This window comes from Salvelinus fontinalis, chromosome 5, assembly GCF_029448725.1.
Source record: "Salvelinus fontinalis isolate EN_2023a chromosome 5, ASM2944872v1, whole genome shotgun sequence".
Lineage (NCBI taxonomy): Eukaryota > Metazoa > Chordata > Actinopteri > Salmoniformes > Salmonidae > Salvelinus > Salvelinus fontinalis.
Window position 1 is genome coordinate 29,698,687 of NC_074669.1, and position 72,089 is coordinate 29,770,775.

The 72,089-nt window shown below is 43.6% G+C and overlaps 1 long non-coding RNA gene across 1 annotated transcript; it reads left to right on the forward strand.

Annotated features, from left to right (window-relative positions):
* The first annotated feature begins 10,351 nt into the window (after window positions 1-10,351).
* LOC129855457 (uncharacterized) lies at window positions 10,352-36,269 on the forward strand. The gene is made up of 3 exons (XR_008759513.1): window positions 10,352-10,670; window positions 31,518-33,655; window positions 34,797-36,269. It is a non-coding gene; the product is annotated as an uncharacterized LOC129855457 (long non-coding RNA).
* The last annotated feature ends 35,820 nt before the right edge of the window (window positions 36,270-72,089 follow it).

Here is a 72,089-nt window from a genome sequence, read left to right on the forward strand (position 1 = left end):
AGAGAGAAAGAGGAGGAAATGTGAATGAACATTTCCTATTAGAGACGCTGTTGCTTAAACCAACAATGGCCCCAGCTGAATGTGGTCCAATGCATTGTGTGTACAGGTGTGTGTGTGGGGTAATTGAATTCTCTTTTGAAAAGTTATCCTGGTTTAGAACTGCAAAATAAGAGCGAAAGTTCAATCAAAGCCGACAGAGTTACTATTCAAAGTTTCATGTCAAAGTCATTTTGATGAATGTGACTGTGTGTATTTAAATGAATGGGTTTTGAGGTAGGAAGGTGCGAGAGGGAATACATGGAGCTGGTGTGTGTGTGTGTGTGTGTGTGTGTGTGTGTGTGTGTGTGTGTGTGTGTGTGTGTGTGTGTGTGTGTGTGTGTGTGTGTGTGTGTGTGTGTGTGTGTGTGTGTGTGTGTGTGTGTGTGTGTGTGTGTGTGTGTGTGTGTGTGTGTGTGTGTGTGTGAGAGAGAGAGTGGTGTCTGTGTGGGAGAATGTGAATGGCTCGTGTGTTTATGAAAGGGTTTGTGTACGTGCGTTTGAGATGTCCTTGTCTTGAATGTGGGTTGTGTTTTGTTTTTTGAAGTGAATTATGTTTATTTGAGTGGGAGTTGTACATGTACTGTGTGTGCGTGTGTGCGTGTGTGGTTGTACAGTACAGTATGTGTGTGCCAGGTGGTGTATTGTGTTAATAGATAGAGATCAGTAAGGAAATGGCACTCCCTTCCAGCCCAGTGTTGACACCAGCACCACCTCAGCTCCATCTGTCAAGCTGTCCTCCCAGTGACCTTTCACCCCCTGATCCCTGTCTCCCGCTCTCTCTACACTAAGGGAAAACAGACCAGGCCAGAACAACACTCCTGGAGCAATATGGAGACTAGTTTACAAATGATGCACACATGCTTTAAACACACATACACATACATGCACACACAACCCTCTCAGTCCACTACATTCAGAGCAGCATCTAAGAGTATATTATCCAGGTGGCCAACGAGAAACTAGAAGTGAAGCAGGGGTTTTCTTGTCTTCAATGTGCTTCCTGTTTTGTCTGGTGATATCCTGTAACAGGGACATGACGTGGATAGTTGGTATACCTGCTCCGTTAAAAAAAACACATGTTACACAACACCACAAAACTGTATTGTATCTGATTTTTTGTTAAAGTAGCCCTTATGTTTCACATAGAATGACATGGTATTATATAACTTTATAACTTTCAAAAATGAAGCTAGATAGCTTTTGTCAGCCACACATGTAAACAGAATTTTGGTCTGTTTTCCTGTATGACTTTCAAAGTATTAATTTGATAATCACGGCAACCATGTGTCCCCATGGATACCAGTGGCCTAACAGCTTTGATTGAATGTTCTGTGAGAAAGTGCTTGTGCAGGAGAAAGGTGTTAATCAGTGGCTCTGCTGATTACTTTTTAGTCTGAGGTTGTGTCCCAAATGGCACTTTATTTCCTATATAGTACACTACTTTTTACAAGGGCCCATATGGTATGCAGTATGTTGGGAATAGGATGCCATTTGGGAAGCAGGCTGTGTGTCAGATAGTAATCTGTTCGAAACTTTCAGTTGTGTCTTATCCTCTCCTGGTAATCCACCTGCCCAACGTCGCTGTCTCTCTGGCTTCTCATCCAGTTTGTCTTTTGTTGAGAGAGTGAGTGGACAGACAGACATCTGGAGTGGTGAAGGAGAACTCTCTTTCTTTTTAAAGCTCCAATCTGATAGGACAAGACACAAAAGAAGCCAATCAGAGTTGTGCTGAAGTCAGTATATTGGAGACACATACATCACTGACCCAACAGTCACCATTCGGAGAGAGGGAGAGACAGAGAAGAGAGAGCGAGAGAGAAATTGGAAGGAGGGGTATAAATGGAGAAACTGGAATGAGAGAGATTGGATGGAGGGAGAGAAACAGAAAGAGAGAGAACAGAGAGAGATTGATTGGTAACCCTTCCTATATATTTCTCTGCCTCTTCTCCCACTGCAAACTCAAAGTGATGAGTGGTTAGTATTTCATCATCGTGCTCATCCTAACCTATAGCCCTGATGAGCCACTGAACGTGATAAATCATTAGGAATTCGTTATTTTCCCTGTGATGATAACAGGGACACAATATCAATGTTTGTGATATTATGTGTAATTGTGTTGTCAGATTGCAGACAGATGCCTCTAGTAGTGTACTTGGAATACATGAGACGAATACCTGATGACGATGACTGGCAAGAAGCTGGATTTGTCTTTTTAGATAAGCCTTCCACGCTGTGCGATGGATTTTAAAACTCTAAAATGCATCCATTGTGACAGTTGTTCCTACAGAGTTGGGCAAAATTTACGCACAGCACCGCCATGCTCATGATCCTTCTAGGAGAAGATATTAGGCAGAACATCCCAGGCGGATGAAGTTATAAGATTATTCCAGGGACCAAACACAAGGGCTGGGAGAGGAGGAGGCAGAGGAAAGGAGAAGAGCTGGATGGTGATGAGGGAGGCAGGGGAGTGGCAGGGAAGAGGAGGAGGCAGGGGAGAGGAGAGGGCAGGGGAGAGGAGAGGGGGAGGCAGGGGAGAGGAGGAGGCAAGGGAGAGACGGGGGAGGTGAGGGGAGAGGGCAAGGGAGAGGAGGTGGCAAGTGAAAGGAGGCTGGGAAGAAAAGGCAAGCTGTGGAAAGGGAGAGGAGAGACGGGGGAGAGAAGGAAGTCAGGGGAGAAGAGTTTGCTGACAACACGGTTGTAGGCCTGATAACCAACAATGATGAGTCAGTCTGTAGGAAGAAGGTAAGTGAACTGGCATTGTGATGTCATGACAACAACCTCTCCCTCAACGTTAGCACAAGAAAGGAGTTGATTGTTGACTTCAGGAAGCAGAGGAGGGAACACATCAACGGGACTGCAGCACAGTGTCACGAGTTTTGAGTTCCTTGGTGTCCACATCACTGAGAACTTTTCATGGACCCACAATACCACCTCTCTTCTCTACTTTCTCAGACGGCTGAAGAAATTTTGGCGTGATGACGCGGGTCCTCTCCAAATACTACCGCTGCACCATCGAGAGCGTCATGACCGGCTGCATCACAGCCTGGTACGGGAATTTCTCTGTCCACTACTGTGGGTGGTGAAGACGGCCCAGTACATCACTGAGACCTTGCTCCCACCCATCCAGAATATCTACTTGAAACGGTGCCTGAGGAAGGCTCGCAGCATCATCAAGGACCTCACACACCCCAGCTACCAGCGGTTCTCTCCCTTACTGTCGGGCAGACGGTATCGGAGCATGAGATCTGATACCAACAGGCTCAGAGACAGTTTCTATCTACAAGCAATTAGATCAAATCAAATTTGATTGGTCACATACACATATTTGTCAGATGTTAGTGCGGGTGTAACGAAATGCTTGTGTTTCTAGTTATAACAGTGCAGTAATATCTAACAATTCAAAGGCTGACCATTTGAACAGGACTGACCACCTGCTCTGATTCTCTGCACCTTAGCACACACGCACGCACTCACTCATTCACACACCCACACGGACATGCACACAGAGACATATACATTCATGCTACAGACATCACAACTGCTGGTACCAGACTCTTATCTTACTGCTCAGTGTATACACTGCCCCCCCCCCCCCCATCCCCCCTTCACCAAAACACGTGTAAATAAAAAACGATAAATTGTGCCTTCCTGTATTATACTTTTGCAAAATAAATATTCTACTGAGCCATATACTTTATGTTTTCATTCTTATCTTTTATTATGTCTTATCGTTGTTGCATTGTCGAAAAGGAACCTGCAAGTAAGCATTTGGGTGGACGGTGTATACCATGTGTATCCTGTACATACGACTTAGAAAACAACTTGAAACTTTAAACGTGTCTAGTCTGTTTGGTCTGCATTCAGCTGTTCTACAACAACAAAAAACATTCTAAAAATGGCTAGTTTTGTCCATGGGCCATTTCGTTGGACGATGTATACCATGCTTATCCCATACACGCGACTAACGAAACGCAGGGAGAGGAAGATGCAGGGGAGGAGAGGAGGCAGGGGAAAGGAGAAGGCAGAGGAGAGGGATAGTGCCAGGCTGTGGAGAGGGATCATGTGGCGTGTTAGCAATCAGGAGGTGTTAGGTCCTACCAGTGAGAGGTATCAGTGATGCAGACAGTGCAGGGTATTAGCTGTACATAGGAACAAACTCTGAGCCCATCATCCCAGACACAATAATGGGAAAACAGATAGCTACCCTAGAAAACTGATCTGTCAGCCAGCCTGGAGGCTGAGGCGTATGTAACAAATTAAGCCAGGGGTATGTGTGATGTGTGGGTTGGGGGTAGTAGTGTACTATCTATTCATCCTATGAGATAAAACATTATTTATTTTTTTACCAGAGGAAATGAGCACATGCGTGTTTCCTCTGTGAATTTTGAGCGTGTGGTTCACTGCACAGAGCCTGTTGGCAACCCGGGGGACTTCCACACAGCTTGGCATGGCTTCGTCAAGGCCTCTATCGCTTTTTCTCTCTCTCTCTCTCTCGTCTATCTCGTCGTCATCGCCTCCTCGCTTCTCTCTCTCTCTCTCTCTCTCGCCTCTCTCTCTCTCTCTCTCTCTCTCTCTCTCTCTCTCTCTCTCTCTCTCTCTCTCTCTCTCTCTCTCTCTCTCTCTCTCTCTCTCTCTCTCTCTCTCTCTCTCTCTCTCTCTCTCTCTCTCTCTCGTCTCTCTCTCTCTCTCTCTCTCTCTCTCTCTCCTCTCTTCTCTCTCTCTCTCTCTCTCTCTCTCTCTCTCTCCTTTCCTTATAGTCCTCTCTCTCCAAACCCCTGGCTGTGAATGAGTCACTCACGCACTTCATAAGGATAACTTCCACTTCAGCTGGTTACTGTAGGTGGGCTGCATGGCATTGTCTCTCTCTTTGTCTCTCTGTTTCTCTCTCTGTCTCTCTGTTTCTCTTTCTCTCTCTCTCTCTCTCTCTCTCTCTCTCTCTCTCTCTCTCTCTCTCTCTCTCTCTCTCTCTCTCTCTCTCTGTCTCTCTCTCTCTCTCTGTGTATGTCTCTGTCTCTCTCCCTCTCCATGTCTGTCTCCCTGCCTGTGTCATGAATGTGCCTGGGGCACCAGTAGTTGTTAGTGTCTCGTAGTGGAGGTGGTGGGTGGTAGTTGGGGGAGGAGAGGAGGGTGAGGCACCATGGTCTCATTACCTCCACACGTCACGCTGCAGCCTCAGGGGGAAGGGGGCTCGAGATGTAGGCTGGGTGGGTATGTGGGTGTTGGATGGGACAGAGCCTGATTCATTTCGATGTTGCGTACATAACGAGGCTCCTAGTGTTAGGCCCACTCCGGATCCCCGTTTGTCCCCAAGAGAGGGTGAGCCCCTGGGTACTCTGACCCACGCTCCTCCAACACTGTGGCTGCGTGACGTGAACCATCACTGGGGTAAAGCAGTGCAGAGCACCCCCGACAGACAAGAGAGACACCGACATGTCAGGGGAGGGAGTAATGCCTGTTGGATTCCTGTGTCCTCGGGGCTTCTCTCATTAACAACCCCCAGTGGGTGGATCTATAGTGTCAATCAAAAGACTGGATTTGAAGAGTTTCTCATCACAAAAAAAAAAATCTGTGGTGATTTTCCATGAGAGGAAAAGATACATTTGGTGTATCTGCAGGCAAGAAAAATCCAGCAAAGGTGCTTATTTTTTATTTACTACTGTAAAGTGCTTTGTTTATTGGATTCAATAGATTGAATGTGGAGAATCAGCCTTTGAATCCAATACTACATGACCTATATGATTTGACATCTCTACATCTACATAGAGGTTTCCGGAGGAGAAAAAACAGCTCTTCCGTAAGATCATGATTTACTAAACACACTGTACTGTACTGTTCAGGACATCCTGCATGCGTATTCAAGTGGAATTGTTGGGAAACAGGCCTAACCACCTCTAGGTTACATCATTCATGGAAGTATGAACACTGGAAGAGGGTTGTAAGCATGCACGTACAATAGCATAGTATTACCAATCGCAACGATGGTGTATTCACAGCTAAAAGAGAACAATCCCGGAATATTACTAAGCTCTTGTAGGACTAATATACTGTAACTAGTAAAATGATCCCGTTTTATGAGAATTCATGTGTAGTACAATCAAAAGCATGATTTTATATAGTGATTCTTATATTAACCTCTGTAATAACACCACACAACACAGTAAGTTTAACAAGAACAACACAACGTCTTTCATTTGGAATATTTTAACTTATTAGTTTAACTTTACTGCTTCAGATCCAGTCAATCATTTGAGATCTGGCAGAATCTGGGCTGCCCACTAATTTCAGCACAAATTAAAGTAGTGAACAGGAGGGTATCTTCACAGCAGCATGTGGTATACAAACTCAAGCTGTTAGCAGTGACACACACACACACACACACGGCGTTGTTCCTCAGGGGAGTTCAGCAGCATTCTGTCTGTCCTTACCTATTTCCCTCCTTCTCTTCCTCTCTTCTTTTCCCTCCTTCCCCTTCTCTCTTCTGGGATTTCTCCGGTTAGTCTAGCTGTAACTGGCTGTGAGAGGAGTGTCTCGCTGAGTGTCTGACTTTCCATCTGTCCCAGTTTTAGAGGGAAGCTGAACTGCAGTCAATGTCACACAAGAAGTTGGGGAACTATTAAGAGCTCCAGGTTTGCTGTGCTGCGAACATCCCTCCATCTGTTCCAGAGCCAGTCAGAGATGGCCAAGTGTACTTTTGCTGCTGCTGGCAATCTGTCGCGAGTCAAAGTTTGGTGGTTGGTGGAGATACTTATTATCGTGATCAAGAAGTTTGACTTCCTGCTGATTCCGTCTTATCTCACTGAGCTTGTTACTATTCTCTGGTAAGTTTTACATTTGACCAGACTGTTCATGTCAAGCAAGGACAACTATTTTTCACTTGACTCCTATATTAATTAACTGATACTTTCTCTGCATTTGCAGTTTGGCCGTGAAGCCGTGCTCTGGCTTCCCTTACCTGAATCCACACTGCTCGACACTTGCATGAAGCTCTGAGGGGAGAGCCAAGAGAGTGAGTTTAAGTGTACCACTTCACCACTGTGTAAAAATAGCATCCTACTAACAGATCCATAATCGTACCCCATCTCCTCTAGGGGCTATGGCGCCGAGGTTAAGCAGTATAGGTGCTCACCGAGAAATATATTTGGGTCAGTCCCAAATGGCACCCTATTCCCTATACAGTGCACTACTTTTGACCAGCGCCTTGGTCAAAAGTAGTGCACGACATAGGGAATAGGGTGCCATTTGGGATGCTACCCTAGGTGCTCAGTGAGAATATCCATGTGGAACATTAGCTTATGATACCAGGCCCTTCCATTATAACAGCCATTAGACATGTTCTTGATCCCATTACCCTTTATTAACATTATATCAGTGTTAATCTCAGCAACCAGAACCTAGTCTAGCATGCGCTGGCCAGCTATGTTAAGTCTGTCATGAGACTGTATTGCTAAAGCCCTCTTGTTATATCCCCCCAGTCGGTCGTCTTTCGTTGTGCCCCAGGCACCATGGCGGATGTTGGTGCCTCGGCCTGCTCCGCTGTGGCAGACTTTGCTACTGTCTGTCTGTCTGTCTGTCTGTCTGTCTGTCTGTCTGTCTGTCTGTCTGTCTGTCTGTCTGTTGCTCCGTGGTGCCTCTGTCTGTTGTTCTATGGCGCCTCTGTCTGCTGCTTTGTGGTGCCCCAGTCTCCACTCTGCTGTGTTGTGGCAGACTTTGCACTTGACATTTCACATGATTCATGCCTGGTGTGATGCCTGGCCTCAAGGCTCTCAGAACCTTTAGTGTGAGGCTGTGGGGCCATGGGACTGTGGGCAGAACACAGTCAACCAGGCCACTTGTGTGTGTGCATGGCCAGAGAGCAACATGAGCTAGACCGTGCGTAGTGTTTCTTTGGTTCACTACACCCTCCACCCCTTCAAGGTATTAATGAGAGCAGCTCTGAGACTGCAACATTTGTTCAAGCGTTTATAATTTGAGCCCCAGACTTTAAGGGCACTTTGAATAAGTGCTGCCCTGTCCATTTAAAATGTTACACTTATTTTGTTGCCCTAAATGTCATCATTTTTATGAGCCTCTTGGATTTAGTTAAATATGGTCCCTTACTCAGATATGTAGAATGTTTGTTTAACTCCGATGCAATAAAAGTCTGCAATACAAGTCGACAATGCAATACAATGCAATACAAGTCTCCTAGCTCGTTTTATTCTGAACTTGTCTTCATGGTTATATCCAATTTACATATCAAGAGACACTTACTGAATGCTCTCCTTTCATGTTAAGGGAAATTCATGAAGTTAACTCTGCATATGTTTTACGTGCATCAGGGAAATGGTAGTGGTTATGAATAACAAATAGATATACTATGTGACTGTGAATTGGTGCAGTTAACAAGGCTTGGCTATGCTGCTGCTGGTATAAAAGCATAAAAGCAGTGGTGGCTGGAAAGAAGGAATGATCCAGAGCTCACTGTTGATCTTCCTCTGAGCAGATATCAAAGCATGGACAGCAAAAGAGTAGTGAATATAGGGGGAGAGAGGGGTTATCCCTGGAGCAAACATAAGCTAAAGATGAAGGGATGCACAGCAGATGAAAGAGTGTGTGTATGTGTGTGTGTGCGTGAGTGTGCTCGCCTGTCTGAGCCTGAGAGAGAGTACTTCAAAGGTCCAACAGAGCAGAGACTGCTTTGCTTTAAAAAAAATAAGAAAAAAATACTAGAGCTCTTCTCCCTTTTTTGATCTTTCTATCTCGCTCTGATTCTCTCTCCCCCGCCCCTCTCTTTCTCTCTCTGATTCTCTCTCACCCCCTCTCTCTCTCTCTGATTCTCTCTCCCTCCTCTCTCTAATTCTCTCTCCCCCTCTCTCTCTCTCTCTGATTCTCTCTCCCCCCTCTCTCTCTCTCTGATTCTCTCTCCCCGTCTCTCTCTCTCTGATTCTCTCTCCTCTCTCGCTCTCTTTCTCTGATTCTCTCTCCCCCTCTCTGATTCCCCCGCTCTCTGATTCTCTCTCCCCCCTCTCTCTCTGATTCTGTCTCCCCCTCTCTCTCTCTCTCTCTCTCTCTCTCTGATTCTCTCACCCTCTCTCTCTCTGATTCTCTCTCCCCCTCTCTCTCTCTCTCTCTCTCTCTGATTCTCTCTCCCCCCTCTCTCTCTCTCTGATTCTCTATCATATCCTCCCTCTCTCTCTGATTCTCTCTCCTCTCTCGCTCTCTTTCTCTGATTCTCTCTCCCCCCTCTCTGATCCCCCCCTCTCTCTGATTCTCTCTCCCCCCCTCTCTCTGATTCTCTCTCCCTCCCCTTTCTCTCTCTGATTCTCCCCCCTCTCTCTCTGATTCTCTCTCCCCACTCTCTCTGATTCCCCCCCTCTCTGATTCCCCCCCTCTCTGATTCTCTCTCCCCTCTCTCTCTCTCTCTCTCTGATTCTCTCTCCCCCCTCTCTCTCGGATCCCCTCCTCTCTGATTCTCTCTCCCCCCCCCCCTCTCTCTCTGATTCTCTCTCTGATTCTCTCTCCCCCCTCTCTCTCTGATTCTCTCCCCTCTCTCTCTGATTCTCTCTCCCCTCTCTCTGATTCTCTCTCCCACCTCTCTCTCTGATTCTCTCTCCCCCTCTCTGATTCTCTCTCCCACCTCTCTCTCTGATTCTCTCCCCCCTCTCTCTGATTCTCTCTCCCTCTCTCTCTCTCTGATTCTCTCTCCTCCCTTTCTCTCACACTTTGATTCAGTTCAATTTAAGGGCCTTATTGGTATGGGAAACATATGTTTACATTACCAAATCAAGTGAAATAGATAATAAACAAAGTGAAATAAACAATAAAACATTAACAGTAAACATTACACTTACAAAAGATCCAAAAGAATAAAGACATTTCAAATGTAGTATTATGTACAGATACAGTGTTGTAATGATGTGCAAATAGTTAAAGTACAAAAGGGAAAATAAACAAACAGAAGTATAGGATGTATTTACAATGGTGTTTGTTCTTCACTGGTTGCCCCTTTCTCGTGGCAACAGGTCACAAATACTGCTGCTGTGATTGCACACTGTGGTATTTCACCCAATAGATATGTGAATTTATCAAAATTGGGTTTGTTTTCTAATTCTTTGTGGATCTGTGTAATCTGTGGGAAATATGCGTCTCTAATATGGTCATACATTTGGCAGGAGGTTAGGAAATGATTCTCTCCCCCCCTCTCTGATTCTCCCCCCCCTCTCTCTCTTTGATACTCTCTCCCCCCTCTCTCACTGACTTTATCGGTCTCTCTTCAAAGGCAGGCAAGCAAGCAGGCAGGCCCATTGGTTCTGTAAAGCACTGACATGAATATTTCTGCTGCAGAGACATTTGGCTGCGTGTGTGTGTGCATGTGTGGCAGCAATTTGCCTTTGCATTCTGATGCCCCTTTGCCTCCTTTTCCCCCATTCAAAAATGCCAGCTCCCTGCATCCCCTGTGTGCTGTGACAACACTGCTCTGTGTCAGCCAGTACCGTACCTATGGAACTGTGACACAGTGACACGAGCTCTCTTGCTCTCTCTCCCCAGCCCTGGTGAGAGACTTTAAGATGCCAGTGATGCCACAATGCGGAACATGTTGGTTCTACAACAGCTTTGAAGAAGAAGAGGATACCTTCCAGTAGTTACAGATGGTACGTAGGTCTGCGTGTCTTCAATCTCCAGATTGTGTTTGGGGGGGGGGGGGGGGGCGTTTACTTTGTGTGAATCTGAGGGAATCAAAGCTGTACTTGTGCTCAGAGGCATAGGTGAGTGGGTACAGTATACGTCAGGTGCCTGCAGGCTGTCAAAGGGATATTCAGGCTGTCAGGGTTTCTGACTACAGCTCGCGGTTGTTGAATTTTGACTATACGAGCTGCTCTTTGTCTCGAAGTTGCTTTTATTTTCTGTATGTCTTAAAAACATTGAAACGATGCAGTCAAAAATGTCCTCATGTACCCCAAAAAGTGATGATGTATTTCCATAGATGGAGCGTTAGGCCAATCTCCTATGGCATTTAATGGGACTTGTCCAATGGTCCAAAATGTAATAGAATGTAGGTGCTACACTGAAAACATTTCCCCAAACTATAGGCTGCAGTTTTCCTCTTTTTTTTTTTTTTTACAATTACACAGTAGGTGAACAGAGAAGATTTCAGAAATCCTCTGAGTGTCTCTGTATGGACACGTTCTTGCCTAGCTTGTGTAGGGAAGGACAGACCAGTCCACCCATATGTTATCATGGTCCCTCCAGAACTGTATTGACTTGTGAGGACGAAAGCATCAGCACCATGAATAGGGCTTAGAGGACCTTCCTTGGCCGTCAGAGAAACCGTGTAAATGGTGAGAGTCTCATGTCCCAAATGGCACCCAGTAACAGACAGAGACTCGGTTTGCCAGACTCATCTGGAAGATTAGATTATGACATTGCAAATCCATGGATATGGGCTTTCCACACCCCTAAAACACAGCAACAAAGAGACGGGCCATATAGTGTGAGTGTTCAGTTGTTAACATTTAGAGGGGGTGAAGTAGTTATGGGCACATAAAACGTGGTTGCCCCCCCCCCCCCCCCCCCTTAGAGAAGTTACTAGCTGGAGTAAAGTTGTTTCACAGCGATGCTGAATCAATGGGCTCCCTGTTTCTATTTCTCTGTCTGTATTTCTCCATATATACCTCCTCGCGTGGCTCGTAGATCTTAGGGCCACAGGGGAGATGTAGCTCATTCTCGTTCCCTTCTCCTCAGAAACGCTGCATGTTGCATGTATTAGACCAGAGACAAAGGGTGTTTAATGGTGGAAAACGTTTGGTAAAACCAGTTGTGTGTAAACCCTGGATGACTGACAGGGAGCGCTGTAATGTAACCATCGCGCAGACATCTTCGTACTCCTCCTCCAGTGTAAAAAAGATTTTGGACGCTTAGAAATGTATTTATTAATGTCTACATTCATTTTTGACACGTGCATTCTATTATAGACACCTTAATGCATACTTTTCATTATATTATGTGAGCTAAACATAAAATATATATATATACAGAACCAGTCAAAAGTTTGGACACACCTACTCATTCCAAGGTTTTACTATTTTCTATAGTGAAGACTTCAAAACTATGAAATAACACATATGGAATCATGTAGTAACCAAAAAAGTGTTAAACAAATATTTTATATTTGAGATTCTTCAAAGTAGCCTAAATTTAACTTGATGACAGCTTTGCACACTCTTGGCATTCTCTTAACCAGCTTCATGAGGTCGTCACCTGGAATGCTTTTCAATTAACAGGTGTGCCGTGTCATTTGTGGAATTTCTTTCCTTAATGCGTTTGAACTAATCAGTTGTGTTGTGACAGGGTAGGAGAGGTATACAGAAGATAGCCCTATTTGGTAAAAGACCAAGTCCATATTATGTCAAGAACAGATGAAATAAGCAAAGAGAAACGACAGTCTATCATTACTTTAAGACATGAAGGTCAGTCATTGAAACTTTGAAAGTCAGTCAATGAAGGTCAGTCAATGAAACTTTCAAAGAAACTTTGAAAGTTTCTTGAAGTGCTGTCGCAAAAACCATCAAGCACTGTGATGAAACTGTCTCTCATGAGGACCGCCACAGGAAAGGAAGACCCAGAGTTACCTCTACCGCAGAGGATAAATTCATTAGAGTTAACTGCACCTCAGATTGCAGCCCAAATAAATTATTCACAGAGTTCAAGTAACAGACACATCTCAACATCAACTGTTCAGAGGAGACTGCGTTAATCAGGCCGTCATGGCCGAATTGCTGCAAAGAAACCACTACTAAAGGACACCAATAATAAGAAGAGACTTGCTTGGGCAAGAAACACGAGCAATGGACATTAGACCGCTGGAAATCCAGTCCAGTCCAAATGTGCGATTTTTGGTTCATCTCTGTGAGACACAGAGCAGGTGATCCCACCATGAAGAGCAGGTGATACTTCATTCCCACCATGAAGCATGAAGGAGGTGTGATGGTGCTGGGGTGCTTTGCTGGTGACACTGTCTGTGATTTATTTAGAATTCAAGGCACACTTAACCAGCATTGCTACCACAGCATTCTGAAGTGATATGCCATCCTATCTGGTTTATGCTTACTGGGACTATCATTTGTTTTTCAACAGGACAATGACCCAAAACACACCTCCAGGCTGTGTAAGGGATATTTGACCAATAAGGAGAGTGATGGAGTGCTGCATCAGATGACCTGGCCTCCACAATCACCTGACCTCAACCAAATTGAGATGGTTTGGGATGAGTTGAACCGCAGAGTGAAGGAAAAGCAGCCAAAAAGTGCTCAGCATATGTGGGAACTCCTTCAAGACTTCTGGAAAAGCATTCCTCATGAAGCTGGTTGATAGAATGCCAAGAGTGTGCAAAGCTGTCATCAAGGCAAAGGGTGTCTACTTTGAAGAATCTAAAATATATTTTGTTTTGTTTAAAACTTTTTTTTCATAGTTTTGATGACATTACTATTATTCTATAATTAAGAAAATAGTGAAAATACAGAAAAACCCTTGAATGAGTAGGTGTGTCCAAACGTTTGACTGCTACTGTGTGTATATACACTGCTCAAAAAAATAAAGGGAACACTTAAACAACACAATGTAACTCCAAGTCAATCACACTTCTGTGAAATCAAACTGTCCACTTAGGAAGCAACACTGATTGACAATAAATTTCACATGCTGTTGAGCAAATGGAATAGACAAAAGGTGGAAATTATAGGCAATTAGTAAGACACCCCCAAAAAGGGAATGGTTCTGCAGGTGGTGACCATACACCACTTCTCAGTTCCTATGCTTCCTGGCTGATGTTTTGGTCACTTTTGAATGCTGGTGGTGCTCTCACTCTAGTGGTAGCATGAGACGGAGTCTACAACCCACACAAGTGGCTCAGGTAGTGCAGTTCATCCAGGATGGCACATCAATGCGAGCTGTGGCAAAAAGGTTTGTTGTGTCTGTCAGCGTAGTGTCCAGAGCATGGAGGCGCTACCAGAAGACAGGCCAGTACATCAGGAGACGTGGAGGAGACCGTAGGAGGGCAACAACCCAGCAGCAGGACCGCTACCTCCACCTTTGTGCAATGAGGTGCACTGCCAGAGCCCTGTAAAATGACCTCCAGCAGGCCACAAATGTGCATAATCAGGCTCTCACGCCTCAGCCGGTTTGTCAGGTTTCTGCACCTCAGCGGAGGCGTCCGGTACGCCCCTGATCCCCGGGATCATCCCTGTGGTTGGCGTCCTGCAGCTGGAGCTGAACACGCCGGGGAGTGGGTACTGTGACCTATGCTCCCTCTCCGGCGCTCTAGGTCGCCATGCTACCACGTCTCAGCTGGATCGACAGGTTCCCGCGCCTTTGCAGATTCCGCTCCTGATCTCCGTGATCGTCATCTTGGTCGGCGTCCTGCGGCAGGTGCCGCGCGTCGGGTAGGGGGTACTGTCACGTGTGCTCCCTCTCTGTCACCAGGCTGCTCGTTATGGCGCACACCTGTCACCAGTGTTATGCGCATTATGACACTCACCTGGACTCCATCACCTCCTTGATTACCTTCCCAATTTATGTCACTCCCTTTGGTTCCTTCCCCAGGCGTCATTGTTTCTGTTTCATGTTTTGTATTATGTTCTGTTGTATTTTATTAAAACACTCACTCCCTGAACTTGCTTCCCGACTCTCAGCGCACGTTGTTACATATATATACAAATAATTTAGAGACTGCTAACGGTACTGTCTCTACTACAACAAACAAATACTTAAATACATGTTATTTTGTCCTTGAAACATTTAATTGAAATACTGTGGAATTCCATTCATTCCTATGGAAGACTGCTCCAACTGTGGAGTTTAAATATGGCCGACTGGTTGCTTCAAATCCTTTCAATGGCAAATATAGCGCCAGCAATCCAGGGTTTATATACATCATTGGGTAAAACACATATGTATTGATTTCAGCTCAGGGGCTGGTAAAATTGTAATGTAATTTAAGACTGGTGGATTCCCTCTATTTTCTGGATGCCTCCCAAATGGCACCTTATTCACAATATAGTACACTACTTTGACCATAGCCATATGAGTGTTGGTCAAAAGTAGTGCACTAAATTTAGAAGAAGATGTCATTTGGGATGCAGCCAGGGCCTGTAAAGTTGTATTTTATTTTAGGTAGGGACGTTGGTACTGTAATTAAGAGGTGACCAGAAACACAAAGGCAGTTTGGAGCGGAGGAGAGGGCATAGCCGCTGGAAGTAGGGGGGGGCTGAGGGTGCTGCAACACCCCCTGAAAAATTGGATATAAAATGTATATATAAGAAGAATTCCGCAGCACCCCCAAACGTCTTCCCACGGCTATGGGAGAGGGGGACGTGTGTGTGTGTGTGTTAATGGGTTGATGTGTGAGAGAGAGAGAGAGGCTAGCTAATCACCACGTAGCTGTTAACCACCACTGGGCTCGTTCCAGGGGTTAACTAAACACTGAGCTGTGACACATGGTTGCTCTTTATGGAGCGAGAGGGGTTTTTGTGTGTGTGTGTGTGTGTGTGTGTGTGTGTGTGTGTGTGTGTGTGTGTGTGTGTGTGTGTGTGTGTGTGTGTGTGTGTGTGTGTGTGTGTGTGTGTGTGTGTGTGTGTGTGTGTGTGTGTGTGTGTGTGTGTTTGTGTGTGTGTGATGCTCTTTATGGGGCGAGAGAGGTTTGTGTGTGTATATCTGTTTGTGAGTGTGTGTGTGTGATAACTTGTGTGTGTGTGTATGGGGCCTGATGCAGTCGGGGAGAGAGGGGTGTGTGTGTGAGGGGGCCTGCAGAATGTCGCTAAAGAGCCCATAATAATGATGGCAATTACGGCAATGGGTTTAAACAAACGGGAGCCCTGTGAAATCTCATCATACTCTGATCAGATTGGCCCTAATTAGATAAAGATGCCAATTAATCCTCTGTTAATTGCTGTGGCTCGTTTTCAGAAAACACTCAAATATTTAGCACATGCAAATGAATGACTAGTTCCTGCTGCTGTGCTGTAGATAGAAGTCCAGCCAGGGGCGTATTGGCCATCTGATAATTCTGGCAAATGACAACTTTGTTGGTGTGCTGGTCGAATTTTACACACTCAAAAATATTCATATAAAAATCAAACGATGAAAAAGGTGACATGGCTGGCATTTTTTTTCCTTCCCCAAATTCCTCTGTTTCCTTAATCTGCAGCTGATCAGTGGCCAATGGCCAACTGCCAAGATGGGCCAGCCAGTTTTGTGATAGGCTGAGCTGTGGTCACGCAAACTGACATTCAAAGTCAAACACGGCATCAGCAAAAAGACCTGCTCTGACTTTTGTCATCAGTTAGATAAATTGTAAAACATGGAAAGTGTGCCTGTAATGAATGTGTCTGCCCTGCTTCTGTTCCTGTGCCCTCCTTGGGGCCTGCTGCTGTGATGAGCAAGCCTCTCTTCTCTTGCCACGTGCCAGAGAGAAAAATGCATTCTGATCATATAACATTTCAAAATGCAATTTCAGGATAAACACAGCTTTGGAAGCTACATCCCCTTGTCCCTGTCGAAGAGAGGAGGGTCTCAGCTTTCTGTAGGTATCATTTGTATTTCTCAACTCTACATTTATCAGCTCAATAGCAGACATACCTACACATATGCGACAGTCACAAGAGGCAGGCCTCCTTATTGTCCCTAGAAATGTCTAAGCAAACAGCTGAAGGCAGGGTTTTCTCCTATAGAGCTCCATTTTTATGGAATGGTCTGCCTATCCATGTGAGAAACGAGATCCCGACCGATCTTTACTGAAGACTCATCTCCTCTGTAGGTCCTATGGTTGAGTGTTGTCTGGCCCAGGGGTGCGTAGGTGAACGGCAAGGCACTGAAGTGACGAACCACCCTTGCTGTCTCTGCCTGGCAGGCTCCCCTTTCTCCACTGGATTTCTCTGCCTCTGACCCTATTACAGGTGCTGAGTCACTGGCTTACTAGTACTCTTCCATGCCGTCCCTAGGAGGGGTGCGTCACTTGAATGGGTTGAGTCACTAACGTGATCTTCCTGTCCGATTTTGCGCCCCCTCAGGGTCATGCGGTGGAGGAAATCTTCGTGGGCTATACTCAGCCTTATCTCAGGATAGTAAGTAGTCTGTTGATATCCCTCTAGTGGTGTGGGGGCTATGCTTTGGCAAAGTGGGTGGGGTTATATCCTGCCTGGTTGGCCCTGTCCGGTCGTGTGTGAAGTTAAGTACTCTCTCTCTCTTAAGTACTTTCTCTCTCTCCATCTCCCTCTCCCTCTCCCCTGAGCCCTAGGACTATACCTAAGGACTACCTGGACTACCTGGCAGTCCCCGGTCCACCTGGTAGTGCTACTGATCCAGTTTCTTCTGTTTTGCCTGTGGTTATGGAACCCTGACCTGTTCACCGAACATACTACCTACCTATTTGAACCAGGGCTCCCGAGTGGTGCAGCGGTCTAAGGCACTGCATCTCAGTGCTATAGGTGTCACTACAGAAACACTGGTTTGAATCCAGGCTGTATCACAACCGGCTGTGATTGGGAGTCCCATAGGGCGGTGCACAATTGGCCCAGCGTCGTCTGGGTTTGGCTGGTGTAGGCTGTCATTGTAAATAGGAATTTGTTCTTAACTGACTTACCTAGTTAAATAAAAATTAAATAAATACATTTCCCGGACCTGCTGTTTTCGATTCTCTCTCTCGCAGTTCAATACAGTCCAATTCAAGGGCTATATTGGCATGGGAAACATATGACATTGCCAAAGCAAGTGAAGTAGATAATAAACCAAAGTGAAATAAACATTAAAAATGAACATGAAACATTACACTTCAAAAGAATAAAGACATTTCAAATGTCATATTATTTCTATATACAGTGTTGTAATGATGTGCAAACAGTTAAAGTACAAAAGGGAAAATTAATAAACATAAATATGGGTTGTATATACAATGGTGTTTGTTCTTCACTGGTTGCCCTTTTCTTGTGGCAACAGATCACAAATCCTGCTGCTGTGATGGCACAATGTGGTATTTCACCCAGTAGATACGGAAGTTTATCAAAATTGGGTTTGTTTTCAAATTCTTTGTGGATCTGTGTAATCTGAGGGAAAAATGTGTCACTAATATGGTCATACATTTGGCAGGAGGTTAGGAAATGCAGCTCAGTTTCCACCTCATTTTGTGGCCAGTGTGCAATAGCCTGTCTTCTCTTGAGAGCCAGGTCTGCTTACGGCTGCCTTTCTCAATAGCAAGGCTATGCTCACTGAGTCTGTACATAGTCAAAGTTTTCCTTAAGTTTGGGTCAGTTACAGTGGCCAGGCATTCTGCCACTGTGTACTCTCTGTTTAAGGCCAAATAGCATTCCAAATTGCTCTGTTTTTTGATTAATTATTTCCAATGTGTCTAGTATTTTTTTTGTTTGTTGCTTTCTCATGATCTGGTTGGGTCTAATTGTGTTGCCACCCTGGGGCTCTGTGGGGTCTGTTTGTGTTTGTGAACAGAGCCCCAGGACCAGCTTGCTTAGGGGACTCTTCTCCATGTTCATCTCTCTGTAGGGGATGGCTTTGTTATAGAAGGTTTGGGAATCGCTTCCTTTTAGGTGGTTGTAGAATTGAACATCTCTTTTCTGGATTTTGATCATTGGTTGTAGAATTGAACATCTCTTTTCTGGATTTTGATCATTAGCGGGTATCGGCCTAATTTGTAACGGTCCTGACCAGTTTTATGTTGTTTTTGTATGTGTAATTGGTCAGGGCGTTAGTTTTGGGTGGGCAGTCTATGTTATCTGTTTCTATGTTGGTTTTGGTTGCCTGGTATGGCTCTTAATTAGAGGCAGGTGTTTTGCGTTCTCCTCTAATTAAGAGTCATATTTAGGTAGGGTGTTCTCACTGTTTGTTTGTGGGTGATTGTCTCCTGTGTCTGTGTTATGTCTTACACCATACGGGATTGTTTCGGTTGTTCGTTTCGTTTCGATGTAGTATGTTTCCTGTCCGTGAGTGTTACGTGTTAGTTATGTAAGTTTATGTTCAGGTTTCGTATACGTCGTTTTCTTGTTTTGTATTTTTGAAAGTGTTTTGTTTTTTCGTGTTGCCATCAGCGTCATAAATAAAAAGATGGCTTATTTCCCTCAAGCTGCATTTTGGTCTGAAGATCCTTCTCTCCTCACCTCGTCCGAGGATGAGGAGAGAGACAGCCGTTACAGAATCACCCACCACGCTAAGACCAAGCGGCAAGGGAAAACGAAACGGAGTAAGGGACAGGAGAAGAAAGAGCAATGGACATGGGACGATTTATTGGATGGTAAAGGTGTCTACACATGGGAGGAGATCCTGGCTGGTAGGGATCGCCTCCCATGGGAACAGTTGGAGGCACTGAGGAGAGCAGAGGCTACCGGAGAGAGGAACCGGAGCTATGAGGGAACGCGTCTGGCACGGAAGCCCAAAAAGCCCGTAAGTAATTCCCAAAAATTTCTTGGGGGGGGGCTAGGAGGTAGTGGGCCTAGGAGGTAGTGGGCCAAGGGCAGGTAGGAGACCTGCGCCCACTTCCCAGGCTTACCGTGGAGAGCGGGAGTACGGGCAGGCGCCGTGTTACGCAGTAGAGCGCACGGTGTCTCCTGTACGAGTGCATAGCCCAGTGCGGGTTATTCCACCTCCCCGCACTGGTAGGGCTAGATTGGGTATTGAGCCAGGTGTCATGAGGCCGGCTCAACGCGTCTGGTCTCCAGTGCGTCTCCTCGGGCCGGCATACATGGCACCTGCCTTACGCATGGTTTCCCCGGTTCGCCTACATAGCCCGGTGCGGGTTATTCCACCTCCCCGCACTGGTCGGGCAACCGGGAGCATTCAACCAGGTAAGGTTGGGCAGGCTCAATGCTCAAGAGAGCCAGTACGCCTCCACGGTCCGGTATTTCCGGCGCCACCTCCCCGCCCCAGCCTAGTACTTACAGTGCCTACACTACGCACTAGGCTACCAGTGCGTCTCCTGAGCCCAGTTCCTCCTCCACGCACTCTCTCTGTAGTGCGTGTATCCAGTTCGGTGCCTCCAGTTCCGGCACCACGCACAAAGCCTCCTGTGCGTCTCCAGAGCCCTGAACACATTGTACATTCTCCCCCTACTAATCCTGATGTGCTTGTTCTCAGCCCGGTGTCACCAGTGCCGGTACCTCGCATCAGGTATAGAGTGGGCTTTGAGAATGCAGTGTGCCCTGTCCCTGCTCCCCGCACTAGTAGAAAGGTGCTTATCATTAGCACGGTGCCTCCAGTTCCGGCACCACGCACCAGGTCTACAGTGCGCCGTATCCGGCCAGAGCCATCCGTCTCCCCAGCGCCATCTGAGCCATCTGTCTCCCCAGCGCCATCTGAGCCATCCGTCTCCCCAGCGCCGTCTGAGTCATCCGTCTGCCAGGAGCCTGCAAAGCCGCCCGTCTGCCATGAGCCTGCAAAGCCGCCCGTCTGCCATGAGCCTACAGAGCCATCCGCCAGACAGGAGCCGCTAGAGCCGTCAGCCAGACAGGAGCCGCTAGAGCCGCCCGCCAGACAGGATCTGCCAGAGCAGCCCGCCAGACAGGATCTGCCAGAGCCGCCCGCCAGACAGGATCTGCCAGAGCCGCCAACCAGACAGGATCTGCCAGAGCCGCCAACCAGACAGGATCTGCCAGAGCCGCCAACCAGACAGGATCTGCCAGAGCCGTCAGAGAGCCATGAGCAGCCAGAGCCGTCAGAGAGCCATGAGCAGCCAGAGCCGTCAGAGAGCCATGAGCAGCCAGAGCCGTCAGAGAGCCATGAGCAGCCAGAGCCGTCAGCCTGCCATGAGCGTCGAGAGCCGTCAGCCTGCATAGACCTGCCAGAGTCCCTCAGCCAGGATCTGCCAGAGTTTATCAGCCGGGACCTGCCCCTTGTCCCGGTGTTGCCCCTTGTCCCAGTGCTGCCCCTTGTCCCGGTGCTGCCCCTTATCCCGGTGCTGCCCCTTATCCTGGTGCTGCCCCTTGTCCCGGTGCTGCCCCTTGTCCCGGTGCTGCCCATTGTCCCGGTGCTGTCCTTTGTCCCGGTGCTGCCCCTTGTTCCGGTGCTGCCCCTTGTCCCGGTGCTGCCCCTTGTCCCGGTGCTGCCCTTTGTCCCGGTGCTGCCCCTTCTCCTGGTGCTGGCTGTTTATTTAGGAGATGTGAGTTTTAGGGTGGGCATTGGGAGGGGAAGACAAAAACGGGGAGTGACTATGGTGGTGTGGGGACAGCGTCCAGAGCCGGAGCCACCACCGTGGTCATCTGCCCACCCAGACCCTCCCCTGGACTTTGTGCTGGTGCGCCCGGAGTTCGCACCTTGAGGGGGGGGTTATGTAACGGTCCTGACCAGTTTTATGTTGTTTTTGTATGTGTAATTGGTCAGGGCGTTAGTTTTGGGTGGGCAGTCTATGTTATCTGTTTCTATGTTGGTTTTGGTTGCCTGGTATGGCTCTTAATTAGAGGCAGGTGTTTTGCGTTCTCCTCTAATTAAGAGTCATATTTAGGTAGGGTGTTCTCACTGTTTGTTTGTGGGTGATTGTCTCCTGTGTCTGTGTTATGTCTTACACCATACGGGATTGTTTCGGTTGTTCGTTTCGTTTCGATGTAGTATGTTTCCTGTCCGTAAGTGTTACGTATTAGTTATGTAAGTTTATGTTCAGGTTTCGTATACGTCGTTTTCTTGTTTTGTATTTTTGAAAGTGTTTTGTTTTTTCGTGTTGCCATCAGCGTCATAAATAAAAAGATGGCTTATTTCCCTCAAGCTGCATTTTGGTCTGAAGATCCTTCTCTCCTCACCTCGTCCGAGGATGAGGAGAGAGACAGCCGTTACATAATTCTGCTCTGCATGCATTATTTGGTGTTTTACGTTGTACACTGAGGATATTTTTTGCAGAGTTCTGCATGCAGAATCTCAATTTGGTGTTTGTCTCATTTTGTGAATTTGTGGTTGGTGAGCGGACCCTAGACCTCGCAACCATAAAGGGAAATTAGTTCTATAACTGACTAAAGTATTTTTAGCCAGATCCTAATTGGTGTGTCAGACTCCCGGAGTCACCTCTTCACTATTGACGTTGAGACTGCTGTTTTGCGGGTACTATTTAATGAAGCTGCCAGTTGAGAACTTGTGAGGCATCAGTTTCTCAAACTAGACACTAATGTACTTGTCCTCTTGCTCAGTTGTGCACCGGGTCTTCCCACTCCTCTTTCTATTCTGGTTAGAGCCAGTTTGAGCTGTTCTGGGAAGGGAGTAGTACACAGCGTTGTACGAGATTTTCAGTTTCTTGGCAATTTCTCGCATGGACCAGCCTTCATTTCTCAGAACAAGAATAGACAGATGAGTTTCAGAAGAAAGTATTTTGTTTCTGGCCATTTTGAGCCTTTTATAGAACCCACAAATGCTGATGCTCCAGATACTCAACTGGTCAAAAAACAAAGGCCAGTTTTATTGCTTCTTTAATCAGAACAAGTTTTCAGCTGTGCTAACATAATTGCAAAAGGGTTTTCTAATTGAATAATAATAATAATTTTAAAATTATATACTTGGATTAGCTAACACAACTTGCCAGTGGAACACAGGAGTGATGGTTGCTGATAATGGGCCTCTGTACAGCTAGAAAATAAAGAATCTGCCGTTTCCAGCTACAATTGTCATTTGCAACATTAGCAATTTCTACACTGTATTTCTGATCAATTTGATGTTATTTTAAAGGACAAAAAATGTGCTTTTCCTTCAAAAACAAGCACATTTCTAAGTGGCCCCAAACCTTTGAACGGTGGTGTATGTTCTTGCTGTTGGTTCTTTGTTATACGGCCAAATAAATTGAAGAAGGGGTTTACCCATACATCTTCATTTTGGATAGATAACTCTTCGTGTTGTTGTTTGTTTAGTGTTTTCCAATTTTCACAGACGTGGTTACAGTCTGTGGATTCTTCAATTACATTGAGCTGATTTCTGACCTGCTGTTCCTTCTTGTTCCGTAGTGTATTTCTGTATTGTTTAGTGATTCACCATAGTGAAGGCATAGACTCAGGTCTTCTGGGTCTCAACGTTTTTGGTTGGATAGGTTTCTCAATTTCTTTCTTAGGTTTTTGCATTCTTCATCAAACCATTTGTCATTGTTGTTAATTTTCTTCGGTTTTCTGTTTGACATTTTTAGATTTGAAAGGGAAGCTTAGAGGTCAAATATACTGTTTAGGTTTTCTACTGGCAAGTTTACACCTTCACTATTACAGTGGAATGTTTTGTCCAGGAAGTTGTCTAAAAGGGATTGATTGTTGCCTAATTGTTTTTTGGTAGGTTTCCACACTACATTCCTTCCATCTAGAGCATTTCTTAATATTATTCAGTACATTTGGCTTTGATGCTTCATGATTGAGTTATTCTCCGTTCAAGTAGACTGTGATTTAGCTGTGATCTGATAGGGTTGTCAGTGGGCTGACTGTGAACTCTCTGAGAGACTCTGGGTTGAGGTCAGTAATAAAGTAGTCTACAGTACTATTCCCATGAGATGAGCTATAGGTGTACCTACCGTAGGAGTCCCCTCGAAGCCTACCATTGACTATGTACATACCCAGCATGCGACAGAGCTGCAGGAGTGCAGGAGCTGTTTTTTTGTTATATTGTCGTAGTTGTGTCTAGAGGGGCATATGGGGGAGGGAATGCTGTCACTTCCAGGCAGGTGTTTGTCCCCCTGTGTGCTGACGGTGTCAGGTTCTTGTCCGGTTCTGGCATTTAGGTCGCCACAGACTAGTACATGTCCCTGGGTGTGGAAATGATTGATTTCCCCCTCCAGGATGGAGAAGCTGTCTTCATTAAAGTATGGGGATTTTATTGGGGGGATATAGGTAGCAGGATGAAATTTTTATGCTTCAGTGTCTTTAGATATTTTTGTCAGAAGTTACTATGGAATAATAATTACAAGCATTTCATAAGTGTCAACGGCTTTTATTGACAATTACATGAAGATGACGCAAAGAGTCAATATTTGCAGTGTTGACCCTTCTTTTTCAAGACCTCTGCAATCCGCCCTGGCATGCTGTCAATTAACTTCTGGGCCACATCCTGACTGATGACAGCCCATTCTTGCATAATCAATGTTTGGAGTTTGTCAGAATTTGTGGGTTTTTGTTTGTCCACCCGCCTCTTGAGGATTGACCACAAGTTCTCAATGGGATTAAGGTCTGGGGAGTTTCCTGGCCATGGACCCAAAATATCTATGTTTTGTTCCCTGAGCCACTTAGTTATCAATTTTGCCTTATGGCAAGGTGCTCCATCATGCTGGAAAAGGCATTGTTCGTCACCAAACTGTTGCTGGATGGTTGGGAGAAGTTGCTCTCGGAGGATGTGTTGGTACCATTCTTTATTCATGGCTGTGTTCTTGGGCAAAATTGTGAGTGAGCCCACTCCCTTGGCTGAGAAGCAACCCCACACATGAATGGTCTCAGGATGCTTTACTGTTGGCATGACACAGGACTGATGGGTGCGCTCACGTTGTCTTCTCCGGACAAGCTTTTTCCGGATGCCCCAAACAATCGGAAAGGGGATTCATCAGAGAAAATGACTTTATCCCAGTCCTCAGCAGTCCAATCGCTGTACCTTTTGCAGAATATCAGTCTGTCCCTGATGTTGTCCCTGGAGAGAAGTGACTTCTTTGCTGCCCTTCTTGACACCAGGCCATCCTCCAAAAGTCTTCACCTCACTGTCCGTGCAGATGCACTCACACCTGCCTGCTGCCATTCCTGAGTAAGCTCTGTACTGCTGGAGGTCATTTTGCAGGGCTCTGGCAGTGCACCTCCTTGCACAAAGGCGGAGGTAGCGGTCCTGCTGCTGGGTTGTTGCCCTCCTACGGCCTCCTCCACGTCTCCTGATGTACTGGCCTGTCTCCTGGTAGCGCCTCCATGCTCTGGACACTACGCTGACTGACACAGCAAACCTTTTTGCCACAGCTCGCATTGATGTGCAATCCTGGATGAACTGCACTACCTGAGCCACTTGTGTGGGTTGTAGACTCCGTCTCATGCTACCACTAGAGTGAGAGCACCGCCAGCATTCAAAAGTGACCAAAACATCAGCCAGGAAGCATAGGAACTGAGAAGTGGTCTGTGATCACCACCTGCAGAATCACTCCTTTTTTGGGGGTGTCTTGCTAATTGCCTATAATTTCCACCTTTTGTCTATTCCATTTGCACAACAGCATGTGAAATTTATTGTCAATCAGTGTTGCTTCCTAAGTGGACAGTTTGATTTCACAGAAGTGTGATTGACTTGGAGTCACATTGTGTTGTTTAAGTGTTCCCTTTATTTTTTTGAGCAGTGTATATATATATGTATATATATATATATATATATATATATATATATATTACCTTTATTTAACTAGGCAAGCCAGTTAAGAACAAATTCTTATTTACAATGACGGCCTACACCGGCCAAACCTGGACGACGCTGGGCAATTGTGCGCCGCCCTATTGGACTCCCAATCACGGCCGGTTGTGATACAGCCTGGATTCAAAACAGGGTGTCTGTAGTGACGCCTCTAGCACTGAGATGCAGTGCCTTAGACTGTTACGCCACTCAGGAGCCCATTACAGTGTCTAGTTGAGCTTATTTTTAGACCTAAGTAATTGTAGTGGGTGCAGTACTCTATATATTTTGTAACAATTGAGAACTAATTCCCTGAGATCTGGATCTTCTCTGGAAAATCATTATTTTAGTATTTTTGGGGTTTATAGCCTGGGCCCAGGTCTGGCAGTACTGCTCTAGCAGGTCCAGACTCTGCTGTAGGTCATGTGCTGTGGCTGACAGCAGGCATAGGTCATCTGCGAAGAGCAGGCATTTAACCTCTGAATTGTGGAGACTAACACCAGGGGCTGAGGATTTTTCTAGAATAGATTTGTAGATTTATATATTGAAGAGTGCAGGGCTCAGATTGCAACCCTGGCAAAGGCCCCACCCCGGTTAAAGAATTATGTTATTTTCTTGCCAATTTTGATGCTGCATGTATTGCCAGTATACATTGATTTAATTATGTCATGTTTTACCCCCTACAGCACTTTCAATTACTTTGTAGAACAGTCCTGTATCCCAAATAGAATCAAATGCTTTTTGGAAGTGAATAAAGCAAGAGTACATTTTGGTATTATTTTGGTGGACATGTTTATCTATCATAAATATGATCAGTCATGCAATGTTTTGGTATAAATCCAAATTTGCTTTTACTCAAGACATTGTGTTTATTAAGGAAGTTTAGAACTCTTACATTTATAATACTACAGAAAACCTTCTCCATGTTACTGTTCACACAAATGCCTCTGTAATTGTTAGGGTCAAATTTGTCTCCGTTCGTAAAGATTGGGGTTATGAGTCCTTGATTCCAGATGTCAGGGAAATAACCTACACTCAGGATCAAATTAAATAGTTTTAATATAGCCAGTTGACATTTTGCTCTAGTGAATTTGAGAATCTCATTTAGGATCCCATCAGATCTGCATGCTTTTATAAATTTAAGGGCCTGAAGTTTCTTATAGAGCTCCTGGTCAGTAATTGAGGAGTCCAATGGATTTTGATGGTCCTTCATAGCTTTTTCTAATCCATTCAACTTCCCATTAATTTGGCATTGTTCTGCTTTTGTATCCATTTGAACGGTGTTGTAGAGTGGGTTGTCCTAATAAAATGGGCTGTCCATATGTCATTTTGTATCACTAATTGCTCGTTTTTATTTTTATTTCTTTTTTGCCAGAAGTTGTTTGTGTTTATGGACTCCTCAATTAGTGTCAGCTGCTTGGTGTTGTACTGTGCTTTTTTGGTTCTGAGTGTATGTTTATAGAGTCTTAAAGTCGCATTGCAATGATGGCGTAATTCACCATTATTTGGGTCTCTGTGCTTTTGGTTTGATAGCGTTGTTTTTTCCTTATAATTTTTCAATCTGCATCAAACCAGTTGTCAGCTGTGGTCTTTTATAAAATCAATTTCAGTTGTGCTTCAATTGCTGTTTGCCTGAATATATTGTTGATGTTTTTTTACTGCTCGATTGATGCCTTCTTTACTGTAAGTGGATGTGCTAACCAGGAAGTTATCTAAGAGTGTTTAGATATTTTGGTTACTGGTTAATTTCCGGTATTCTTCTCTGCTGTTTTGGGCCAATCTGTATGCATTTCTGATGTTGTACGGCTTACTGGGCTGTGAATGTGTGGTTGTTTCCATGTCTGTTCTTTTGAGGAACAACGTAATATGGCTGTGATCAGACAGAGGTGTTAGTGGCTTGACGGTGAATGAGCTGAGAGAGAAAGGGTCGATGTCTGTAATCATATAGTCCAGTGTTACTATGTTTTGTAAGGGGGCCATTTTGGGTTGAGACAATCATTCAGAGGGACGCACAGATCTTTAATTTGTTGTACTTTTTCTTTCACTATTATCAATTATCAATTGAGAGCAAATTGAGAGCAAAAGAGCACATGCAATTGATTTGATGTATAGCACATCACAAATATATACATACACACAACAAATAGACTACATTACATGTATAAGACCCATATTAAGGGTTACCAGGTGTGCATTGGTCAGTCTTTTTTTTCTGTTTTTGTTACACAATGTTCATTGTTGAAAATGTTGCTTCACATGAATAAGTTCTGACAATGTCACCTTTTGCACATACTGCTTCAGACGTGGATCCTCTGTGTAACACAAGGCTCCAGGAATGGGTAACACATGATCTTAGTTCACTTTGCAATGTGTCATTTGCCTGCAGCTCCACTATCTCACTCTCTATTCGAGCACTGTCAGGACAGAGGGCTGTGATGACTGGAGTCAGAGATGACACTGGCACATGGAAGGGGTTCTCAATGAAGTTGAAAAACACCTTGTACTCTATATCCTTGAATCTTGACTCAAACTTCTACTCTTCCAACACACGCACAAATGCATCATAGCTAAAATGTTGCAGTATGTCTGGGTTGGATGTGGTGACTGCTCTGAGTTTTGGGAAATTAACAAACTGTCTGTCAGGTATGAACAGTGTGGTGATTTTATTTTGAAATGCTGTGACCACACGCAGTATTTTGCCCGGAGTTTTTGCTTTCCCTAGGAGCTGGAGATTCACCATGTTCAGGTGGCAGGTGATGCCAGTTAAAAAAGCCATCTTTAATATCCACTGTGGATCATCCAGCTCTGGCTTCTCTCTCCCCTTGCTTGCAACAAATTCATGGATTTGAGGGAGGAGAGAGAGCAATCTTTCCAAAACTCTGCCACGAGACAGCCATCTCACCTCATTGTGAAATATCAAGTCGCAGTATTCTGTCTGGTATTCCTCCAGCAACTCGTGGAATTCCTGGTGATTCAGTGCCCTCGCAATAGTAATGGTCACCACGTGCACAACTTGCTGCATCACATTCTGTAAGTCACAGTCTTTGAGTTTAGCCACAAGTGCTTCCTGGTGAATGATACAATGAAAAGTAACAAATTGAGTCCCTTCTCATTCCCTCGCATGTTTGGGGCGCCGTCAGTGTGAAACAGATGCCAGATTTGACCAGTCAATATCACTGTCATCAAAAATATAACAAGAGTTTTCAGAATATCCTATCCTCGTGTTTGTCCCTGAAGGGGCAGTAAACATAAAAGTTCCTCTGAACGAATCGTTTTGAGGGAAACGGCCCCAAACACATAATTGGGCAATGTCACTTACATCAGTGCTTTTGTCAAGCGCAATACTAAAACACGGTGCCACCTTTATGTCAGTAATCAGCTTTTCACGTTGGTATAAGGGATCGAGAGACAGGCACAGTAATGCGTAATAGGGGTTTTTATTTCCCAAATTACAGCGTGCCGTGTAAAGGCACGGGGACGAAGACCAAACAAACACGTATACAAAATACAGGGTAGAAACCCAAACAAAAGAGCAAGGAGTACCTCGAATAAATACACAATTGCACAATGACTATCACACAGGACGAGACCTGTAATCATCTGCACAATATACGTGGCACGAAAGCCAAAACATAGCACAGGTACTCACACGAACCAACTGACATTGGAACAATTATCGACAGGACAATGGTGAACAAAGGGCACACTTAACAATTACTAAGGAAATGGAAATAGGGACCAGGTGTGCGTAATGACAGTTCCGGAGGGATCCGTGACAGTACCCCCCCCCGACACGCTGCACAAGCAGCGCAACGACACCGGCCTCGAGGGCAATCAAAGGAATGCAGTGTGGGTCGATCAGGCTGGATGGACCAGTTGCAGTGTCGTCGGACGGACCAGTTGCAGCTGCTGAACTTGTGTCGTCGGACAGACCCGTTGTGGCAACGTCGAACGGCCCAATTGCAGCTGCCGAAGTTGCGACGGCGCCAGACGGACCAGTCGCAGGACGGGCCATTCCCGCTGTCTCCCTTAACGGTCGATTATTCTGTCACGTTGGTATAAGGGATCGGGAGACAGGCACAGGAATGCATGATAGGAGTTTTAATTTCACCCAATTACAGCATGCTGTGTAAAGGCACGGGCACGAAAACCAAACAAACACGTATACAAAATACATGGTAGAAACCCCCCCAAAAAAAGCAAGGAGTACCTCAAATAAATAGACAATGATTATCACACGTGACAAGACCCGTAATCATCAGCACAATATACGTGGCACGAAAGCCATAGGTACTCACACGAACCAACCGACATTGGAACAATAATCTTCAGGACAATGGTAAACAAAGGGCTCACTTATACAATTACTAATCAAATGGGAATATGAACCAGGTGTGCGTAATGCTGTACTCACCGATGTCTTTTATGCGAGATGCAGTCCCTTAATTTTCTTTAAAATAGCTTCCTTGTTTGTGAAATCAGCATACAGTATTTTGGCTGAGGCCAAAAAACATTATTTGACAATCTCAGCGTCTGTGAAGGCCTTCTTGTTTCTTGTGAGTATCCAAGCAATCTCATATGTTGCCTCTGGAGTTTAGTCTGCAACAGTGCTAGATCTGTCCATCATTTGTTGTTGTCCTTTGAGTTGCGCTATTTTGTTGTTTCTGAGGTTGCTTTGCGGAGGATATGTTTTGTCAAAGTGGGAATGGTGTGACTGGAAATGTAGCTCTAAATTTGCTAGTTTAAACAACTGACTGCCTTCTGGCAAATATGACAATGTGAGCTAGTCCCATCATGCAGTACAAAAGACTTGTCTGTCAATTTCTCTTTGTGTGTTCTTCTTGAATCAACCGTATCCTTCTCTTAGCCACCGGAGCCACGTTAGCAACGCTAGCTACCATAGCTAGCTGCAATCTTCCTGATTTTCCTGGTTCTCCGGTTGTTGTTCGTTCATAGCTGTCACGTTATTATCCAGCTCTTCCCCCTCATTGTCATTGTCAATAGATGTACTTTTCTTTTTTACAATAAATCGATTCATGTCGACCAGACTGCAAAATTAGCTAGTAGAAAACTGATATGTGTTGGTTGCTGTAGCTGAGCAGTTGCGTTCTATTTCGGCACACGTTCTATTTCAGCCTTTCTGTTCAACAGCTGCGCTATACTGCCATCTAACAATAGATACATTCAATGAAGTGATTCAGGCCTGCATTAAACACATTGAATTGAAATTGTATCGTTATGTATTATGAATGGAAAATAGGAAAATCACAGCGAGATACAAATTCAGAGCTTGCGGGCCGCACGATGAGTACCACTGAAATAGTCTGCTGTGCTGTGGCCAAGAGGTGAGCAATAGCTGAATCTCCCCCAAAGAGTTCCTTGTAACCTTCCATTGACGAAGTACAGTTTTTGTTGATGGTGCTGTCACTGTTTCTATGGGGAAGCTAAGACAGTTAGAAACAGTATGGCGTGTAATAAAGCTATCCCCTCGTGTGGTTGTTAGATCAGGTAGTGTTCCTGTGCGCGCATTTGTGTCCCCACAGACATTTCCCTGGGCCTGGAAATGGCATGTCTCTTCCTCAAGGGTGGGGAATATCTCCTCTGAGTAATATGCTGAGGGGGAATACATATTGCGCAAAGGAACACATCTTTTTTTTGTCAGTACAAGTTCTTTTTTCAGGTTTAACCAAATGTGATATTTACCAATTTTGTGGGGATCAATTCGATTTTTTAGTTTGGATTTGTACCAAATGATCAATCCTCCAGAGTCTCTAGTGACAGAGCTGTGTTTCTGTGATGGCACAATTACCTCTTTGTAGCCTGTGGGACAATGTCTGCCTTACACCATGTCTTCTGCAGAATGATGACATCAACATCTTTTCGATATTATAAAAACTCCAGTGCTAAACTAACTGATAGTGATTTCATGTTGCAAAAAGAAAGAATAGCACAGTCAGCAATACAGTAATTACTAACTACTAAGTTGTTAAGAGTGAGATAAACAGGATAACATCAAACATTTGTTCTGTTATATTCCTATTCGTTGAACAAGTAAACTTTTAGTACTGTGTGTGTGTGTGTTTAGTGCATACAGTATGTATTGGAGGAGATGTTTAATCTATCTCTCTCTCTCTCTCTCTAAGCGCACCTGCTGTCTGGACCTCTGAATGCTCGGCTATGAAATGCTAACTGACATGTACTCCTGAGGTGCTGACCTGTTGCACCCTCTAAAACAGGGGTACGCAAACTTTTTGGCTCGAGGGCCACATCGGGATTTTGATATTCAACGCAGGGCCTCCCGAGTGGCGCAGTGGTCTAAGGCACTGCATCTAGTGCTTGAGGTGTCATTACAGACCCGCCGGGTTCGATCCCAGGCTGTGTCACAGCTGACCGTGACTGGAAGACCAATGAGGTGGCGCACAATTGGCCCAGCATCGTCCGTGTTAGGAGATTTCCTTAGGATATTTTCTTTAGACAAGATTTCCTTGTCCCATTGTGCTCTAGCGACTCCTGTGCCAGGCTGGGCGCATGCACGCTGACACGGTTGCCAGGTGTATGGTGTTTCCTCCGACACATTGGTGCGGCTGGCTTTCGGGTTAAGTGGGCATTGTGTCAAGAAGCAGTGCGGCTTGGCTGGGTCATGTTTCGGAGGACGCCTCTCGCCTCTCCCGAGGCCGTACGGGAGTTGCAGCGATAGGACAAGCCTGTAACTACCAATTGGATACCATTAAATTGGGGAGTAAAACGGGTTATGTCTCGCTGGCCGGATTGAAGTTCCCAGTGGGCCGTACTCCCCCCCCCCCCCTTGCTCTACAACCACTATGCTTAATATTTGAACCTGCTGGTCATCTATGAACATTTGAATATCTTGACGAGCGATCTGGCCTTAATGGCCATGTCTTGGCCATGGCTGGATATAAACAGTGTAGTTATTTCCTTTGAGGATAATACAGTGCCACTGTCGCAGGTCGCTAACAAAGACTGCGCCCCCCTCTAGATCTCAGTGGCTGACGTGACTAAAACATTTAAACTTGCTAACCCTCGCAAGGCTGCTGGCCCAGACGGCATCCATAGCCGCGTCCTCAGAGCATGCGCAGACCAGCAGGCTGGTGTGTTTACAGACAAATTGAATCTCTCCCTATCCCAGTCTGTTGTCCCCACATGCTTCAAGATGGCTACCATTGTTCCTGTACCCAAGAAGGCAAAGATAACTGAACTAAATGCTGCCCCGTAGCACTCACTTCTGTCATCATGAAGTGCTTTGAGAGGCTAGTCAAGGATCATATCACCGCCACCTTACCGGCCACCCTAGACCCACTTCAGTTTGCATACCACCCCAACAGGTCCACAGATGACGCAATCACCATCACACTGCACACTGCCCTATCCCATCTGGACAAAAATAATATCTATGTAAGAATGCTGTTCATTGACTACAGCTCAGCATTCAACACCATAGTACTCTCCAAGCTCATCATCAAGCTGGAGGCCCTGGGTCTCAACCCCTCCTTGTGCAACTGGGTCTTGGACTTTCTGACGGGCCGCCCACAGGGGTTGATGGTAGGAAACAACATTTCCACTTTGCTAACCCTCAACATTGGGGCACCACAAGGGTGTGTGCTCAGCTCTCTCCTGTACTCCCTGTTCACGCACGACTGCATGGCCATGCACACTTCCAACTCAACCATCAAGTTTGCAGACGACACAACAGTAATGGGCTTGATCACCAATGACGAGACAGCCTACAGGGAGGAGGTGAGGGCACAGGGAGGAGGTGAGGGCACTCGGAGTGTGGTGTTAGGAAAACAACCTCTCACTCAACATCAACAGAACAAAGGAAATGATCGTGGCTTTCAGGAAACAGCAGAGGGAGCACCCCCACTATCCACATCAAAGGGACAGCAGTGGAGAAGGTGGAAAGTTTTAAGTTCCTGGGCGTACACATCATAGACAAACTGAAATGGTCCACCCACACAGACAGTGTGGTGAAGAAGGCGCTACAGCGCCTCTTCAACCTCAGGAGGCTGAAGAAATTTGGCCTGTCACCCAAAACCCTGACAAACTTTTACAGATGCATAATCGAGAGCATCCTGTGCAACTGCACCGCCCTCAACCGCAAGGCTCTCCAGAGGGTAGTGCGGTCTGCACAACGCATCACCGGGGGCAAACTACCTGCCCTCCATGACACCTACAGCACCCGATGTCACAGGAAGGCCATAAAGATCATCAAGGACAACAACCACCGAAGCCACTGCCTGTTCACACCATTCTCATCCAGAAGGTGAGGTCAGTACAGGTGCATCAAAGCTGGGACCGATAGATTGAAAAACAGCTTCTATCTCAAGGCCATCAGACTGTTAAATATCCATCACTAACTCAGAGAGGCTGCTGCCTACACTGAGACCCAATCACTGGACACTTTAATAATGGATCACCAGTCACTTTAAACAATACCACTTTAAATAATACCACTTGAATAATGTTTCCGTATTTTACAATACTCATATCACATGTATATACTGTATTGAGACCCAATCATTGGACACTTTAATAAATGGATCACCAGTCACTTTAAACAATGCCACTTTAAATAATACCACTTGAATAATGTTTACGTATCTTACAATACTCATATCAGATGTATATACTGTATTGAGACCCAATCATTGGACACTTTAATAAATGGATCACTAGTCACTTTAAACAATGCCACTTTATTAAAAAATGCCACTTGAATAATGTTTATGTATCTTACATTACTCATATGACATGTATATACTGTATTTTAAACCATCTACTTCACCTTGACTATGCCGCTCGGCCATCGCTCATCCATATACTTATATGTACATATTCTCATTCACCCCTTTAGACTTGTGTTTATTAGGTAGTTGTTGGGGAATTGTTAGATTACTTGTTAGATATTACTGCACTGTTGGAACTAGAAGCACAAGAATTTCGCTACACTCACATTAACATCTGCTAACCATGTGTATGTGACCAATAAAATTTGATTTGATTATAATCTCCACCCGGCACAGCCAGAAGAGGAATGGCCACCCCTCAGAGCCTGGTTCCTCTCTAGGTTTCATCCCAGGTTTCTGCCTTTCTAGGGGGGTTTTCCTAGCCACCATGCTCCTACATCTGCATTGTTTGGGGTTTTAGACTGGCTTTCTGTATAGGCACTTTGTGACGTCTGCGGATGTAAAAATGTCTTGAAATACATTTCATGATTTATAACCAAGATATCCGAGGGAGTATCCGGAGGTGTCCAGGGGACTCGTCGGACGGGCCCACAGTGCCGGGGGGCTAGGGTCAGTCTGTTATATCTGGTGTAATTCTCCATCTTATCTGGTGTCCTGTGTGAATTTAAGTATGCTCACTCAAGTTCTATATCTCTCCCTCTCTCCCTCCGCTCCCAGAGGATCTGAGCCCTAGGACCATGCCTCAGGACTACCTGGCCTGATGACTCCTAGCTGTCCCCAGTCCACCTGGTTGTGCTGCTGCTCCAGTTTAAATTGTTATGGCTACTATGGAACCCTGACCTGTTCACCAGACGTGCTACTTTTTCCCGGACCTGCTGTTTTCGACTCTCTCTCTCTCAATCGCACCTGCTGTCTTGACCTCTATGAAAAGCCAACTGACATTTACTCTTATACTCTCCACCCGGCACAGCCAGAAGAGGACTGGCAACCCTAAGAGCCTGGTTCCTCTCTAGGTTTTTTCCTAGGTTACTGCCTTTCCTAGGGAGTTTTTCCTAGCCACTGTGCTTCTACATCTGCATTGCTTGCTGTTCGGGGTTTTAGGCTGGGTTTCTGAAAAGCATTTTGGGACATATGCTGATGTAAAAAGAGCTTTATAAATACATTTGAATGATTGATTGAAAAGGAAGCCTGAACAGAAAAAATATATTCCAAAACATGCATCCTGTTTGCAAGAAGGCACTAAAGTAAAACTGCAAAATAATGTAGCAAAGAAATTAACTTAATGTACTGAATACAAAGCGTTATGTTTGGGCACATACAACACATCACTGAGTACCACTCTTCATATTTTCAAGCATGGTGTTGGCTGCATCATGTTATGGGTATGCTTGTCGGGCCAGGACAAGCATAAAAATCTACTAAATAGAGCTTAATCACAGGCAAAATCCGAGAGGAAAACCTGGTTGAGTCTGCTTTCAACAGACACTGGGAGACAAATTCACCTTTCAGCAAGACAATAACCTAAAACACAAGGCCAAATATACACTGGAGTTGCTTACCAAGACAACATTGAATATTCCTGAGTGGCCTAGTAACAGTTTTGACTTAAATGGACTTGAAAATGGTTGTCTAGCAATGATCAACGAACAATTTGACAGAGCTTTAATCATTTTTGTTATAATAATGGGGAAATATTGTACAATGCAGGTGTGCAAAGCTCTTGGAGACATACCCAGAAAGACTCACAGCTGTAATCGCTGCCAAAGGTGATTCTAACATGTATTGACTCAGGGGTGTGAATACTTATGTAAATTAGATATTTCAGTATTTCCGTTTCAATACATTTGCAAATATTTCTAAAAACATGTTTTCACTTTGTCATTACGGGGTATTGTGTGTATATGGGTGAGAACTAAATATATTTAATACATTTTGATGTGGAATAAGTCAAGGGGTATGAATACTTTCTGAAGGCACTGTAGTCCTATCTCTCTGACCATTCTTAGCCTGTAATTTCGGTAATTTGTGTGGTATTAAAAAATATTGTGCCAATATGTAAAACGATGTAGAATTGCATGAAATACCTGCAAATATGATGATAGATTCATGCGATGCTTTTACTATAAGGTAGATATTTCCTACTCTTGTCCACGGTGGTCTGTGAACCAAATAAAAGGATGTCGATAGAAAGATGTGTGTGTGTGTGTGTCATGTACAGTGGTGGAAAAAGTACGAAAATGTCATACTTGAGTAAAAGTAAATATACCTTATATGAAAATGACTCAAGTAAAAGTGAATGTCACCCAGTAAAATACTACTTGAGTAAAAGTATTTGGTTATAAATATACTTAAGTATCAAAAGTAAATTTAATTGCTAAAATATACTACTTAAGTATCAAAAGTACAAGTAAAAGTATAAATCCTGTCTTATTCCTTCTATTAAGCCAACCAGATGGTGTTTAGTGTTCAGTGAGTCCGCCAGATCAGAGGCAGTAGGGATGACAAGGGATGTTCTCTTGATAAGTGCATGAATTTGACAATTTTCCTGTGCTGCTAAGCATACTTTTGGGTGGAATAAAAAGTCTACACATGTAGCATACCTTGCAATACAATCTTCTCTAAAAACAGTTGTACAATGTGCTCTGCAATTAGATAACAGAGTTGGATTTCTAAAGCAGACGAGTTCTCAAATAGCAGCTGCCCAATACCATGGTGGGCATACCTAATGTTGGATGCTTTGGAATATAAGGTATGGACAATGATAACGACCCTGTAGGATTATATCAAAATAACAACCCTGTAGGATGATATAAAAAGCAGTTGGGAAGTTAATGTTTGAGTTTCAAATACTAAATGTTAAGTATATTTAGGTGGTTTAAATGATTAACTTTCCTACTAACCTTCTAAAAGTTAATAGTGCCAAAATCTTGCCAATCCATTCATTATTCTACTAACTCTGACTGAGTGTGAGACATGTTTTCCATAATGTATGTTGCATGCATTTACATACAGTACGAACTAAGAACACCATCACAAATAGGGTTTCACTATTTATTGAGTACGGAGACAAATAGCAAAGGTGTCTCAGGCAGTATTTGAAGTATCAATCAATGTATATGAAGTGCTGTGGAATCGTGCAGTCCAGAAATGAGAACTTTACCATCTATGCCAAAAGCCTGGGCCTCTGAAGAACTGTCATCAACACACGCTTCTCTCTAGGAGCATTTGTGTGTCCAGGCCCCATAGGTATATTGAAAGTATCCCACCCTGGACAACAATGTAGCTGACCGTTATAGAAAGAGACATTTACATCATCTTATCCAGAGCGACTTACAGGACGAACTAGGGTTATGTGCCTTGCTCAAGGGTACATAAACAGATTTTTCACCTAGTCAGCTCAGGGATTTGAACTAGCAACCTTTCAGTTTCTGTCACAGTTACTGGCCCACTTAACAGCGAGACTATCTGCCACCCTGACACAACTGTGCAAGACAAAACCATCAAAGACAACAGGCACATGCATACGTGTTCTCAATTTCTAATTAGTGATGGCTGGGCTAGTTCAAACTGCAGGACATGGTGAAAAGTGAGACAATAATGAATAAAGATGCTCAAACAAGCATGTATCTGTAGTGGGTGTTCTTCAACTCTAAAATGCACTAGACTGTGTAAGACAAAATCCAGATAAGAAAATAAAACTGTAGAAGGCATTTGAGGTACCAATGTTTTAATAGTGACATCAGCGCTAGTTCACACTGCAGTAGGATGGTTCTCCTCACAGGTGAGTGAATCAGCCCATGCTTGGTGAATAATGGTTGATCTCTGGGAGCAGGACACAAGAGAGCTGAATAGGTCATGTGAGAGATAAGAATGAATCAAATAAATCATCACAACAAAGGAATGTAGTTTGTGTGCTAGAAAATGTACGTATTGACAGTCTGAGGCAGGGTGCTCTGCAATCATCCTACTCCAACTATTGACAGGGATAACAACGGCACAGTATGAAGATAAAACTGCTTCTTTATAGAAATCCCTGATCACATTTGTAGCCAATGTCATGGCGATGTTGGCTAGCTAAGCCAATGTGTAGAAACACGTCATCGGGTCTATAGGTCGACTCGTGCCGAACTGCGCATGTGCAGGCCGTCAAATCAAAGGCACTCCTTAGAAATCAAGTTGTTTTTGACGAAAATGACAACGTGTCAGTTTGTCACTTTCACAAGGTTGGAGTAATGTCATGTTCAACTACTTAAGACATTGGCTCGAATATAGGTTGTGCCTTTAGATTTTGAGAAAATTAAGAACTAAGGGAGAATTTTTCAATTCTCTCAAATATATATTTTTAAGGTGTAACTCAGTTTTATGAACTGTAACTCAGTAAAATCGAAAAAAATTATATACCTGATAGCAGTTGTTCACCAGCTGTCTACTTAGATACGTGATTGGCAGACGTGATTAGCAGAGATAGTACCATGGATAGTACACACGTTTTGATTGGTTTACAGTTTAGTACTAGGCCTGTCCAGCTAGAGAACATAAAAGTAAGTATTTTGAAAAAAATCCTAAGAATTGACATTGCTAACAAAAGGAAATGTGTTCAGAAGAAATAAATATAAACAATATGTAAAAACCAGCTCCTCCATCGACAGAGAATGATCATCTTGAAAACTAAAGCTGATAGCTTGCTACAGACCACCAACTAAGTCTCTTTGGCACATGACATGGACTGTGTTAGCTAAGGAGACTGGTACCCAGACTAAAATGTCCCTGTTTCACACATCCCCATGTGCTACACTTATAAAGACGATGATTTGAATCAATATTAGTTGTACTGTATCATCATCTCTGTCAAATCAAATTGTATTGGTCACATACACATGGTTAGCAGATGTTAATGCGAGTGTAGCGAAATGTGTGTGCTTCTAGTTCCGACAATGCAGTAATATCTAACAAGTAATCTAACAATTCCAGTATCTCAAGCATTGACGCACCATTTCACCCCTATAGATTCGGCTCCATAGGATAAGGCATGAGATCCGAGTGTGTGGTTCCTAACTTGCTGTAGTGTTAATTCTATCGCTTTTGGGTTGTGTATATGTATCCACTCTCAACAGAGTGAATTTTACACGTTTCAAAAGTCTTAAAAGGTTAACATTTAGATAGTAATTCTGTACCCCTAACACTACAATTAACACTGGCTGTATGAAATATTAAGGACTTCACTATACATTGGAGTGAACTAATTAATATGTCACTCTAGTCTGGAGTGAAATATAAAATGCCTCACTCTACTATAGTGTGAAATATCACACAATATCACTCAACAGTGGAGTTAAATATAATAACATGGTGTATGATAAAGCCAAATTTGCATATTTCCCAGGGTACCTTTTCTTTTTGAGTGAATTGTAGAGTTACAACCCATGACTGTATTTGTTAGTGATGGACACCGTTTTTGCATTGGTTCATTAAAAATACCTGTGCCCTTTCAGCAAGTGAGTTCCTACATGAATGTTACCTTTAAAATCAAACTGTATGACAATATACATTACATACAGTACTACTTATCATTGCTGTAATGCTGTATTTTTACTATTTTCTACATTACATGTAGAATAATAGTGAATAGATCAAAATTAAACATTTCTTCAAGTGCAGTTGCAAACACCATTAAGTGCTATGATGAAACTGGCTCTCATGAGGACAGCCATAGGAAAGGAAGACCCAGAGTTACCTCTGCTGCAGAGGATAAATTCATTAGAGTTAACTGCACCTCAGATTGCAGCCCAAATAAATGGTTCACAGAGTTCAAGTAGCAGACACATCTCAACATCAACTGTTCAGAGGAAACTTCGTGAATCAGGCCTTCGTGGTCGAATTGCTGCAAAGAAACCACTACTAAAGGACACCAATAATAAGAAGAGACTTTGCTTGGTCCAAGAAACATAAGCAATGGACATTAGACTGGTGGAAATCTGTCCTTTGGTCTGATGAGTCCAAATTAGAGATTTTTGGATCCAACAGCCGTGTCTTTGTGAGTAGGTGAACGGATGATCTCCGCATGTGTGGTTCCCACAATGAAGCATGGAGTCGGAGGTGTGGGGGTGATTTGCTGGTTACACTGTCTGTGATTTATTTAGAATTCAAGGCACACTTAACCAGCTTGGCTACCACAGATTTCTACAGTGATACGCCATCCCATCTGGTTTGTGTTTAGTGGGACTATCATTTGTTTTTCAACAGGACAATGACCCAAAACACACCTCCAGGCTGTGTAAGGGCTATTTGACCAAGAAGGAGAGTGATAGAGTGCTGCATCAGATGACCTGGCATCCACAATCACCCTACCTCAACCCAATTGAGATGGTTTGGGATGAGTTGGACCGCAGAGTGAAGGAAAAGCAGCCAACAAGTGCTCAGCAGATGTGGGAACTCCTTCAAAACTGTTGGAAAAGCATTCCTCATGAAGCTGGTTGAGAGAATGCCGAGAGTGTGCAAATCTGTCATCAAGGTAAAGGTTGGCTACTTTGAAGAACCTTGTGAAAGTGACAAGAATAAAATATATTTTGAATAGTTTAACACTCTTTTGGTTACTACATGATTCCATATGTGTTATTTCATAGTTTTGATGTCTTCACTATTATAGTTAAAATAAAGAAAAACCCTTGTATGAGTAGATGTGTCCAAGCTTTTGACTGGTACTGTATATCATAAGACCTTACTTTGTTGTCCGAGTCTTATCTTAACTCAGGGGTGTTAGGGAACTCCAGGTTTACAGGGCACATCAGGTCAGCAAGTCACATTATACTCATAGATATCACAGATATCATCCTGACCAACCTGCCCTCTAAATACACCTCTGCTGTCTTCAACCAGGATCTCAGCGACCACTGCCTCATTGCCTGGGTCCGTAATGGGTCCGCTGTCAAACGACCACCCCTCATCACTGTCAAACGCTCCCTAAAACACTTCAGCAAGCAAGCCTTTCTAATCGACCTGGCCCAGGTATCCTGGAAGGATATTGACCTCATTCCGTCAGTAGAGGGTGCCTGGTTATTCTTTAAAAGTGCTTTCCTCACCATCTTGAATAAGCATGCCCCATTCAAAAAATGTAGAACTAAGAAAATATATAGCCCTTGGTTCACTTCAGACTTGACTGCCCTTGACCAGCACAAAAACATCCTGTGGCGTAATGCATTAGCATTGAATAGCCCCCACTATATGTAACTTTTCAGGGAAGTTAGGAACCAATATAAACAGGCAGTTAGGAAAGCAAAGGCTAGCTTTTTCAAACAGAAATTTGCATCCTGTAGCACACACTGCAAAAAGTTCTGGGACACTGTAAAGTCCATAGAGAATAAGAACACCTCCTCCCAGCTTCCCACTGCACTGAGGATAGGAAACACTGTCACCACTGATAAATCTACGATAATCGAGAATTTCAACAAGCATTTTTCTACGGCTGGCCATGCTTTCCACCTGGCTACCCCTACCCCGGTCAACAGCTCTGCACCCACCACAGTAACTTGCCCAAGCATTTCTCCTTCACCCAAATCCAGATAGCTAATGTTCTGAAAAAGCTGCAAAATCTGGACCCGTACAAATCAGCTAGGCTACACAATCTGGACCCTCTCTTTCTCAAATGATCCACCGTCTTCCCCCTCTTCAAAGGGGAAGACACTCTAGACCCAAACTGTTACAGACCTATATCTATCCTACCCAGCCTTTCTAAAGTCTTCGAAAGCCAAGTTAACAAACAGATCACCGACCATTTCAAATCCCACCGTACCTTCTCCGCTATGCAATCTGGTTTCCGAGCTGGTCATGGGTGCACCTCAGCCACGCTCAAGGTCCTAAACTATATCATAACCGCCATCGACAAAAGAGAATACTGTTCAGCCATCTTCATCGACCTGGCCAAGGCTTTCGACTCTGTCAATCACCACATTCTTATCGGCAGACTCAACAGCCTTGGTTTCTCAAATGACTGCCTTGCATGGTTCACCAACTATTTCTCAGACAGAGTTCAGTGCGTCAGATCAGAGGGCCTGTTGTCCGGACCTCTGTCAGTCTTCTCGGGCCGACTCATTTCTCTGTATACATGAATGATGTCGCACTTGCTGCTGGTGATTCTCTGATCATGACACCATGCTGTATACCTCTGGCCGTTCTTTGGACACTGTGTTAACAAAACCCCCAGACGAGCTTCAATGCCATACAACACTCCTTCCGTGGCCTCCAACTGCTCTTAAATGCAAGTAAAACTAAATGCATGCTCTTCAACCGATCGCTGCCCGCACCCGCCCACCCGTCTAGGATCACTACTCTGGACGGTTCTGACTTAGTATGTGGACAACAGGCCCTCTTAGTATGTGGACTGAGTATGTGGACAACTACAAATACCTAGGTGTAGACTGTAAACTCTCCTTCCAGACTCAGATTAAGCATCTCCAATCCAAAATTAAATCTAGAATCAGCTTCCTATTTCGCAACAAAGCATCCTTTATACTGCCCACCACTGCAACCTGTATGCTCTCGATGGCTGGCCCTCGCTTCATATTCATCGCCAAACCCACTGGGTCCAGGTCATCTATAAGTCTTTGCTAATTAAAGCCCCGCCTTATCTCAGCTCACTGGTCACCATAGCAGCACCCACCCATAGCACGCACTCAAGCAGGTATATTTCACTGGTCATCCCCAAAGTCAACTCCTTCTTTGGCCGCCTTTCCTTCCTGTTCTCTGCTGCCAATGACTGGAACGAATTGAAAAAATCACTGAAGCTGGAGTCTTATATCTCTCTCACTAACTTTAAGCATCAGCTGTCAGAGCAGCTTACCGATCATTGCACCTGTACACAGCTCATCTGTAAATAGCCCACCCTACTACCTCATCCCCATATTGTTATTTATTTTTTGCTCCTTTGCACCCCAGAATCTCTGCTTGCACATTCATCTGCACATCTATCACTCCAGTGTTTAATTGCTCAATTGTAATTATTTCGCCGCTATGGCCTATTTATTGCTTTACCTCCCTAATCTTACTACATTTGCACACACTGTATACAGATTTATCTATTGTGTTATTTACTGTACGTTTGTTTATCCCATGTGTAACTCTGTGTTGTTTGTGTCGCACTGCTTTGCTTTATCTTGGCCAGGTCACAATTGTAAATGAAAACTTGTTCTCAACTGGCCTACCTGGTTAAATAAAGGTGAAATAAATAGAATTAAAATAAAATACTGGCTTGCAATGTTATGTGTAATTCCTATTCGAATCCAGACAGAGTTACAATATCCAATTGTTGGAATTTGAATTCTCCCACAGTCAGGATATTGGAAATTGGTAAAGGAGACTACCTAAACCATTTTAACTCGAACAACCATTTCAGTAAAAGGTGCAATAAATCTAACTAGCTGATTGGATTAGTTAGAAAACGGTATGTTATTTATATTTGTGCACATAACATGAATCAATCAATCAATGCAAAAACACAGATATTAAAAACAATCAAAAGAATCTACCAGCAGTAGAGCATGCTGGGAAATATGATAATGATGGGTATGGTTTTGATTTGACTGTTTTACTCTCCACAGTGTAAAAAAAACTGGTTATTAACACAAACACTGGGGGTTATTTTACACCACTGGGTGTTAATTCTGGTCTGCCTCCTGAATCAACACTAGAAATGTAACACTGAAAAATCAACATTTGGCAATATGCTTTAGCAATATGGCAATATGCATGTTTTATTATTCCATGCCTCACCATTAAGTGAAGTATTGCCAATACATATTAACAAAGGGGTTACATTTGGTTTTGATATTTACAATTCGTGTAACATTTAGTAATCATAATTATTTATGCAACCAGCTGACCATTTTTGGGTACAATTATATTGACGTTTTTGCCCTGCTTTTAGACTTAGAGAGCCAGCCATTTACAATAAGGTAATGTTATGTGACTGATGCTGCCTTTGTCAATTGATTCAGGATCCTACCACTACCCTGCTAACTAACAAACCACTCTCCCTCTCCCGCCACACACTGCACTAGGCTAAGCATGAACTGAGAAATGCTGATATGACTCTGGTTGTGACCCCATTAAAGTTATTACTACAGTGTGTTTACAGATTTATCCCACACAGGTCTATGATCACCAAAACTCATAAATTCACGACATTAGCTCCTGATAGAGAAGTCCTCTGCTGTAACACTCTCCTCAGGACGTAATACTACGATGCCACCCCTCCACCACTCTATCCCCCTCCATCACCCCCATCCATTTTCTATCATGTTCTCTAATTGCCATGCTCATAGTTTTCCTCTATTTCTTTGCCATGTTGACATACCTTAATAGTCGGCCTGCGTTCCAAATGGCAGGCTAATCCCTGCATAGTCACCTACTTTTAACAAGGGCCATATGGGCACGCATGGGCCCTGGTCAAAAGTAGTACACTATATAGGGAATAGGGTGCCATTTGGGACGGACCCTCAGTCAATCCTGAATGGTCACTCTAGTTGCCTCTGTCATTACGGGGACCATTTTCATTCCCTCAATAGAGGTCTGAGTTCCCCTGCATTCTGACAGGGTCCCTTTAAATCATCCTCAAATGTAATTGCACCCTACTTATCCAAATGGTTCTGGTCTGCCTCTATTTGCCTAAGTGCATTAAGTTCTGGTAGTGTCTCGTGCTTTCAGTAGGTCAGTGAGAGGAAGCGTTGATTTCAGAATTCATGTTTCTAGATAAACCTCCCTGACATGATAAAATCACATGCTGTGCCTTTTTATTGCACGTTCTACATGGAACTGCATGGGAGTCTTCATACTAAATGTATTATTCAGAGATGATTACCAAGTAATCACCAAAACCACATAAAATCACAAAAGAAGGTAATTTGTTGGTAAGACGTAGATCAGAGTCCATAACAAAAGGGTTGGACACACACACACACACACACACACACACACACACACACACACACACACACACACACACACACACACACACACACACACACACACACACACACACACACACACACACACACACACACACAAAGACACACAGACACACAGAGCGAGACAGACAGAATCATTGCATCAGCTGGTTGATTGCCAGGCTCAAATCACAGTAACGACAGGGGTATGTCCATTGTGTTGGTTTGACCTTGACTTTCATTTTGGGAAGTTTTGGAAGGTTATTATGTTGTACAGATGCTGTGCTGTGTTTTATGGACAGTCAAATGCCCAAGAGAATACACGCGCACTCAAGCAGGCACACATGCACGAATACACGCACATGCACAAGCACACACACAGCCCACTTCCTCTTCCTCCCTAGGCAATTTCCCCAGCCATTAGGCTAGAGAGCTAGGGGGCTGCTTGGTGTGTGTGTGTGTGTGTGTGTGTGTGTGTGTGTGTGTGTGTGTGTGTGCGTGCGTGCGTGCGTGCGTGCGTGCGTGCGTGCGTGCGTGCGTGCGTGCGTGCGTGCGTGCGTGCGTGCGTGCGTGCGCGCGCGCGCGTGTGTGTGTGTGTGTGTGTGTGTGTGTGCATGCACATGTGTGTGAGAGAGTGTGTGTGGTGCATCCCAGGCCCACTCAGTGTCAGAAACACATCACTTAACCTCAACACTCTTCACTCGCCTCTGCTCCCTCCCTGCTCCCTCCAAATGACAAACCAAAAGCCTCTTCCAGTTAGTCCCTGCCCGCCTGTCTTCCCTCTATCGATTTTGTGACAATGGGAAGGTCCGGTGTCAAATCAAGCGGCAAAACACTGCGAGAAAGTTTCAATTACGCTTTTGTGTCTGAAATTAAAGGCCAAAATGGATTCACCCCTCTATCTCTCTATTCTCTGTGAGTGTGTCCCAAATGGTACACTTTTTCCTATATAGTGCACCACTATGGGCCATGGCCACATTCTACGGAAGTGCTGTAAATTGGTGGTCTGGGAAAAAATGCACATTTGTATCCTATTTCTCCCAAACTTTCCGCACACATCTTCCAACATATGTCAGGTAGACATAGGTAAGATGGCGCCGGAGAAGAAGGCAGACGTTTTACGTGCCCCCAACCGATTGTGTTTTTTTGTTTGTTTATTTGCATTGTTTGTAACTTATTTTTTTACTAATTTTGTACATAATGTACATAATGTTGCCGCTACCGTCTCTTATGACCAAAAATAACTTTTGGACATCAGGACTGAGATTACTCACCACAGACTGACAAAATCCTTTTTTCCCTTTATTGAGTCTGACGAGGCCTACGCGAACGAGTCTGACGAGGCCTATTTTCTCTGGAAAAGGCCCAGATCCCTGTGATTTGCGTGAAGAGGAGGCAGAGAAAAAGGGGCCAGAGGGCAGGCTGCCTTCTGAGGATTTGGAGCCGATCGAATAAACCCCCACTTCCTTCCATTCTGCTGGCAGACGTGCAATCTTTGGATAATAAAATAGATGACCTACGCGGAAGATTAAACTACCAACGGGACATTCAAAATTTGCAATATCTTATGCTTCACGGAGTCATGGCTGAACGACAACACAATCAACATACAGCTGGCTGGTTATATACTGCATCGGCAGGATAGAATAGTGGCGTCTGGAAAGACAAGGGGCGGCGGGCTATGTATTTTTGTAAACAACAGCTGGTGCACGATATCTAAGGAAGTCTCGAGCTATTGCTCGCCTGAGGTAGAGTATCTCATGATAAACTGTAGACCACACTATCTACGTAGAGAGTTTTCATCTGTATTTTTCGTAGCTGTTTACATACCACCACAGTCAGAGGCTGGCTCTAAGACAGCATTGAATAAGCTGTTTTCTACCATAAGCAAACAAGAACACAATCACCCAGAGGCGGTGCTCCTAGTAGCCGGGGACTTTAATGCAGGGAAACTTAAATCAGTTTTACCAAATTTCTATCAGCATGTTAAATGTACAAAAAAAGAGAAAAAAACTCTGGACCACCTTTACTCCACACACAGAGAAGCATACAACGCTCTCCCTCGCCCTCCATTTGGCAAATCTGACCATAATTCTATCCTCCTGATTCCTGCTTACAAGTAAAAATGAAAGCAGGAAGCACCAGTGACTAGATCAATGAAAAAGTGGTCAGATGAAGCAGTTGCTAAGCTGCAGGACTGTTTTGCTAGCACAGACTGGAATATGTTCCGGGATTCCTCCGATGGCATTGAGGAGTACACCACATCAGTCATTGGCTTCATCAATAAGTGCATGGATGACGTCGTCCCCACGGTGACCGTACGTACATACCCCAACCAGAAGCCATGGATTACAGGCAACATCTGCACTGAGCTAAAGGCTAGAGCTGCCGCTTCCAAGGAGATCTAACCCAGAAGCTTATAAGAAATCCCGCTATGCCCTCCGACAAACCATCAAACAGGCAAAGTGTCAATACAGGACTAAGATCAAATCCTACTATACCGGTTCTGATGCTTGTCGGATGTGGCAGGGCTTGCAAAAAATTACAGACCACAAAGGGAAGCACAGCAGAGAGCTGCCCAGTGACACGAGCCTACCAGACGAGCTTCGAGACAAATAAAACTGAAACATGCATGAGAGCACCAGCTGTTCTGGAAGACTGTGATCACGCTCTCCACAACCGACGTGAGTAAGACCTTTAAACGGGTCAACATTCACAAGGCCGCAGGGCCAGACGGATTACCAGGACGTGTATTGCGAGCATGCGCTGACCAACTGGCAAGTGACTTCACTAACATTTTCAACCTCTCCCTGTCCGAGTCTGTAATACCAACATGTTTTAAGCAGACCACCATAGTGCCTGTGCCCAAAAACACTTAGGTAACCTGCCTAAACGACTACCGACCCGTGCACTCACGTCTGTAGCCATGAACTGTTTTGAAAGGCTGGTCATGGCTCACATCAACACCATTATTCCAGAAACCCTTGACCCAATACAATTTGCATAGCGCCCCAACAGATCCACAGATGATGCAATCTCTATTGCACTCCACACAGCCCTTTCCCACCTGGACAAAAGGAACACCTATGTGAGATTGCTATTCATTGACTACAGCTCAGCGTTCAACACCATAGTGCCCTCAAAGCTCATCAATAAGCTGAAGACCCTGGGACTGAACACCTCCCTCTGCAACTGGATCCTGGACTTCCTGACGGGCCGACCCCAGGTAGTAGGGGTAGGTAACAACACATCCGCCACTCTAATCCTCAAAACAGGGGCCTGCCCCTCAGGGGTGCGACAGCCTATAGGGAGGAGGTCAGAGACCTGGCCCTGTGGTGCCAGGACAACAACCTCTCCCTCAATGTGATCAAGACAAAGGAGATGATTGTGGACCACAGGAAAAAGAGGACCGAGCACTCCCCTGTTCTCATCGAAGGGGCTGCAGTGGAGCAGGTTGACAGCTTCAAGTCCCTTGGTGTCCACATCACCAACAAACTAACATGGACCAAGCACACCAAGACAGTCATGAAGAGGGCACGACAAAACCTATTCCCCCTCAGGAGACTGAAAAGATTTGACGTGGGTCCTCAGATCCTCAAAAGGTTCTAGAGCTGCATCATCGAGAGCATCCTGATTGGTTGCATCACTGTCTGGTATGGCAACTGCTCAGCCTCCGACCGCAAGGCACTACAGAGTGTAGTGCGTATGGCCCGGTACATCCCTGGGGCCAAGCTTCCTGCCAACCAGGACCTCTATACCAGGCGGTGTCAGAGGAAGGCCTTAAAAATGGTCAAGGACTCCAGCCAGTACCGGAGCGCCATGTCTGGGTCCAAGAGGCTTCTAAACAGCTTCTACCCCAAAGCCATGAGACTCCAGAACACCTAATCAAAAGGCTACCCAGACTGTTTGCATTGCCACCCCCCCCCCCCCTCCCTTTACAACGCTGCTGCTACTCTGTTGTTATCGTCTATGCATAGTCACTTTAATAACTCTACCTACATGTACATATTACCTCAACTAACCAGTGCCCCTGCACATTGACTCTGTACCCGTACCCCCCTGTATATAGTCTCGCTACTGTTATTTTTCTACTGCTCTTTAATTATTTGTTACTTTTATTTCTTATTCTTATCTGTATTTTTAAAACTGCATTGTTGGTTAGGGGCTCATATGTAAGCATTTCACTGTAAGGATCACTACACCTGTCGTATTCGGCGCATGTGACTAATAACATTTGATTTAATTTATATTGTATACTACTCACACACTTTGTTTGTATTGCATATTTGAAATATTTAACTGAATTCTTTACCACCCCACTAAATGTATCACTACTGAAACATAGTGGTAAAAGTAACATAGTGGTAAAAGTAAAGGGAGAACCATGCACAGTAGTGATCATTTTGGTTAACCTTCTATTACAGTTACATTTTAGCTAAGTATATTTGCATACCAAAATAATAATAGATTTGACCCGATTTTCAAAACCTTTCAATTGAATTTAGAGAACTATCATCTTTATTGTTCTCTGCAAAATGTTCAATGTTGATTGTATGAATTTGAAACGTATTGATTGATTTAATTACAGTACTTGTGCATCTATTTAATTATGTTGTTAGATGTTAAAATTGTTACTTTACCTGTCTTTATTTTGGCAAAATATCATGCGCTTTGATGTCATTTGAGGGCTTCCACAATTTACTAATAGTCAACTGGGTGGGGATTCCTATGGGTAATGAGTGATCAGCCAATGATCAGAGAGCATTGTCTTCTTCAAATTGGGTGGCCTATGGTTTGTAAACCAAAGACTAAGGTAATATCCAGGAGAAAAGACCAAGATTTATACCAGGACATTGGTCCCAAGATCCAGATCCAGACCCAGTGAGTTGAGACCATGACAAGTTTAAGACCAAATGTATGTGGTCTTCAGTAGTCACAAGACCAAGACCACTAGATCAAGTGTCTACGGGCCCTTTCTACAATTATTTAAAAAATGTAAGCAGAGTAAACTTGGGTACAGTAGAGCACAGTACAGTATAGTACAGCAAAGTACAGTAGAGTACAGTACAGTAGTAGAGTACAGTACAGTAGAGTACTGTAGAGTAGGTTACAGTACAGTATAGTACAGCAAAGTACAGTAGAGTACAGTACAGTAGTAGAGTACAGTACAGTAGAGTACTGTAGAGTAGGTTACAGTACAGTATAGTCGAGCACAGTACAGTAGAGAACAGTAGAGTAGCGCACAGTGAAGTACAGTAGAGCACAGTACTAAGTTTTGGCCAAATAGATGTCAATGTTTGGGCTCTTGGAGGGTTGGAGCCCCCCTGCTGGCTATACATCTTAATACTCTACACTTTTTCCTGAAGTGTGCACTTGGCCACTACCCACATTGTAGTCCTCTGTAGCTCAGTTGGTGTATGGCGCATGCAACTTTAATGGCACTTTAATGGCACTGCCCGTGCTGTCACAGACTCCATAATGGCACAGATACAAAGATGAGAACTCTATATATCTCTATGGTGTCAATAGTTTCGGTTGGACAATTTTTATGTATTTTGGACATTATAGAATCCCCACAGCTAACATATGGTTGGTTATCTTTCATTTGGGCAGAAGTACACCCCAGCAAACATTTTAGTCCCAAAACAGTACTTTACATATTTCTTGATATATTAGATGTTCGGTAGTGACACTTATTAAAAATACATTATTACTGCACTAGCTACGAACGACGGAAACTTACTACAACACTCAGCTCACCAGCAACAGCACTTGGTCTGGGATGTAATTACATGCTAGCATGGCCAGTAGCTAATGATAGCCAGCTGGAACTAGCTAGGTAGCAGCAGTTCTCCATATGAAGTTGAGAAATAGTACATTGTGGGTGGTTCCGAAAATATCTGGAAATAACTTAATAAATATGGAAAAACGCTCAAATATAACTATGTATGTTGTTATAGGTAACTAGGTAGTGACTACAACTAAGTTATTAGGTCTTTGACCACACCGTGTTCTTACATTGGTGAGTAAAAACTCATGCTTCCTACCCTTTAATGTGTGTATTTCGGTAGTGACATCAAAAGCATTTTTTAAATGCATTTTTTTAAATTTAACTTGGCAAGTCAGTTAAGAACAAATTCTTATTTACAATGACAGCCTACCCATGCCAAACCCGGATGACACTGGGCCAATTGTGTGCTGCCCTATGGGACTCCCAATCACGGCCGGATGTGATGCAGCCTGGATTTGAACCAGGTACTGCAGTGACGCGTCTTGCACTGAGATGCGGTGTCTTAGACCACTGCGTAAGTTGTTTAAAAACAAAACAAATGAATAATTAGATCAGTATCTTAAAATGTGATAATACAACAACTCAAAATATTATTTTGAAATAATAGTGTTAAGATATTTTTAAAAATGAATAGCTTTATTTTCAGACATGAAGTTTAGGGGTCAGGGTTTAGGACAGCCACGTTTTCAATAGAAATACACTACATGAATAAAAGTATGTGGACACTGCTCGTCGAACATCTCATTCAAAAATCATGCAGGCATTAATATGGAGATGGTCCCCCCTTGCCGCTATAATTCTATAACAGCCTCCACTCTTCTGGGAAGGCTTTCCACCAGATGTTGGAACATTGTTGTGGGGACTTGCTTCCTTTCAGCCACAATAGCATTAATGAGGTCGAGCACTGATGTTGGGCGATTAAGCCTGGCTCGCAGTCGGCGTTTCATCCTAAAGGTGTTCTATGAGGTTGAAGTCAGGGCTCAGTGCAGGCCATTCAAGTTCTTCCACGCCAATCTCAACAAACCATTTCTGTATGGACCTCGCTTACACGCTAAGTGCTTCAGCACTCGGCGCTCCCATTCTGTGAGCTTGTGTGGCCTACCACTTCACGGCTGAGCCGTTGTTGCTCATAGAACTTTCCACTTCACAATAACAGCACTTACAGTTGACCGGGGTAGCACCAGCAGGGCAGAAATTTTATGAACTTACTTGTTGGAAAGGTGGCATCCTATGACGGTGCCACGTTGAAAGTCACTAAGCTCTTCAGTACGGGCCACTCTACTGCCAATGTTTGTCTTTGGAGATTGCAATGTGGTGTGCCAAATTTTATACAACTTCTCAGAAACGGGTGTGGCTGAAACAGCCAAATTCACTAATTTGAAGTGTAGGTGTGTAGTGTAGGTGTATAAACAATAACCTTGTACTATATTAATTTAATAACATGTTTGTTATAGCCTCGGATTGAATAAGAACATATCATAATGTAAATAAATCTCCTACATTTTGGAAACAACTGTTTTTTTATATACATTTTTGGGGGGTGGGACAGCAATTTACACCACTTCTGTAGAATCACCCATATAAGGAATAGGGTGGCATTAGGTAGGGCAGCCTGTTTGTTCTGGCAAGGGCAGAGGTAATGGTCTGGTGGCAGGAGGCAGGAGGAGAGAAGGGTGCTGCTGCATGTTACAGCAGCTGTAAAATATAAACCCTGAAGCTGTTTGTACAGACAACCAACCTGCTGTTGTTTTGAATGGCAGCATGCTGGATATTTTTCACCTCATTATATTACCGTTCATATTTAAAAGTACACAAAGAATGTAGTGATATAATGTGGACATGATACAGTATAATGTAGATCAAAGTAATTGCGTTAACTGCTCTTACAGCATGCAACTCTGGTTCTTGCTTCATTTTTTTTTCTTCTCCAGTCACCTACACAGTGATTTGATTACTTTAGGTCCTTCACCTTTTTCTAATGAAGCTAGCGTTGTGCCCTGGCTCTGTCCTAACCTCGACGCTGTTATTGAGCAATGTCACAAGTGCAGGATATTTCTGGAGTCTGACTGTAATGAAAGAAAGTGCTGCTAAAATGATTACTGTTGCACTTAATCATTCTCAGCTAAATTGATCTTATAATCATCATCATCATCTCAGGTATTTCTCTGCCTGAGACAGATGTTGTGGAGTAGTTACAATTGAGTTATTTCACTCAAATAAACAAAAGCCTGTTCTGTTAAATTACACTCTCTATCAGGGAATCAACAATTCAGTAATAAGGAACTGGATGCTTTTAATACACCGTATAATTGATAGATTAATCATTTTTAGAATTACTTTCAAATGTGAACCTCTCCTCTGATCCCCGTGATGCTACTGTTCATTAGAGAACATTAGTCCCATAGACTGCCAGTAAATACTGTCATAACTCTGTCACAACAAACTGTTGAGAATAACTACGCTCTCTCTCTCTGTGTGTTTCTGTTTGATCCTCACAGAGCAATCAGCCAGTCAGGGGATATTTATAGCTAGCTACCTCAATCTTCACAGCAATTAATATTCCACTTGCAAATGAAGGAGCTCTGTTGTATAATTCCAACAATACATCAGGAGAGGCTGTGTGTTGACTTTGTGAATGTTTTGCTGTTGGTTGGTAAACTTATTTGAACATGTTACCCAATTCCCCATTGATCTATTGCTTTATCGCTCCACATAAGGGATGCATCCCAAATGGCACCCTATTCCCTAAAAGTAGTGCACTTCAAAGGGAATAGGGTACCATTTGGGAATGTTCACAAGGCCTTCAAAGGGAAGCCCTGTCCATTTATTTGGATTGGAGGGAGGTAGGTATATTTTCCTGGCAGCTTTTAGCCCCAGCAACTTCATTGGCACGCACACACACACACACACACACACACACACACACACACACACACACACACACACACACACACACACACACACACACACACACACACACACACACACACACACACACACACACACACACACACACACACACACACACACACACACAGCTCCCATCAGGTCTGCCAATGATCGCTGGACCACATTGGCTAATTACTCACTCAGCCTGGTATTGGCATGTGACCGCACACATATCGATCTCGGTGCTTAGGCTCTGAATCTCAAGCACAAATGAATCATGCATTATTTTTGGCGGCCAAAGAAACATATTAAATCTTATTACTCTAGCCCAGCCCCACACCTGACGGTTGTTTTGACAAGCAATTGAAATGTTAGAGTGAGATCAGGTTCAAAATGACACGGCGTGTTAAAAAAGAAAGAAGTGAACAGGAAATATTCAGTGGTTTAGCCTGGAATTGAGGTGTTTTAGCCTGGATCCCTGATCTGTTTGGACAGTACTGTCTTGTCAACTCTTATGGTCATTGCCATACCCAAACATCAGCAACTGATCTGGAATCAGGCTAGAATCCAGTGTTGCCCACAGAGGAGCTATCATAGATGATAATCTCAGTCTCTGCCTTGGCTGACAGGTTGGTTATCGACAGAGAAGGGTTTTTATGAGATGCTATCTCCACATGGCACTGCTCCTAAACATGACAGTGACCGACCCTCTCCAAGAAATAACGCTAGACTGAGCGGAATTATTCTATCCTTAAAATAGGAGCCCCTTATTCACGAAGTGTCTCAGACTAATGTTGATCTAGGATCAGGTCCCCCCTTTAATTAATTATGATATATAAGGAAAAACTGATCCTAGATCAGCATTCCTAATTCTGAGATGATTTGTGAATGCAGACCCTGATGATTCTAGATGGTTCTCAGTCAGTCTGAGGGTTTTCAAACTGCATTGGTCTCAGTTGTCCACACTTTTCCCTGAGGATATAAAATCCTAGGATTGGTGTAAGAGTCCATGCTTACACCAATCATATAGGCTGTGGAGTAGTGCGGAAGTGAACACTTCAAAGAAAAGTCTGGACAATTGGGAAACAGGGTAGGTCTCTGAGGAGAGAGGGAGAGCAGGCTGATGAAGTTGCACTTCTATTTGAGTAACATAGGGAGGGCTAGTGGGCTATCTGCTCTATCCGCCCCAGCTTCACCCTGCTTTAACCCTTGGATCTAGAATGACATTTATGCAAAGGATAGTGGTCCATTGTATACCGCAGTAATGTGGTGATTTGCTTTTCTTCTAAGAGTCTGTCACTAGCCCGATGCCTGTCTAAATTTCAGAATTCTCTTCTGGGACTTCAGGGAACTTTTTATTTAGAAAGACATATTTAGCATAAGGAATTTTGTGTGGATGAGACCTGTTCGATGTGTACTCTGAGTGAACTCCTTTTAACAGTTTGTTACTACAATACCAGACATCTTTCAAATATTTTTTTTTTTCATCTTTATTTAACCAGGTAGGCTAGTTGAGAACAAGTTCTCATTTACAACTGCAACCTGGCCAAGATAAAGCAAAGCAGTTCGACACATACAACAACAGAGAATTACACATGGAATAAACAAACATACAATCAATAATACAGTAGAACAATGTATATACAGCATGTGCAAATGAGGTAGGATAAGAGAGGTAAGGCAATAAATAGGCCGTGGTGGCAAAGTAATTACAATATAGCAATTAAACACTGGAATAATAGGATGTGCAGGAGATGAATGTGCAAGTTGAGATACTGGGATGCAAATGAGCAAAATAAATAAATAAATACAGTATGGGGATGAGGTAGATTGGATGGGCTATTTACAGATGAGCTATGTACAGGTGCAGTGATCTGTGAGCTGCTCTGACAGCTGGTGCTTAAAGCTAGTGAGGGAGGTAAGAGTCTCCAGCTTCAGAGATTTTTGCAGCTCGTTCCAGTCATTGGCAGCAGAGAACTGGAAGGAGACGCGGCCGAATGAAGAATTGGCTTTGGGGGTGACTAGTGAGATATACCTGCTGGAGTGCATGCAGGGTTTAACTTAGTAGAGACTTGTAGATGACCTGGAGCCAGTGGGTTTGGCGACGAGTATGAAGCGAGGGCGAGCCAACGAGAGCATACAGGTCGCAGTGGTGGGTAGTATATGGGGCTTTGGTGACAAAACAGATGGCACTGTGATAGACGGCATCCAATTTGTTGAGTAGAGTGTTGGAGGCTATTTTGTAAATGACATCGCCGAAGTTGAGGATCGGTAGCATGGTCAGTTTTACGAGGGTATGTTTGGCAGCATGAGTGAAGGATGCTTTGTTGAGAAATTGGAAGCTGATTCTAGATTTAATTTTGGATTGGAGATGTTTAATGTGAGTCTGGAAGGAGAGTTTACTGTCTAACCAGACACCTAGGTATTTGTAGTTGTCCACATATTCTAAGTCAGAACCGTCCAGAGTAGTGATGCTGGACGGGCGGGGAAGTGCGTGCAGCGATCGGTTGAAGACAATGCATTTAGTTTTACTTGCGTTTAAGAGCAGTTGGAGGCCACAGAAGGTAGTGTTGTATGGCATTGAAGCTCATCTGGAGGTTAGTTAACACAGTGTCCAACGAAGGGCCAGAGGTATACAGAATGGTGTTGTCTGCGTAGAGGTGGATCAAAAGAATCACCAGCAGCGAGAGCGACATCATTGATGTATACATAGAAGAGATTCGGCCCGAGAATTGAACCCTGTGGTACCCCCATAGAGACTGCCAGAGGTCCGGATAACAGGCCCTCCGATTTGACACACTGAACTCTATCGAAGGAGTAGTTGGTGAACCAGGCAATGCAATCATTTGAGAAACCAAGGCTGTTGAGTCTGCCAATAAGAATGTGGTGATTGACAGAGTTGAAAGCCTTAGCCAGGTCGATGAATACGGCTGCACGGTAATGTCTCCTATCAATGGCGGTTATGATATAGTTTAGGACCTTGAGCGTGGCTGAGGTGCATCCATGACCAGCTCTGAAACCAGATTACATAGCGAAGAAGGTACGGTGAGATTCAAAATGGTCGGTAATCTGTTTGTTAACTTGGCTTTCAAAGACCTTAGAAAGGCAGGGTAGAATAGATATAGGTCTGTAGCAGTTTGGGTCTAGAGTGTCTAGGGCCAGGTCGATTAGAAAGGCCTGCTCGCTGAAGTGTTTTAGGGAGCGTTTGACAGTGATGAGGGGTGGTCGTTTGACCGCAGACCCTTTACGGATGCAGGCAATGAGGCAGTGATCGCTGAGATCTTGGTTGAAAACAGCAGAGGTGTAATTGGAGGCCGAGTTAGTTAGGATGAAATCTATGAGGGTGCTCGTGTTTATGGATTTGGGGTTGTACCTTGTAGGTTCATTGATCATTTGTGTGAGATTGAGGGCATCAAGCTTAGATTGTAGGATGGCCGGGGTGTTAAGCATGTCCCAGTTTAGGTCACCTATCAGCACGAGCTCAGCAGATAGATGGAGGGCAATCAATTCACGTATGGTGTCCAGGGCACAGCTGGGGTCGGGGGTGGGCTATAGCAAGCGGAAACAGTGAGATACTTGTTTCTGGAAAGGTGAATTTTTAGGAGTGGAAGCTCGAATTGTTTTGTTACAGACCTGGATAGTAAGATAGAATTCTGCAGGCTATCTCTGCAATAGATTGCAACACCGCCCCCTTTGGCAGTTCTATCTTGGCGGAAAATGTTATCGTTAGGGATGGAAGTTTTGGGGGTTTTGGTGGTTTTCCTAAACCATGATTCAGACACGGCTAAGACATCCGGGTTGGCAGAATGTGCTACAGCAATGAATAAAGCAAACTTAGGGAGTAGGCTTCTAATGTTAACATGCATGAAACCAAGGCTTTTACAGTTATAGAAGTCAACAAATGAGAGCACCTGAGGAGTAGGAGTGGAGCAAGGCACTGCAGGTCCTGGATTAATCTCTACATCACCAGAGGAACAGAGGAGAAGTAGGATAAGGGTTCGGCTAAAGGCTATAAGAACTGGCCATCTAGCAAGTTCGGAACAGAGAGTAAAGGGAGCAGGTTTCTGGGCACGATAGCATAGATTCAAGGAATAATGTACAGACAAAGGTATGGTAGGAAGAGAGTACATTGGAGGTAAACCTAGACATTGAATAATGATGAGAGAGATATAGTCTCTAGAGGCGTTTAAACCAGGCGATGTCATCGCATATGTGGGAGGTGGAACAACATGGTTGGTTAAGGCATATTGAGCAGGGCTAGAGGCTCTACAGTGAAATAAGACAGTAATCACTAACCAGGACAGTAATGGACAAGGCATACTGATTTTAGGGAGAGGCATGCGTAACCAAGTGATCGTATGGGTCCAGTGAGTGGTTGGGCTGGCTGGGGACACGGCGATTCAGACAGTTAGCAGGCCGTGGCTAGCAAGCTAGCAGTTAGCAGGCCGGGGCTAGCAAGCTAGCATAAGGGCCTTAGAGGGACGTCGCGATGAGGGAAAGTCTGTTTTTGCCTCCTCGTGTGGTGACGTCGATAGACCAGTCGTGGAATTAGTAGGTTTCCAAGTACTAGAGGGGTCCAAGTCCAATTGGCAAAATGGGTATAGTGGTCCAAGAAACTGGCCGATGGAACGGCTAACAGTCCAATATGCTCTAGATAGCTAACAGGCCTTCAGGGGTCGTCGCGCCTGAGGGGCCTGTTGGGATTCTCGGGCAGATTATGTCGGTATTCCAGTCATGAAGGATAGTGGGGTTCCGTGCCCCGTACCGGCAGTAGAAGGGGTCCGGATATTGTGGCCGAGGAGTGGGCTTCAGGAGTATCCCAGGAGCCCTAGCCGGGAGATGGGTCTAGCATGGGCTAGCTCCAGGCTAGTTGGTGCTTGCTCCGGGACGGAAACGTTAGCCAGGAGTAGTCAACCCGGGTTGTGGTTAGCTAGCTGCGATGAATCAGTTGAAAAGGTTCAGAGTTTGCGGTAGGAATCCGGCTATATATGGAGAGATAAATAGGCCCGGTATGCTTTGGTTTGAAACGCGTTGTACGAACTGGCGAGAGCTTTCCGAGCTAAAGGTTAGCTGATGACCGCTAGCAGTGGTTAGCTGACTGATAGCTGGTAGCTAGTTAGCTAGCTTCAGTTGAGGTATTCCAGATCGGAGGTAAATAGAAATACTTTAGAAAAAAAACAGATCCACACGTCATTGGGTGAGGCGGGTTGCAGGAGAGTATTTTGAAGTTGAGGTTTAGGAAAAATATTAAAAAGAATGTGATGAAAAATATATAAAAATATATATACATGGGACGAGACAAGACAAAGACGTCTGACTGCTACGCCATCTTGGATTGGATCTTCTAATGATAGCATAGTACTATTAAGAGCTTATTTAGAGTGTTTCTCACTAATATGTTTGCTCATAATAAACTGAATGAAGTATTATGTGTTATTAAGTTAGTTCATGCAGCGGTTACATTTTTTAAATTCACTTTTAGAGTCTCCATCAAAAAGTTAAGGCATATGGTAAGCTATGTAGCCTAAGGTTTGTGTCATTTTGTGTGAGTTAGCAAAAAATAAAAAAATAAAACTAGATGCCTTGGTTCCTTCCCAGTAGATTTATGTGAGGTCATTTATGTAGATTGGTTGACCGCCAGTGGGAAGCAGGATTTAAATGTAAGTCAGCAGCGTGATTAACGGATAACGACAGACCTGGGTGTCGATATGTTCTCCACTCAGATTTGTAGTGTGGGCAGGATCGCCGAATATATCACTCACTATAAAGGGAGGGAGTCAGCCTAGGGAAGGGAGAGAGAGAGAGAGAGAGAGCATAAGAGAGAGCGGGAGAGTGTGGGGGAGAGAAACCGACCAAGAGGCCACAACTGTTGTTTTTTGTAAAACAAGAAAAATAGACTCCTCTGATGCCTTTCGTGCAGAGCCAGACGGAAGTTATTTCTCATTTTAGTGGCTCTCTCAGTAAATACCATGCCTGGGCGTCTGTGGTCCTGGCTTGAACCCTACCGTGACCTCCCTCTCCCCTCGCTTCTCTCTGATGATCCTCCCATGGTTCTGTGCTCAAGGCTGTCCAGGAAGTCGGGACGCCGTTGTGAGGTAGGCTTCATCCCAAATGGCACTTTATTCCCTATATAGTGCAGTTATTTTGACCAGAGCCCTATGGGTATAGTGTATAGTGCACTATATAGGGAATAGGGTGCAATTTTTGATTTAGCCGCCGCAGAGTCCAGGGCCGGTAATTCACAGCCTGCTAGATCGTCTGACACACAGTATTGATTTTTGTTCCACCAATCTCCAGGAGAGAAGCAAAGAAAAGATTAAAAACACTGTCAGTTTGGAGTTGAATAAGAATGCTGCACAGGGGAGATACCTTGGAGAGCAGGGGTCAGGGCTGAGGTATGTCTCCTTATGGGTTTCTTGGCCCCAGCTCCAGCCCCATGTCTTTAAATGTTGACTTTATTTAACTAGGCACGTCAGTTAAGAACAAATTATCATTTACAATGACAGCCCAGTTTAGGAGCAGAACAACATATTTTTACCTTGTCAGCTTGGGGATTCAATTCAGCAACCTTGCAGTTATTGGCCCAACACTCTACCCACTAAGCTACCTGCCACCCCACCTCTCTTCAGAGAGTTTGGCCCATAGAATTATGAATTAGGATAATAGAATGGACATTAACCTTCTGATAGGATAAAAGTATCTATTTTGGTCAACCATGGTATTATCTAGTTGGTCAACCATAGTTTGCAGTGCTGTGATATGATATTGTGTAAACTAATGAATTTGAAGAGTTTATCTGCACTATATGTTTGTTAGCTAGCTAGCCAGAATGTTTATATTTAATATTTTAAATGCCAACATTCCATTCAAACAATGCAGTCGATCCAAAGCCATAAACTGGCTGAAATCAGTTGATGATAAGACTTAGACATATGTAAATGCAACAAGTACTGACATTGTATAATGTAATAACACTCACAATTTCTGATATATCGTATGGTTTACTTCTATTTTCCTGCATAAGTACAATCAGGACTATGCCTCTACTGCCTTCAATTCCAATTAGACTAGTTTGGATTTCTCCCTGACCAATATGGCTGCCATTTCTATTTCATTCTGGAACTTTGAGTTTTTATTACATGCCCCTTCTAGTAATTTAATAGGATCTAAACGTCCCTTCTACAGGACCCTGTCATTCAAAGATCGAATAACTTCACACATCTTCATTGTAAAGAATTTTAACACTGTTTCCCATGCTTGTTCAATGAACCATAAACAATTAATGAACATGCACCTGTGGAACAGTCATTAAGACACTAACAGCTTACAGACGGTAGGCAATTAAGGTCACAGTTATGAATACTTAGGACACTAAAGAGGCTTTTCTACTAACTCTGAAAAACACCAAAAGAAAGATGCCCAGTGTACCTGCTCATCTGTGTGACCGTGCCTTAGGCATGCTGCAAGGAGGCATGAGGACTGCAAATGTGGCCAGGGCAATACATTGCAATGTCCGTACTGTGAGACGCGTAAGACAGCACTACAGGGAGACAGGACGGACAGCTGATCGTCCTCGCAGTGGCAGACCACGTGTAACAACACCTGCACAGGATCGGTACCTCCGAACATCATACCTGCAGGACAGGCACACGATAGCAGCAACAACTGCCTGAGTTACACCAGGAACGCACAATCCCTCCATCAGTGCTCAGACTGTCCGCAATAGGCGCAGAGAAGCTGGACTAAGGGCTTGTAGGCCTATTGTTAGGCAGGTCCTCAGCAGACATCACTGGCAACAACGTCGCCTCAAACCCACCGTTGCTGGACACTCCAGCATGACAATGCAACCAGCCACACTGCTCGTTCTGTGCATGATTTCCTGCAAGACAGGAATGTCAGTGTTCTGCCATGGCTAGCGAAGATCCCGGATCTCAATCCCATTGAGCACGTCTGGGACCTGTTGTATCAGAGGGTGAGGGTCTAGGGCCATTCCCCCCAGAAATCTCCAGGAACTTGCAAGTGCCTTGGTGGAAGAGTTGGGTAACATTTCACAGCAAGAACTGGCAAATCTGGTACAGTCCATGAGGAGGAGATGCACTGCAGTACTTAATGCAGCTGGTAGCCACACCAGATACTAACTGTTACTTTTGATTTTGAACCCCCCTTTGTTCAGGGACACATTATTCCATTTCTGTTAGTCACATGTCTGTGGAACTTGTTCAGTTTATGTCTCAGTTGTTGATTCTTGTTATGTTCATACAAATATTTACACATGTTAAGTTTGCTGAAAATAAACGCAGCTGACAGTGAGAGGACGTTTCTTTTTTTGCTGAGTTTCATATGGTTGGGCCATTGAGGTTTCTGCATTACGATGCATTTACATGACACTACAACATTCTATGCCAACAGAGGCAGCGCCACATGAACAATACATGGGGAATCTTATGTCTAGAATGAGCATTATGATAGAAGCAGCTAAAAATAAAATGATATGGCAGCCATGTTCGCGCACTATTAACATCACATGGGAAATATTTAAATAATGCTATGTAACAATGTCTAGAATCAGAAGAAAATTAACATTTCTAAAAGTTGGCCTAACTCTCTTTCTTATTGGCTCTGTGCCCAGGTGCATAAAACATCGTAAGTGTTTCCCTTAAGGGTTTACCTTCAGGAATAATTTTCCCTTACTTATGGGAATTGTTTAAGGTCATTGCATAGAGCCCCTCAAATAGTTCCTTAGTTAAGGGCATACTTAAGGGGTTTTACGGTAGTTTGATGGCCATTTGGGCTCCTGAGTGGCGCGGTGGTCTAAGGCACTGCAGCTCAGTGCAAGAGGTGTCACTGTAGTCACTGGTTCAATCCAAGCTGCATCACATTTGGCCGTGATTGGGAGTCCCATAGGGCGGAGCACAATACGTCCAGGTTGGGCTGGGGTAGGCCTTCATTGTATATAAGAATTTAACTGACTTGCCTAGTTCAATAAAGGTAGAAAAGAAATGTAATAATAATGTATGGCAGAAAGACTATCTGGTTACCTTGGTGACAACCTGATTCACTGCCAAAAAGTTTCCACAAAGAGATCTCTTTCATTTTGTGAGATAGCAACATAGAACTTCTACAATCAAGACAGGATAACCAAGTTGCTTCAGAAGATAATAAACCATGTTGCTTGTAGTTACTTTTTTCTCAACTTATTTGTATTACTTTCTAGTATGTCAAGCTAGTTTACAGACTAACTATAGCTAACTAGCCAGCTAGCTTTGTAGCCATGGATTGTGCACCTTCCATTGTTTAGCTAGCTATTTAGCTGGTTAATGTTTTCCTTTTGTAACCAGAGAAAATGAAAGCAACATTCACCGCCACAAGTGCTGTTTACATTGATACCCATACTGAATGAAGCAGTTAAGGGACCTCATGAATTTAAGGGGGAAAGTCACATTAAAATGTTTTGTGCAACTGAAACTTTAAAGGAAGAGATGAGTGGAAAATGTACTTAAGGTGTTTTATGCAATTGGGCCTTGGCCCCATCCACCCTCCATTCTATCTAGATCATGGGTGTCAAACTAATTTAGCCCTGGGGGTCACATTCGGTCTTCAATTAGGTCCGGAGGGCCGCACTGAAAATGTATTATATTTCTGTTTTCCCATAACTTTTTAAAACTGTGTATGGTTTTTTAAATTGTTGATGGTCCCTGACTGTAAAGCTTTCATTTCGGTGACTTTTAGAGAGCTGGACACCATCAGGAAACCGTTTGAATGTAAAACAAATTGTAACCTGCACATCGTTTCTTCAGTGTGTGTGTTTGTGTGTGTGTGTGTATATTGAAAAACAGCAAGGACCACTACACTAATATGTCTCGTATATATCAGGGACATGTTTAGTATCTTTTTATTTTTGTTTGTTTCACATGTTTATCTATCTGACAATTTTACAGTTGTCCATTGCTAACTGTGCAATAGTTATTTTGTGGTGCTAGGGGCTATGGTTGGCATTTTAGCTACACTGTTAAATGGACCGTATAGCCAATCTTTAATCACCCTCTAACCCTTCATTTACAGCTGACAATATAAAACAAGCATCTGTTTTGTCAGACTTATTCTTGTCAATCGCTCAACACACTATAGTGAACACACACATACGCACATACGCACGCACGCACGCACGCACTCACACACACACACACACACACACACACACACACACACACACACACACACACACACACACACACACACACACACACACACACACACACACACACACACACACACACACACACACACACACACACACACACACACACACACACACACACACACACACACACACACACACACACACACACACACACACAGAGAGAGAGAGAGATGTCCCTATTAATGATCTCACACTGCTATCACCTCTCAATCAGTTTTAAAACCTTTTTTTTCTTCCAGGCTACATAACAGTTAGCATTATTATGAGTGAGTGAGATTGTCAGTGGTCCTGCCCACCCATGTTAGAATCACAGCTGCATCCCAAATTGCACCCTATTCCCTTTATGGGACAGGGCCCATGTGGCTCTGGTCCAAAAGTAGTGCACTATATAGGGAATAGGGTGCCATTTGGGTCACAACCACAGCACTGGTTGTTTGCTGTCTGCATCTTGATCACATAGGACAGTCAAGCTCTATTCATCTCTATGGTGTTGAAAAGGGCTCTTATTGGCCCTGACCCCACATGAAATATTGTCTTATCAGCTGAACATGATTTGCCATGAGGCATTAGGGATGGCACATTTCTCCTGCTCTCCTTTCCTTCTCAGTTATCCTCCCTCCCTCCCACCCACCCACCCTCCCTCTGTAGAGATCACAAACAGTGTACTGTCACTCTCTGTCTCCTAAATGTCTCCTCATGGACCAGCCATGTCTAATCACTTCTCACAAGATATCTACAGTATCTATCTATGTACAGTGCCTTCAGAAAGTATTCATCCCCCTTGACAAATTTCACATTTTGTTGTTATAGGCAGAATTCCAAATGGATTAAAACATTTTTTTTATCTGCCATTTACACACGATACTCCATAATGAAAAAGTGAAAACGTGTTTTTTGACATTTTTGCAAATGTATTGAAAATGAAATACAGAAATATCTAATTTACATAAGTATTCACAACACTGAGTCAAAAATGTCAGAATCTCATTTGGCAGTGTTTGCACACCTGGATTGTACATTATTTGCAAATTATAATTTTTTAATTCTTCAAGATCTGTCAAGTTGGTTGTTGATCTTTGCTAGAGACATTTTTAAATCTTGCCATAGATTATCAAGCCGATTTAAGCCAAGACTGTAACTAAGGCACCTCAAGAACATTCAATGTCGTCTTGGTATGCAACTCCAGTGTATATTTGGCCTTGTCTTTAAGGTTATTGTCCTGCTGAAAGTTTAATTTGTTCCCCTGTTTCTGTTGGAAAGCAGACTGAACCAGGTTTTCCTGGAAGATTTTGCCTGTGCTTAGCTCTATTCCGTTTCTTTATATATATATATACAATTTTAAAAACTCCCTAACCCTTGCTGATGACAAGCATACCCATACATGATGCAGCCAACACCATGCTTGAAAATATAAAGAGTGGTACACATTGATGTGTTGTGTTAGATTTGCCCTAAAGACAACGCTTTTTATTTAGGACATAAAGTTAATTTCTTAGCCACATTTTGGTCAGTTTTACTTTAGTGCCCTATTGCAAACAGGATGCATGTTTTGGAATATTTTTCTTATGTACAGGCTTTCTTCTTTTCACTCTGTCATTTATGTTAGTTTTGTGGAGTTAATACAATATTGTTGGTCCATCCTCAGTTTTCCACTATCACAGCCATTAAACTCTGTAAACATTTTAAAGTCATTGGCCTCATGGTGAAATTCCTGAGCAGTTTCTCCGACAACTGAGTTTGGAAGGACTCCTGTATCTTTTGTAGTGACTGGGTGTATTGATACACGATCCAAAGTGTAATTAACAACTTCACCATGCTCAAAGGGATATTCAATGATTAAGGTTATTGACTCCTGAACTTATTTAGGCTTGCCATAACAAAGGGGTTGAATACGTATTGACTCAAGACATTTCAGCTTTTAATTATTAATGGATTTGTAAACATTTCTGAAAACGCAATTCTACTTTGATATTTTTGGTATTGTGTGTAAGCCAGTCACACAAAATCTAAATTTTAACTATTTTAAATTCAGGCTGTAACACATAAAATACAGTGTGTTTGGAAAGTATTCAGACCCCTTGACTTTTTCCACATTTTGCTATGTTACAGCCTTATTCTAAAATGCATTAAATTCATTTTTTTCCTCATCAATATACATACAATACCCCCTAATGGCAAATTGAAAACAGGTTTTCAGAATTTTTGCAAATGTATAAAAAATAAATACTTTATTTACATATGTATTCAAACCCTTTGCTATGAGACTTGAAATTGAGCTCAGGTGCATCCTGTTTCCATTGTTCATCCTTGAGATGTTTCTACAACTTGATTAGAGTCCACCTGTGGTAAATTCAATTGATTGGACATGATGTGGAAAGACACACACCTGTCTATATAAGGTCCACTGTTGACAGTGCATGTCAGAGCAAAAACCAAGCCATGAGGTTGAATAGATTGTCCGTAGGGGATGTTTTTCAGCGGCAGGGACTGGGAGACTAGCAGGATCGAGGGAAAGATGAACAAAGCAAAGTAAAAATAGATCCTTGATGAAAACCTGCTCCAGAGCGCTCTGGACCTCAGACTGGGGCGACAGTTCACCTTTCAACAGGACAACGACCCTAAGCACACAGCCAAGACAACACGGGAGTGGCTTTTGGACAAGACTCTGAATGTCCTTGAACCAGAGCCCGGACTTGAACCCAATCGAACATCTCTAGAGAGACCTGAAAATAGCTGTGCAGCGACACTCCCCATCCAACCTGACAGAGCTTGAGAGGATCTGCAGAGAAGAATGGGAGAAGCTTCCCAAATACAGGTGTGCCAAGCTTGTAGTGTCATACCCAAGAAGACTCGAGTCTGTAATCACTGCCAAATTTACCTCAAGAAAGTACTGAGTAAAGAGTCTGAATACTTATGTAAATACTTATGTTTTTATTTTTTTTATTTGCTAAAATGTCTAAAACCTGTTTTTGCTTTGTAATTATGGGGTATTGTGAGTAGTTTGATGAGATAGTTAAAAAAAATTAAAATAAGGCTGTAACGTAACAAAATTTGGAAAAAGTGAAAGGGTCTGAATGCTTTCCGAATGCACTGTATATCTACTGTTATATCATTCAATCTATCTATCAGTCTATTGTTATATTACTCTATCGTTCAATAGCGTATATCGCCCCATCTTCTATGGGATGTTGGCTATCAACAACAAGGCAACTCCTATGACTAATTGGGAATGGGACGCAAGCGTAGGATTGATCACCCTGTCGCTGGCCGCCTTTGGGGAGGGTGTATAGTGTGAAAGGCCGAAACACCCTAGGAACCAAAGGTACACTACTGACGATGCACTCCCCAAATTTCACCAGGCTCACTGTTCATGAACTCTTGGAAGTGCTTGCACAAGGGATAGTAACATCTCATCCTGTGTTCTTGGAATCTATCTATTGCATTTGTCTCACTGTCCATAGTGTCAATCTTTCTGTCTATCTAATGCAGTAGATGTCTTTTTGCAGGGATTGATCCCTCTATCCAAAAACAACAACCAAGGAATGGAAATAAAGCTAGGCCTTGGTTTAAAAAGTTCACGTTGTTTTCTCTCTACTTTTGACACAATGATAGACACAAATTATATGGTTCTTAGGATGTAATACAAGGTTCCAAATGAGAGTGTGACAGTTTTCCCTTTGATGTTGTCACACAAGGTACATATGTTCAACTTGTTTGTTGTATTATTTATTGGTTTTAGTTTGATAAAGTGCCGTCTTTCCTTTGGGATGTTGTTTGTTATGCTCACATAGACAGAGTCGATCTGTAGTCTTAGAAGTTTAGCTGACATGCTTTGCAGCACCCTTGCCCAAACACATGTTCGCTCTTTAAATATTTAAGGCCTTACAAGCAAGGAGGAACACCTTGTGCTTTGTGCTGTCTGTCTATCTTGTGTTGTTTGATGGTGTAAATTAATTGGTTGGATCACACATTCTCTTTGTAACCTGATTCAACGGGAGTGAAATTATAGTTCAAGATAATGTTACTGAAGTTCTGCTATGTGCTTAATTGTCTAAGCATTTATAAGTGTGGACATGTTTTGCTAAATCTCGTAAATCATATACATTGTTAGACAAGTATAATACGTAAGTTTGAAATTCATGGTGCAGACCAACTAGAATTTCCTTTTAAGTATGTATTTTGTTTGAGGAAGCTACAGAAAGGTCACAAAACTGGTATGGCTCGACATGTCATGTCCCCAGTAATGCCCTTTACTGTCATTTACTATTAATCTTTATGTAGTTTATTTTACTGGACATGTCTCTACATTTTATTTGTTTCAAGTTTATTTTAATATGTGCAATGAATACTTTGGAAATCTGACCTACCAGACAGCACAATAAACAGCAGGGAATATACAAAAATTCAAACAACAACAACCAGCAAATTTTGTTGTGTTGAATTTACGACGACATTTCACCATACATGTCCTCCCTTACAGAAAAAACATGTGCATTTCATAGGTAATCCTCTGCTCTTATTTGAAGTTAATGTTATAACATATGTGACTAGTTTCAGGAAAGTATTGTAAAGTACTGTCGCACGTCACTACTTCACAGGAGAGACATTTGAACGTAAACTTTTAACTTTTTTTAATCAAAATGCATTTTTTGGCATAACTGCCTTCTGGAACACGTGCCCTTTAACGTGCCTTAAAAACAAACTTGTATGGATATGTAAAAACGAATACAATTGTTACATTTTGAGCCTAGTTGGTTTAGCCATGGAAAAAGTCAGAAACCTTCCAGCTAGCCATGATTGGCTGAGATAATGAATGGGCTGGACATGCCCGAGAGATGAGTGCGGATTGGTCTGCCATGTAGAATGCTTCTGTATATAACATGAGCTGGTCAGTATGTGTAGGTAAAACTTTCTAACGCGTTTTTTTGAAAGATATCCGGTAGTAGAACCAAATATTTTTCAATTGCTGTTCTACACTCAGCAAAAAAAGAAACATCCTCTCACTGTCAACTGCGTTTATTTTCAGCAAACTTAACATGTGTAAATATTTGTATGAACATAACAAGAATCAACAACGGAGACATAAACTGAACAAGTTCCACAGACATGTGACTAACAAAAATGGAATAATGTGTCCCTGAACAAACGGAGGGTCAAAATCAAAAGTAACAGTCAGTATCTGGTGTGGCCACCAGCTGCATTAAGTACTGCAGTGCATCTCCTCCTCATGAACTGCACCAGATTTGCCAGTTCTTGCTGTGAGATGTTACCCCACTCATCAACCAAGGCACCTGCAAGTTCCCGGACATTTATGGGGGGAATGGCCCTAGCCCTCACCCTCCGATCCAACAGGTCCCAGACATGCTCAATGGGATTGAGATCCGGGCTCATCGCTGGCCATGGCAGAACACTGACATTCCTGTCTTGCAGGAAATCACGCACAGAACAAGCAGTATGGCTGGTGGCATTGTCATACTAGAGAGTCATGGCAGGATGAGCCTGCAGGAAGGGTACCACATGAGGGAGGAGGATTTCTTCCCTGTAACGCACAGCATTGAGATTGCCTGCAATGACAACAAGCTCAGTCTGATGATGCTGTGACACACTGCCCCAGACCATAACGGACCCTCCACCTCCAAATCGATCTTGCTCCAGAGTACAGGCCTCGGTGTAACGCTCATTCCTTCGATGATAAACACAAATCCGACTATCACCCTGGTGAGACAAAACCACGACTCATCAGAAAAGAGCACTTTTTGCCAGTCCTGTGGTCCAGTGACAGTGGGTTTGTGCCCATAGGCGACGTTGTTGCCGGTGATGTCTGGTGAGGACCTGCGTTACAACAGGCCTACAAGCCCTCAGTCCCACCTCTCTCAGCCTATTGTGGACAGTCTGAGCACTGATGGAGGGATTGTGCGTTCCTGGTGTAATTCGGGCAGTTGTAGTTGTCATCCTCTACCTGTCCCGCAGGTGTGAGGTTCGAATGTACCGATCCTGTGTAGGTGTTGTTACACGTGGTCTGCCACTGCGAGGACGATCAGCTGTCCGTCCTGTCTCCCTGTAGTGCTGTCTTAGGCATCTCACAGTACGGACATTGCAATATATTGCCCTGGCCACATCTGCAGTCCTCATGCCTTCTTGCAGTATGCCTAAGGCATGTTCACGCAGATTAGCAGGGACACTGGGCATCTTTCTTTTGGTGTTTTTCAGAGTCAGTAGAAAGGCCTCTTTAGTGTCCTAAGATTTCCGAACTGTGACCTTAATTGCCTACTGTCTGCAAGTTGTCTTAACAACCGTTCCACAGGTGCATGTTCATTAATTGTTTATGGTTCATTGAACAAGCATGGGAAACAGTTTAAACCCTTTACAATGAAGATCTGTGAAGTCATTTCCATTTTTATGAATTATCTTTGAAAGACAGGGTCCTGAAAAATAGACATTTCTTTTTTTGCAGAGTTTATCTGTGGTAGAGCTGCAAACGTTTTGCTCTCCACTTTCTGAAGGACCGAGTTTTGAAATCAGTGGAATGACCGGTAGATTTAAAGTATGACATCTAAGGAGATAGAGAAAATGTAGACATTTGATTGCAAATATGCAGAGGGAGTCAAAAAGAGAACAAACCGAATGCTGTTGTATATAACACGTCTCTGGATTACATCTTCAAACTAAGGGCAACTATGGCATTCGTGACATAGAGGGAGGTACATCCATGTATATGGGTAAGATAGTCTAGCTAGCTACATTTTCAGATATTATACGTTTCTAATTATGTCAGAAAGTCATTTTCATTTAAAGTTAAAGCGTACTGTTAGCTAGCTAATGTTAGCTGGCTGGCTCGCTAGTTAACTTTACATGTATGATCTGTGTAGTAATATTATTTGTATTTCAGAGCCATTTGCATTGCTAGTTATATCCTAATGTTAGCTAGCTAACATTGAACCTGGTTGGTTAGCTACATGCAGATTCATGTAGGGTGGTAACGTTATGAGTTGTCATTATGGTTCATTGTTTAGCTAGCTACATGTCTAAACAAAGGACTCCACTATGCAAGTAACCATTTCACTACACCTTCTGTGTCCTGTGCATGTGACAAATAAACTTTGATTGTATTTGATATAGTATGTGTTTACCAGAGAAGGTAATCTGAAGAACATGCCCTGCACTAAAGTCAGACTAGGATATGACTTTAGGCCAACGAGAAAGTATACAAGTTTGAAAATTATCCGGTAGAATACCCTGCTTTTATTTCGTCACTCTCACAACCCTAAGTTATTTTCTGTAATTGGCTCACCATTACCTTGTAAATAATGATCTTGCTGGGAATTTATTTTCCTATAATAATGAAGACAAATGAGCTAAAGTGAAGACGTTCTCAGCTACATGATATGGTCATTATTTGAACTGGCTAGCCAGTGAACTGGTAATTATTTCACCACTATGGCCTATTTATTGCCTTAACTCCCTAATCTTACTACATTTGCACACACTGTATATAGATTTTTCTATTGTGTTATTGACTGTACGTTTGTTTATCCCATGTGTAACTCTGTGTTGTTTGTGTTGCACTGCTTTGCTTTATCTTGGCCAGGTCGCAGTTGTAAATGAGAACTTGTTCTCAACTGGCCGACTTGGTTAAATAAAGGTGAAATATATATATATATATATATTTTTTTAAACGGATGCGTTTATTGGTGTTAATACCCCACAATAGAATGTTCCTGACGTCACTGCGACAACTGTCGATAGAAAAATTATAAACCAGCATTTAGTCTTGAAATCTTTGGTTGTTTAGTACATGGCCTCACATGTGAATGCTAAAAGAGATGGGTGGGGCTAAGGCTTAAGAGGGTGTGAACGATGCTGAATGGGTGTAGACACGGAAGAGCTCTCCAGCAGGTGTACCAAAATATTCAAGGTCCCTTTTCTCAAAAGTGAGGTTAAAAGTTGATAAACTTTCAAAGCAGAATTACTTTCCCATTGATCTTCAACTGTAGTGTATGATATACTATTTTCTAGCCCTTAGTCTCTACTTTTATCCAATGTAAAAAACACAATTTCAAATTTTGCTACATGAGACCAAATCGAGCCGGTCAGTCACATATGACAACATGTAAAAGCAACATGAAACGACACGTGAAAACATTTGAGCACATGTGAAAACATGTTCTGTGCTTAGTTCTATTCCATTGATG